We start from the raw sequence: 72,089 nt of genomic DNA, 5'->3' as shown, positions 1-72,089 counted from the left end.
AAGAGTGTGAGGAGGAAGCAGAGACAGAGACAAAGTGGTATGAACTGACTGCAACCCCCATTCTTCACCTCCCCTGTGCTGCTCATGGGAGAGGAGGTAGAAGAGGTTGTTCCTCCCCAGGTGCAGGACTTTGCAGCTCTCCTGTTGAACTGCATGAGGTTCCTGTCCCTTCCAACTTCCCTTCCAACTTCCCTTCCCTTCCCTTCCCTTCATCCTGGTTTCAGCTGGGATAGAGTCAATTTTCTTCCTAGTAGCTGGCATAGTGCTGTGTTTTGGATTTAGTATAAGAATAATGTTGATAACACAACTATGTTTTAGTTGTTGCTAAGTAGTGTTTATACTAGTCAAGGACTTTTCAGCTTCCCATGCTCTGCCAGGTGCACAACAAGCTGGGAGGGGGCACAGCCAGGACAGCTGACCCAGACTGGCCAAAGGGCTATTCCATGCCACATGAGTCATGCTCAGTATATAAGCTGGGGGAGTTGGCTGGGGGGCAGCAATCGCTGCTTGGGGATGGGCTGGGCATCGGTCGGCGATTGCATTGTGTATCACTTGCTTTGTAGATTATTATTATTATTATTATTACTACTACTACTACTACTACTACTACTACTACTACTACTACTACTATTTTACTTTGGTTTACTTCAATTATTAAACTGTTCTTATCTCAACCCACGAGTTTTCTGACTTTCACCCTTCCGATTCTCTCCCCCATCCCACCAGGGTGGGGGGAGTGAGCGAGCAGCTGTGTGGTGCTTAGTTGCTGGCTGGGGTTAAACCACGACAGTCCTTTTTGGCTCCCAACATGGGGCACAAAGGGTTTGAGATAATAACAGATTAACCAGAGCTTATTAAGGAATTTGCATCTGTCAACAGTTGCCGGTCATAATATTGATTCATCTGTTCTCGGTATTAGTCTACCTGATCTGCACCATGCTCCTGTTTTCACAGTACGTGTTAAAGATTGGTGTTGGGTTTTGCAGTTTGCTGTGCTCTGCAGTGATTAGTGATGTTTTGCTTTGGAGACTTATTATTCAAACACTGACCTTGAGCGTTATCTGGTATTTGGGTTCTGTAGTGAAGCCATCACTGTACTTCGGGTACCACCTCATGGAGACATTTAGCAATTATACCTCTTCCTCTGAGAGGTTTTTTATGGAGGAAATACAGAATGGCACCTTCACTGCCTTCTTCTATGATGTTTCCTCCTTCATTACAACAACTTTTCAGTATCTTGAACATCCTTGGGTAGTTAAGATACATCTATTGGTAGTTCTTGGGAATATTGTTTTGGTTTTGTCTAAGGTTAATAAGCAGCTTAAGAATATCATCCAGAGATCTGCCCCCAAGGCTGAATAGTTATGAGTGGCAGGGTGTGTGGGAGGGCATGGGCAAATGCCTAGGACGGTGGGCCCCTCCAGTATTTTGGAACTTCACCCCTGAACAAGTGCAGAATCCTGAAAAATTAGTAGAATATTTGGAAAAAGTATGCTGTCACCCTGGCAATTCTAGGGAGACACAAATCACTGCAATGTGCTGGGGCCTGGCCCATGCCTACCGAGCCCTATTCAACACTATTCAGAACCCTCAGGGGGAAGAGAAGGTCTCTGGATCTGACGACAAAACGACAGGCGCTGCGGCTACTCCAGCCCCGGCAACAGGCGCTGCGGCTACGGCAGAGAACCAACCCGTGCCAGTATCAGTCGCCCCTATACAGAAGAAAAAATACACAAGAAAACCAACTCATTTAGTAAGGGCTGATGATGAACCAGGGCCATCATGAGAACAGGAGGAGGAAGAGGCAGGACCCACAAATGAGATGGTAACCACCCGATCCCTGTCCCTGAGTGAGCTGTGAGATATGCGAAAAGATTTCAGTCGTCGTCCAGGCGAGCGCATCGTCACCTGGCTGCTCCAATGTTTGGATAATGGGGCCAGTAGCCTGGAATTAGAGGGTAGGGAAGCCAAGCAGCTGGGATCCCTTTCTAGGGAAGGGGGCATTGTCGTGGCCTGAACGATTGCAAAAGGGGCAAAAGCCCTCAGCCTCTGGAGGCGACTCCTGTCAGGCGTGAAGGAAAGGTATCCCTTCAAGGAAGATGTTATATGTCACCCAGGCAAGTGGACCACCATGGAGAGAGGTATCCAGTACCTGAGGGAATTAGCCATGCTGGAGGTGATTTATGGTGACCTGGACAACAAGCAGTTATCCAAAGATCCAGATGAAGTCCAGTGCACACGACCCACGTAGCAGAAGTTTGTACAGAGTACACCATCATCGTACGCAAACTCATTGGCAGTAATGACCTGGAAAGATGAAGAGGGACCAACGGTGGATGAAATGGCTGGCCAAATCCGACAATACGAAGGAAGTCTCTCTTCCTCCCTACGGGCCTGCATCTCGGCTGTGGAGAAACGGCCTGACGTGCTAGCTGAGAAATTATCCCGGGAGTTCCAGCGATTCAAAGAGGATATGTCCTACTCCTCACCTGTACGGACCAGTATCTTAGCCATTAGGAGTAAGCGTCCGTCTGCTCAAGAGAGAAGATATGGTGGATACACACCACGGGCCACCCTGTGGTTTTACCTGCGTGACCACGGAGAGGACATGAGGAAGTGGGATGGAAAATCGACCTCGACCCTAGAGGCACGGGTACGTGAGTTGCAAGGAAAAACAATCACAAAAGGGGGTTCTTCCAGGAAAATTGCTGCTCCAGTTTCCAGTGAGCAGTTCCCCAGACAGAGCAGAAGGGCTGATTTGGCTTCCGATGATTGTAATAAAGGAACTCCTGACTCATATTTACAAGAAGTGAGTAATGGATACTATGACCAGGACTAGAGGGGCCCTGCCTCCAGCCAGGTGGAGGAAAGGGACAACCAGGTTTACTGGACTGTGGATTCGATGGCCTGGCACATCAGACCCACGGGAGTATAAGGCTCTAGTGGACACCGGTGCACAGTGTACCCTAATGCCATCCATCAAGCTATAAAGGGGCAGAACCCATCTGTATTTCTGGAGTGAGAGGGGGATCCCAACAGCTGACTATTGGAGGCTGAAGTGAGCTTAACCAGGAATGAGTGGCAGAAGCACCCCATTGTGACTGGCCCAGAGGCCCCGTGCATCCTTGGCATAGACTCCCTCAGGAGAGGGTGTTTCAAGGACCCAAAAGGGTACTGGTGGGCTTTTGGTACCTGGCTACCCCAACGGTGCACCGGCATCAATATCGCACCAACCGAGACTCCCTGATTCCCATCCATAAGCTGATTCGTCAGCTGGAGAGCCAAGGAGTGATTCAGCAAGACTCGCTCACCCTTTAACAGTCCCATACGGCCAGTGCAAAAGTCTAATGGAGAGTGGAGACTAATGGTAGACTGTCGTGGCCTGAACGAAGTCACACCACCACTGAGAGCTGCCGTGCCGGACATGCTAGAACTTGGAGCCAAAGGCAGCCAAGTGGTATGCCACAAATGATATCGCTAATACATTTTTCTCAATCCCTTTGGCAGCAGAGTGCAGGCCACAGTTTGCTTTCACTTGGAGGGGGGTCCAGTACACCTGGAATCGACTGCCCCAGGGGTGAAAACACAGCCCCACCATTTGCCATGGACTGATCCAGACTGCACTGGAACAGGGTGGGGCTCCGGAACACCTGCAATACATTGATAACATCATCGTACGGGGCAACACAGCAGAAGAGGTTTTTGAGAAAGGGAAGAACATAGTCCAAATCCTTCTGGAGGCCGGCTTTGCCATAAAACAAAGTAAGGTCAAGGGACCTTCACAGGAGATCCAGTTCTTAGGAATAAAATGGCAAGATGGACGTCGTCAGATCCCAATGGATGTGATCAACAAAATAACAGCCACGTCTCCACCAACCAGCAAAAAGGAAGCACAAGCTTTCTTGGGCGTTGTGGGTTTTTGGAGAATGCATATTCCAAATTACAGTCTGATCGTAAGCCCTCTCTATCAAGCGACCCGGAAGAAGAACGATTTGAAATGGGGCCCTGAGCAACAACAAGCCTTTGAACAAATTAAGCAGGAGAGAGTTCATGCAGTAGCCCTTGGGCCAGCCTGGGCAGGACAAGATGTACAAAATGTGCTCTATACTGCAGCCGGGGAGAACGGCCCTACCTGGAGCCTCTGGCAGAAAGCACCAAGGGAGACTCGAGGTCAACCCCTAGGGTTTTGGAGTCAGGGATACAGAGGATCTGAGGCTGGCTATGCTCCAACTGAAAAAGAGATATCGGCAGCATATGAAGGGGTTCGAGCTGCTTTGGAAGTGTTTCGTACTGAAGCACAGCTCCTCCTGGCACCCCAACTGCCGGTGCTGGGCTGGATGTTCAAAGGGAGGGTCCCCTCTACACATCATGCAACTGATGCTATGTGGAGCAAGTGGGTCGCACTGATCACACAACGGGCTCGAATAGGAAACCCGTCGCCCGGGAATCTTGGAAGTGATCACGGACTGGCCAGAAGGCAAAGATTTCAGAACATCACCAGAGGAGGAGGTGACACGTGCTGAGGAGGCCCCACTGTATAATAAACTACCTGATAATATAAAGCAATATGCCCTGTTCACTGATGGGTCCTGTCGTCTTGTGGGGAAGCATCGGAGGTGGAAAGCTGCTGTATGGAGTCCTTTACAATAAGTTGCAGAAACTGCTGAAGGAGCAGGTGAATGGAGTCAGTTTGCAGAGGTGAAAGCCATCCAGCTGGCTTTGGATATTGCTGAATGAGAAAAGTGGCCAATGCTCTGTCTCTGTACTGACTCATGGATGCAATGGCAAATGCCCTGTGGGGGTGGTTACAGCAATGGAAGCAGAGCAACTGGCAGCGCAGAGGCAAACCCATCTGGGCTGCCGCATTGTGGCAAGGTATTGCTGCCCCAAGTGTGGGGCCACATCAAAAGAACCAGCAGGTGGATCAGGCTGCTAAGACTGAAGTGGCTCAGGTGGATCTGGACTGGCAACATAAGGGTGAATTATTTCTAGCTCAGTGGGCCCATGACACCTCAGGCCATCAGGGAAGAGATGCAACATATAGCTGGGCTCGTGATCGAGGGGTGGACTTGACCATGGACACTATTGCACAGGTTATCCATGAATGTGAAACATGCGCTGCAATCAAGCAAGCCAAGCGGTTCAAGCCTTTCTTGTATGGAGAATGATGGCTGAAATATAAATATGGGGAAGCCTGGCGGATTGATTATATCACACTCCCCCAAACCCGCCAAGGCAAGTGCCGTGTGCTTACAATGGTGGAAGCAACCACCAGATGGCTGGAAACATATCCCATGCCCCATGCCACCGCCCAGAACACTATCCTGGGCCTTGAAAAGCAAGTCCTATTGCGACATAGGACATCCCTTTCTGCAGGGCTGCTCTCCAGCCACTCCTCTCCCAATTTATGCTTCTGCCTTGCATTACTCCATCCTAGGTGCAGAATCCGGCATTTGTTCTTGTTAAATTTCATGCCATTAATCATAGCCTAATGCTCTAATCTATCTAGATCCCTCTGCAAGGTATCTTGTCCCTCAATAGAGTCAACAGCTCCTCTCAGTTTGGTATCATCAGCAAACTTGCTAATGGTGCACCATTCAACTATGAGTTCCTTCTTCTACTATGTTTAATATGCAATAGTAGTTACAGCTCGAGCTGGGTGCCTCCAAAGAGGGACCCCACCTGTCGATTGTTACCGGATTTTATAGTCTCTATAGGTCGCTTGTTTTCCTGATGGCACTTATGCTCATCTAATCCTGTTTGCAATGTCTGGGGTCTTCTCTTCTTCTGATTTGCTCCCTCAGCCTCCAGGCACCCTTTTTGTCTGTGTCTTAAGACATTTCCTTATCTTTTGTTACAGAATACTGTCACGGATGAGTGGTTAGGCCACTCAAAGAATCACCACCAAAGATATTTGCAAATAGTGATTTTAATAGAAATTTATAAAAGTGTGATTTAACAGAGTTCAATGGCAAGGTTCACTCTATCACTTATTAAATGAATGGAAAATATATATATAAAGAGAAAGGAAGAGGAAACTGACATTGAAGAAAATACGAGGAAAAAGGGGAGCCCTCCCGTTGAGTCACGAGGTTCAGAATGGACCCCCTTGCTTTCTAAACTCCTCCTCAGAGAGGTTGCCTAGGTGCGGCTGGATCCAATCCTAGTCTCAGACTTGGTCAACAGTTTATGGCTAAGGATTATATATGTTTAGCAGTAGTTTATGGTTTGTTTGCAGCAAGGAGAGAATCACAAGAATTTAGCAATAATTAATCATTGGTTAATTCAGCATTTACAAAGTGATTAAATGAGGTTTACTACAATATTTGTATTGATACACACAGTAGGCCTAAATACTCATTATATGCGCAGATGAAGGTACCTATTTGTCCTGGTTTCAGCTGGGATAGAGTCAATTTTCTTCTTAGTAGCTGGTAGAGTGCTGTGGTTTGGATTTAGGATGAGAATAATGTTGATAACACACTGATGTTTTGCTTCTTGCTGAGCAGAGTTTACACTAGTCAAGGACTTTTCAGCTTCTCGTGCTCTGCCAGGTGCACAAGAAGCTGGGAGGGGACACAGCCAGGACAGCTGACCCAGACTGGCCAAAGAGCTATTCCATACCATATGACATCATGCTCAGTATATAAGCTGGGGGAAGAAGGAGGAAGGGGGGGACGTTCGGAGTGAAGGCGTTTGTCTTCCCAAGTAACCGTTATGCGTGATGGAGCCCTGCTTTCCTGGAGATGGCTGAACACCTGCCTGCCGATGGGAAGTACTGAACGAATTCCTTGTTTTGCTTTGCTTGTGCGCGCGGCTTTTGCTGTACCTATTAAACTGTCTTTATCTGAACCCATGAGTTTTCTCACTTTTACTCTTCCGATTCTCTCCCCCATCCCACCGGGGAGGAGTGGGCAAGCGGCTGTGTGGTGCTTAGTTGCTGGCTGGGGTTAAACCACGACACTATTGAAATATGTGCAGACAAAGGTACCCATCAAAAATTCCCCTCGAGTTCAGTGAAATACTCACTTCAAATGATTGTCTCAACGGGCGAAGATTGAGCCTCAAGGAGTGAAGGGCACCGGAGATCAGCCCAGGTCCTGTTGCCAGGCCTCCGTATGCAAACTTAAGAGTTCGCAGCTCTGAGAAGCATCCCACTCAGAGGGAGATACTGGTGCAGCCCGCTGCGGCCCGGGAGAGCTCAAAGGGTCTCCCGTGGTACCGCTGTTTATAGAGTTCTGAGTTGATTGACTTTAGGCATCAGTAAATTTCCATCCTGGCCACAGCTCCAGTCGGTAATTGCTGAGTTCTCATTAATCTCAGCAAGACAGGTACGATCCTCCCGTACCAATCTGCCCGAGTTATGATCCACAATGATGTGTCCCCAAGCTGTCAAGGGGTGACTGATTATGCCAGGTGGGATCAAGGCATTCTTGTTCCCCAGCTCAGCCATGCAAGAGTGCCTGGTACGACCAAGGGGTGCCTAATCGCCAGACTCATTGCTCGAGGCCAAGCCTTGACAGGAGTCCTTGTGATCGTAAAGTGATCCAGAGGAAAAGGCGGGGGGATGCACCACCACAGTATCCCAAGTGAATAACATATAAAAAATTGAAATGTATCTTTTCACTCTAATATCAGCTCAAGAATGTGGATATCAATGCCTAAGGGCTCATCTCTCTAACAGTAAAACCCATTACAGCAATTATTAAAAATATGACACTTTATGTTATCTTTTAAATGCACAACCTCTTTATTGTATTCTGATCCAACAGGATGAAGAAGTGATATTCAAGTCCTGTTATTTTTCAGGCTGTTTCCAGTTCTGATATCAAAACAACATTTCTCCAAGTACAGAATTAACAGTTGCAAGATTCAGAGAGCTTTTCCTATGTGTGGCTACTTTCTGCAGTTTTCTTCATTATGTTACAGTTTAAGTGAGGGCCTATAGGAAATGACTAAGGTTTGTTCCCCATCCACACCTTCAGAAGCAGATATTTTTAAAGGCTGGGGGGAGAACCTTATGCCATGCCTCAACAGGAGTCTTTTTGAATATCCTTGTCTTCTGCAGCAGCCCTGGCTCCATGCCCCTATTATTGCACACTTGCTTCTTTGTGTGCTCTCATTCATGACTGGTGATGCCAATTGTTTCAGATTAGTGGACAGTGATATTTGCTGTCCCTGGGTAGTTCAGAAGAGACATAGATATATATCCTCACAGTTCAAAATCTTTTGCTCCCCATGTGAGCTTCATTGGCTCCTTTTCATCAATCCTCTGTACAGCTTGCAGGGGACAATATTCAATATACTTTTGTCATTGCTGCCACTGCCAAATTGAGAGGACAGGGTTGGAAAGAAAAATGGATTAATCCAAGTCCCCACAAAGACCCGAGGAATATCAAAGTAGTGGAGAAGAAGAGCAGGAACCAGTGCTACCATAATATCAATAAATGTGGTTTTTTTCCTCAGCTTTCAGATGGCCCTTGTTCTTGCTGTGCTAAGGATATCAGGGAGATGTCTGTCTTTCTGACATTGCTCACTCTGCTGTGAATTTGACCTTTTCTCCTTTTGGCTCTGTCTCCTCCCTGACCAGGCCATTCTATTTCTCTTCTCTTATCTGGTTGGAGATTTCTAATCTGTAAAAGCTCTTTGCCACATCTGACCTTTTACTTTAAAATCTCATCTCTCCTCTTCTACCTTCTTCTTCACCTCTGTGTCTCTCTTATTTTGCTTGGGATTTTATTAACTCCCTGAAAAACAGATTGACAGCATCTGAAAGGAGCTCTCTGCCTGTTGTCTCCCTCTTTGTTTTATTGCCCTTTCTCTTTCTGATTTCAACCTCTGCTGGACTTTGAGATTTCCAAAGTTCTCTCTAATTCAGGTTCCTTGACTTGTCCATTTGGCCCACTCACTAATGTCTTTTTTCTTCTTCCCTGTTTCCTCTTAAAGTCTTCCCTGTCTTATACTGACCCCTCTTTTGGTGGGCTCTCTACTCTTAGCATTCAAACATGCTACTGTCCCAAATCTCCTAATAGCTGAACAGAGTTCATTTCTCTCTCTGTCACACTATCATCCTCCCTTGTTTTGTCTCCATGCTCCTTGACCAATTGCCTAGTGTCAATATCTTGATTACCTCATTCCTCACTGCTTCTTCACTACTTTCTGGTCTGAATTTGAAATATTTCCTCTGTACTGAAATTGTCCTCCAAAGCTACTATCACTTTACAAAATTCAAGGATGTCTGCTGACTACACCCTCCTCAGTTCTTTTCTCTCTGACACCACTAGATATCTGCAGATATCTGTAGATTTTCAGAAGCAGATTCTGAACTAACAGAAATGTGGCCTTTGTTCTTGCTATCCTCTTACTTTGTAACCATTCCTTCAATTTTCTGTTTGCTAACTGCTTGTCCATATCAGGATATGTTTTTTTTCCTATGGAGAATGGACGTTATTTTGTTCTGTTTTACAGGGTCCATGCAAAATGTGAAACGTTGGAAGGTGGCTCTGACTTGGCTAACTGTCTATAGTATTGTTTCCCATTAATACTGTCTTTATTAAGGTATTTTTCAGGAGGTTTCCACCACTATACTTTTTAATACTTACTTTTATCATTCCTGCCTTCATTTTGACTTGACTGCAGAAAATTGTGCAACAATGGTTATTTCTGCTTTTTGTTGTATCTGAGGAAAGGACTCTGAGCCCAAAACCTTTTTATCTTTTCCAACAGTATCTGTTGGTCAAATAAGAAATTTTACCTTTTCCTACAGCCCTTGTATTTCTACATTAGAAAACGCACTTCGCAGATATCGTATAATGACCTTCCAGTTGTGTTCAAGTATGCATTAAGGTGTGGCACTAGGGTGAGAATTTCAAAGTAGTCTTAGTGGTTGACACATATTTTCTGCTGATTTGAATGAAATTTGTCTGAAGTAGTTTTGAAAAATCTGAACCTCGGTGCTGAGATTTTTTACTGAAGTTGTGGGGCAAGAAGAGTTCAGAAACCAAATATTAATGCGGATTCATAATTCTGTGTTTTCCGCTCTTGCTCCTCAAAGTAAATTGCTAGCTCAAAAAAGTGATTTCTAGAGTTCACAGCCTAAATATAACCAGCCCATAACATCAAAACAATGGACTTATGATAAATTGTTGTCTGTCTTACTTCAGTTTTCACATACGATCTTTATGAAAAGTGGATGCATATTTCTGAAGTATCAGGGTGCATGTGATGTGAGCAATGTTGGTTCTCTCCCTACATATATGCAAAAAGCCTAGCTCAATTAGATGTATACTTTTCAAGGCACACCCCATGCCTCATTTTTAAGAAAAATGTGGCCAGTCATATAAGGACCACTGATGTCCAAGATAAGAACTGACAGATGCCCCACCTGCAGCTTCTGGCAAAAGCCCCACCCCCTGCAGGCAGCCACGTGCTCCACTTGCCCCGGAAGTCCCTCCTCTCTTCCAGTGTAAGGACTAGGATGTCCCTCCCTACTACATAAATGGGCGCCGCCATCTTATTTCAGCCACCATTTGATAGCAGGGAGACACCATTTTGTAAAATGTCATACCCCACTTGTTTTCATACTGCTTTGTGATTGGCTGACTGCTGTTTTTGACACAGTCATAACCCACGTATTTTCAGGCACCTCTGTGATTGGCTGGCAGGATCAGCCACCCCTTCCTGTTTACCCCAGAAGGATGTCAAAGCAGGAAGCCCCCTCCCACTGAATACACAGGGGCCACCATTTTATTTCAGCCTCCATTTTATGGCAGGTAGCTGCCATTTTTGACAATGTCATGACCCACATGTTTTCATACTGCCCTGGGATTGGCTGCCAGGACCAGCTGCCACCATCCATTTTACCTGGAAGTATGTCAGAAAAGGAAGCCACCACCCAATACATAGACAGAGGCTGCCATTTTTGACAGTGTCATTCCCCATGTGTTTTCATACTGCTTTGTGATTGGTTGGTTTCCTTTTTTTTTAAACCATCATGTGCACATGATCTCAGAGCACCCTCTGATTGGCTGCCCTTTTCCTTTGGGCCAGGAAGTATTCATATATAAAAATATATACATTTATATACATATATAAATATAAAGGAGTGTACAAATATATAAAACTATATATTTTTATATATGTTTAAAATATATATTTATTTATATACCTGCATATATATCATATATATGTAAAGATATATAAATTGAATATATATGTATGTTCATAATGGTGTAGGTATAAAATGTAGACAACATTCTTTAATAAGAGCTAATGAAAGGAATAATTAAAGTTTAAATGTAAATAGAAAGGAATTAAACAAAATAAAAAGCAGGTTTATCCCCCCCCCCTTCACAAGTCTGTTGAAAAAGCCTTAACATCTCTAGGGGGAGGTAAGGTCAAGAGGGTGGAGTGGCATCAAAAAGGTGGGAGACATGAACAAGTTAGAATACTCCCGAGGGCTATGGACTCCTCCTAGGAAGCCCATCAAGTCGTGTGTCGTCATCGTCCCCCCCCCCCCACAATCCCCAGCCTTGTGCAAAGAGACCAATCCTGTAAGCCATACTGAGAGGCCCCTGCATCTGGGTCCAGTCCAACAAGATGACCATGCAGTATTACTGGGGCAGACTTTGGGCTTTGCACAGTGCTGCAACACTGCCTGCAAAAATGGAAAACTAGAACAAAATTCCAGCATCAGAAGAACATATGTGTGGGGACAATAAGAAAAAGTCCCAAAGGGTTTTCTGAAAAAGACCATGCAAACCAGAAGAACTGGCCAATGGGCCCGTGAATTGGAAACTGAATTTTGAGGTAAGTAATTAAGTAAGTGTCACATAGAGAGGGTGGGTGATGGTGGGGAGCTCCCTTTCTTTGCCCATGGTAGTGTTTAGGGGGTCTTACCTGTAAGACCATTATGGGGTGTGGGCTTGTGCTAAATGTGTTTCCTTATCCCTAGGGCAATGCTGCAAATAAGAGACAGAAGACAGAGCATGCAATCAAGACAGCCTTGTTAGGCCATGACTGCTGCAGAAGCAGCAAGACCTGGGCTTTGAGACACATTCTGCAGCCCCATGCTCTTAGAGATCACAGCTACTGCAGAAAGAACAAGTGGATCAGTAAGAGCAATGGGGGTGTTGCAGAGCAAAATGACCATGATTATTTTTGGGCACAGAGGAGTAGCAGGCAGGATGGAGTTAATAAATGGGCTAGTGATGCTGTTTGTTAGTTCTGGGGCCTTGGCTTACAGGCTAGTGAAACAGAAAAAACTTAGAACAAAGAGTGCTAATTGGGGAAGATAGATAAATGAATTTTGCATTGCTGCAAGCATCTTGTTGTCAAGGGATTACAAGGACCGCAAGAGCCCTTCAATGCAAACTGTTTTTCTGAACCTGATGGGGCAGTGAATGTCTCCTACTAGGGCAGAAGATGACCCCCTGGAAGGGACTTCCTGGTTACTGCAGCCCCCTGCAAGAGGCTGTGCCCCAGCAAGTCCACAATGAGGATGTCTCCCAGGAGGGGCCACTGGCCACACTCCCAAACCCCGTGGGTACATTTGAAAGCCCAGCTTTATCCCCACCCTCAAATTTAGCAGAGGAGGTGGAGGTGGCGGCAGACCATTCTGTGACTTTGATGGAGCATGTGTGGCAGTGGGAATGGCTGATCCAGAGGTTTGGGGCTAGGTGATATATAGACACATTTAGATCAGGTATCACTACATGAAACATATGAAACATTTGTTCTGAGAGCAGAGCAAATTTTTGACCATTTATGCCAGCTGTTTGGACCTGGTGATTACACTCAGTTCCACCTTGAAGCTGTCAGCATGCACAACTCTTTACAGCCTCCCACTATTAATTTAAGCAATATGGATGCAAAGAAGTTTTTAGATTGAGTCATCACTCATCTGCAAAGTAAGAGTGCTGTGTTTTGATTAGACTTTCCACTTGACTATCATTATTCTAAAGGCTGTTGGGGGTGGGGTTCACAGAACCCTACAGTCTGTCCCCCATTCCAAAATTATAGATAAAAAGAAGCACTATTTAATTGATCTAAATATCAACAACAATAATCTCTGTTTTGCTGGGAGTCTCACAGCACTTATAGCAGTGAGGGATCTGACATGCAGAATAGTTAAGCAGAGCATAAGAGCTACATGAAAAACTGGGGTGGTCTCTGCACAGGAAGGTCATGCTGAGTGACATCCCCTTCTTTGAGGATCTGCTACATATTAATATATATACCATCCTCCTCTCTGCAGGGGAAAAGGGTTGGGGGATTTTTAGGCCAAATGACAATCTTAGATATTCCAAGATCTGTTTCTTCTTTTTACATGATGAATGTTATTATGGTGTTAAGGATGTCAGGAAGGTATTTAAGGCGAGAAACTTTTGTGAGCTTTGTCATACATCGTACAACCATGGCCATAGCTGTAAATATTATTGCTGGCTCTGCTAGTCTCATGACTGTGCAGTTAACTTGAGGACAAGGATAAGGTGCCCCAGCTGCAGGCTGCTGTGCAGGTCTGAGGCATGCCTACAGAGGCAAAAGGCCCTGGGTATTAAAAAAATAAATTGATTGATTGACTATGATTTTCTGTGAAAAGTGTAAGGCCTATGTAGAAAAACAGAACAAATGTAAAGTCTGGAAGTACGGAATGTGCTATTGTCCTGGTTTCAGCTGGGATAGAGTTAATTTTCGTCTTGGTAGCCGGTATGGGGCTGTGTTTTGGGTTTAGGATGAGAACAATGTCGAGGATACACTGACGTTTTGTTCTTGCTAAGTAGTTGCTAAGTGGCGCTCACAGTGGTAAAGGACTTTTCAACTGCCCATGCTCTGCCGGGTGCACAAGAAGCTGGGAGGGGGCACAGCCAGGACAGCTGGCCCATACTGGCCAAGGGGCTATTCCATACCATGTGACGTCATGCTCAGTATATATATGCTGGGGGAAGAAGAAGGAAAGGGGGACATTGGGCGTGATGGCGTTTGTCTTCCCAAGTAACCGTTACGCGTGATGGAGCCCTGCTTTCCTGGGGATGGCTGAACACCCGCCTGACGATGGGAAGTAGTGAATGAATTCCTTGTTTTGTTTTGTTTGCGTGCACGGTTTTTTTGTTTTGCCTATTTAACTGTTCTAATTTATTTTGCTTCAATTATTAAACTGTTCTTATCTCAACCCACGAGTTTCCTCCCTTTTACCCTTCTGATTCTCTCCCCCATCCCACTGGGGGGGAGTGAGCGAGCGGCTGCGTGGTGCTTAGTTGCTGGCTGGGGTTAAACCTCGACAGTCTTTTTGGCGCCCAACGTGGGGCTCGAAGGGTTCGAGATAACAACAGATTTAATTGGAATGCGCTAGATCGAATTTATAGCTGTTATTGCTGTTTAGCTGTTAATCGGCAGGCTTCTGTGCTTGCCATGGGGCTTGCTTGCCTTACTGTATGTTAGAGTCATCTTACTGTGTTGTGCCTGGGAACATTTTGATAACAGCAATGGCCACGTACCCGGGCTGGCAGATGGCCAGGGCATCGCTGTTTTTCTGTGCTGCTTTACTGGACAGGCTGGAACTCCAGTGTCAACTCGAGTCGAAGGGACTGTGACCTGTGGACGAGTTCCTGCGGGAGCACGACACCCCAAAGTGTCTGTGGACGTGGATAATCCCGTGTCAGAGCAGCCCATGGAAATTAAGAGTGGAGCAGAGATCCACCTGCAGCCCATGGAGGACCCCATGCTGGAGCAGGTGGATGCCCGAAGGAGGCTGTGACCCTATGGGAAGCCTGTGCTGGAGCAGGCTCCTGGAAGGACCTGTGGACCCATGGAGAGAAGAGCCCACGCTGGAGCAGGTTTGCTGGCAGGACTTGTGACCCTGTGGGGGACCCACGCTGGAGCAGTTAGTGAAGAACTGCAGCCCGTGGGAAGGACTCACATTAGAGAAGTTCATGGACTGTGCCGTCGGAGGGACCCCACGCTGGAGCAGGGGCAAGGGGAGGACTCCATTGCAGTGTTAAACCCTATAACCTGGCCCAAAGGGGCCAGGGGTGGAGACTGTAATGGAAATACCTTTAAATTGTTGTGACCCGGGATTTGAGTTGCATGTTATGGGAATTACTATAGCAGGAACCCCTTGTTGCTAGCCAGGCTAGGAGTAAGGGGAGGAGTTCATTGCAATGTTAAACCTAGCCCAAAGGGGCCAGGGGTGGAGATTGTGATGGAAATACCTTTAAATTGTTGTAACCCATGATCTGAGTTGCATGTTATAGGAACTACCATAGCAGGAACCACCTGAACCAATGGAGGAGAAGCCTTACAAGAAGCAGTGCAAGTGCAGCAGTGACCTGACCTGAGCTGGCTTTGGTGCCCAAGAACTCCACGCAACACACCACCTCTCCTGTCCTGAGTGACCACTATCACAGATGGAGCCCAAAGTCATGGACTAAACGAGCTCAATGGACATTTTTGGGACAACAGGGGTGGTGGTTAAAAAGGATGTATTGGATAATGTGGGACCTGAGCATGATGTAAATGGTATGGAATAAGGGGTGGATACTGTCCTGGTTTCAGCTGGGATAGAGTTAATTTTCGTCTTGGTAGCCGGTATGGGGCTGTGTTTTGGGTTTAGGATGAGAACAATGTCGAGGATACACTGACGTTTTGTTCTTGCTAAGTAGTTGCTAAGTGGCGCTCACAGTGGTAAAGGACTTTTCAACTGCCCATGCTCTGCCGGGTGCACAAGAAGCTGGGAGGGGGCACAGCCAGGACAGCTGGCCCATACTGGCCAAGGGGCTATTCCATACCATGTGACGTCATGCTCAGTATATATATGCTGGGGGAAGAAGAAGGAAAGGGGGACATTGGGCGTGATGGCGTTTGTCTTCCCAAGTAACCGTTACGCGTGATGGAGCCCTGCTTTCCTGGGGATGGCTGAACACCCGCCTGACGATGGGAAGTAGTGAATGAATTCCTTGTTTTGTTTTGTTTGCGTGCACGGTTTTTTTTGTTTTGCCTATTTAACTGTTCTAATTTATTTTGCTTCAATTATTAAACTGTTCTTATCTCAACCCACGAGTTTCCTCCCTTTTACCCTTCTGATTCTCTCCCCCATCCCACTGGGGGGGAGTGAGCGAGCGGCTGCGTGGTGCTTAGTTGCTGGCTGGGGTTAAACCACGACAGCTATAAATAGATCTGTAATGTAAACCAGCAGCAGTGTTTCATGCCCGTGAGCAAAAGTCCAGAAGAAGGGCAGGGTTATATTATTTATGACACGGAATGTATGCAGGAAACTGGGACACATATCCTGAACTACATTTTTGCCATTGAGTTAGCTCCAAATTCCCCTTGGGATGAAGAAGAAGGGGCAGAAAGGAAAACTGAACGAGAATGTGAGTTTAAAGGGGCCACAGGTCTCATGGACTTTATTCAGTTGTTTATGGACACAAAGTTTCAGGGCTGCACTTTCCTAGTGCATAATGCTAAAGGCTATGATGGCTATTTTTTTATTAGTCAGCTTCTGAAGGAAAAAAATGGATGTGCAATTAATCACCCGAGGTGGTAAACTCATGTAGAAGTACCCAGCCTGAGTATACATTTCATAAGCACTCTACATTTTTTATCCATGAAACTAAGCAGCCTTCCCCAAGCTTTAGGTATCAAGGACTTCAAAGGTTATTTCCCCCATTTTTTAAACACTGCTGAAAATCAAAGTTATGTGGGCCCTTTTCCACCACTGGAATATAATGCAGGGGGGACAGCATGATGCTTGAAGAGAAAAAGCAGTTCTTGGCATGGCACACAGCTAATCAGGAGAAGATTTTTGACTTGCAAAAAGAACTGAGTTATTACTGCCAACAAGATGCAAAAATTCTGAGGGAGGCCTGCCGATCATACAGGAATGAAATTATGGTGATGACCTGTCACACATTCTATAAGAAAGAGGGTGATGAAAAGGTGAAGGTTTAGCACTGTATAGATCCCTTTCAGCATACTATGCTGGCCCCTACTTGCATGTCCACATACCAGTTTATATTCCTTAAATCTAACACTCTTCCCTCCAGATGGCTATCACTGGCAGAAAAAGAGATATTCACCCCCCTATATTCAATGGCTTATGCATGTGACTGTGGTCCGAACAGTAATGGAGTCTGACAACATGTTATGAAGCAAAGCTTTATTGAGGCAGTGGGAAAGATGAGCAACAATGCACCCATACAGTGACTCACCTGATCACTGATAACCAACACAGGATCATAAGTGATGCCATTGCTCCAGCGGACTGCCAAGGACACTTAGTGTCCGTGTCATCTGGCAGCAACAGCCAACTGTGCAAATGTCTTTTGAATGTGGGTAAGATTCACACTGCCCCTTGGCTCTACCAGTGGTAGTGTGATTTGAGAGAATCATACCTTATACGGAATGTGGGCAGCACCCTGCCTACGCTGCTGATGTTGGTCAATGGGCAGGGTGTCAGTGGGCAGGGTATCACTTCCATCCCTTGATTCTCTCAAATCATCACTTGACATGGAGTTATAGGCTAGGGTGTTAGTTTGGCAGGTCATTAGCTATATAATAAGCTAGGCGAGATTGGTGTTTTGACACCTGCAGGTTATAAGTTACATAGTCAGAGGTTGAAAGCTGGTGCATCACAAGAAGGGTACCATAGAATGACCTCTATCAAGTATCAGTTGCACAGGTATCCGGGAGGTGATTACTACAGCATCTTCCCAATCACTATGAGAGAGGCTGTGAAAGAGATTACAGTTCAGGATTAGCATCCGCTTATATCTAGTGGCCCCCAACCTGTGTCAGGGAGTGGCTTGACCATGACTGGGAAAATGCTTTACAACACAATCTACAACCCCATCTGCTGATACGAAACAAAACATAAACAATTACAATAAACAAGATAATTCCAAAAAGTACAGCCAAAATCTTTTGACAGCTACCCTGATATCTGGGAACCAAGAGGTAAGTCATGACCACAATTTGGCAATTCCCCAATTGGTATTTTTGATTGCCACCTGATGCAAGGGCTTTAGTTGTTCCCAGGTTTTCTTAAGGTCGGTCTCAACACGTAGATCTTAGTTGACATAGACACACTATGCACTAATGTGCAAATGCCACCTTGCATGGGCAGCAAGTAGTCTAAGGCTAGACAGTTCTGCATGGTAGTCTGTCATACTTGAGTAACTTCTTGATGCAGTGCTTGGATGGCATCGGTTGTTGTGTTTCCTATATTTTCCAGGATAGCAGAGAGATTGACGCTCGCTTTCTCCAGCTCGAAGACCTCCTAGCCAAGGAGGGAGGGTCCAGGAAAACTGGTGAAATCCCGATCCTCATTCTACCAAAGGGTTAATACCATGCCAGTGTTGCAGGGCATCAGGGTAATTGCGGACACAAGTTGCGTAGAAGTTTTCTTCAACATGCATCCCAGGCACTATTCGTCTGAGTGTACAGGTCTCCTCCCACCTCCAAGTGAGGTTTTTCATGGCACGGTTGCCACACAGCCATTATAGGCCAGGTGCATCTATTGTGCTAAGGTCACGGAAGTGAGTAGTGCCTCTCAGGCAATTGTCAATATTGGCACTGTAGGTTTGCATGGTGTAGGATGGACCCTGCTGCATGGTTTGTAGTTGGTCATGGAACAGGTCATAGCCCATAAAGTTCTGGAGAATGTAGAATTCTGATCTGTTCCTCACCAAGGAAGCAATGAGTAGGTGGTAGTTGAGAGATTAGCCCAAATAGAGTAATATTTGACTAAAGTTTTAGGTGCATGACCCCACAATTCCACTGATACTGGCATTCCTACCACGGGAACCCCTTGGTGCCCAGATGCAGGATGTTGTGTACAAATCCAACAATCAGTTCCCTTTCTGACATTCGCCAGCACCCGAGATGTGCGAATTAACAAGTTAGAATCCCAACCAGCAAGGCCCTGGTGGACTGTCTCTAAGAACAGCATCCACAGCATATTCAAATTCAGGGCTTGGACAGAATAACCAACAGCAGTACAAGTAAAACAACTACAATAAACAGTAATATAGCATAGAATCATAGAATCATTAAGGTTGGAAAAGACCTCTGAGATCATCGAGTCCAACTGTTAACCTAACTGCCAGGTCCACCTCTAAACCATGTCCCTAAGCACCACATCCACATGTTTTCTGAACACTTTCAGGGACTGTGATTGCACCACTTCCCTGGGCAGTCTGTTCCAATGCCTAACCACTCTCTCCATGAAGAAATTTTTCCTAATATCTAATCTAAATCTCCCCTGGCACAACTTGAGGCCATTTCCTCTCATCCTATTGCTTGCTGCCTGGGAGAAGAGACCAATCCCCACCTCACTACAACCTCCTTTCAGGTAGTTGTAGAGAGCGATAAGGTCTCCCCTCAGCCTCTTTTCCAAACTAAACAACCCCAGCTCCCTCAGCCGCTCCTCATAGGACTTGTTCTCTAGACCCTTCACCAGCTTCGTTGCCCTTCTTTGGACGCGGTCCAGCACCTTGATGTCCTCCTTGTAGTGAGGGGCCCAAAAGTGAACACAGCATTCGAGGTGCGGCCTCACCAGTGCCAAGTACAGGAGGATGATCACTTCCCTAGTCCTGCTGGCCACACTATTCCTGATACAAGCCAGGATGCTATTGGCCCTCTTGGCCACCTGAGCACACTGCTGGTTCATGTTCAGCCGGCTGTCAACCAACACCCCCAGGTCCTTTTCCTCTGGGCAGCTCTCCAGCCACTCCTCCCCCAGCCTGTAGCGTTGCCTGGGGTTGTTGTGACCCAAGTGCAGGACCCAGCACTTAGCCTTGTTGAACCTCATACAATTGGCCTGGGCCCATCGATCCAGCCTGTCCAGATCCCTCTGTAGGGCCATCCTACCCTCCAGCAGATCATCACTCCTGCCCGACTTGGTGTCGTCTGCAGGCTTGCTGAGGGTGCACTCGATCCCCTCATCCAGATCATTGATAAAGATATTGAACAGGACCGGCCCCAACACTGAGCCCTGGGGAACACCACTGGTGACCGGCTGCCAACTGGATTGGACTCCATTCACCACCACTCTCTGGGCTCAGCCATTCAGCCAGTTTTTTTACCCACCGCAGAGTGCACTTATCCAAGCCGTGAGCGGTCAGTTTCTCCAGGAGAATGCTGTGGGAGACAGTGTCAAAGGCCTTACTAAAGTCCAGGTAGACAACATCCACAGCCTTCCCCTCATCCACCAAGAGGGTCACCTTGTCATAGAAGGAGATCAGGTTGGTCAAGCAGGACCTTCCCTTCATGAACCCATGCTGGCTGGGCCTGATCCCCTGATTGTCCCGCACGTGCTGCGTGATGGCACTCAAGATGATCTGCTCCATGACCTTCCCTGGCACCGAGGTCAGGCTGACAGGCCTGTAGTTCCCTGGATCCTGCTTCTGACCCTTCTTGTAGATGGGCGTCACATTTGCTAACTTCCAGTCATCTGGGACCTTCCCGGTTGACCAAGACTGCTGGTAAATGATGGAAAGTGGCTTGGCGAGCTTCTCTGCCAGCTCCCTCAGGATCCATGGGTGGATCCCATCAGGCCCCATGGACTTGTGAGCATTCAGGTGCAGGAGCAATTGTATAGTGTATCACTTGCTTTGTATATTATTATTGTATTATTATTATTTTATTGTTATTATTATTACTACTACTGTTGCTACAATTTTATTTTATTTTATTTTATTTTATTTTATTTTATTTTATTTTATTTTATTTTACTTCAATTATGAAACTGTTCTTAACCCACGAGTTTTCTCACTTTCACCCTTCCGATTCTCTCCCCCATCCCACCGGGGTGGGGGGAGTGAGCGAGCGTCTTTGTGGTGCTTAGTTGCTGGCTGGGGTTAAACCACGACAGTCCTTTTTGGCTCCCAACATGGGGCACGAAGGGTTTGAGATAATAACAGATTAACCAGAGCGTATTAAGGAATTTGTATCTGTCAACAGTTGCTGGTCATAATATTGATTCATCTGTTCTCGGTATTAGTCTACCTGATCTGCACCATGCTCCTGTTTTCACAGTACGTGTTAAAGATTGGTGTTGGGTTTTGCAGTTTGCTGTGCTCTGCAGTGATTAGTGATGTTTTGCTTTGGAGACTTATTATTCAAACACTGACCTTGAGCATTATCTGGTATTTGGGTTCTGTAGTGAAGCCATCACTGTACTTCGGGTACCACCTCATGGAGACAATTAGCAATTATACCTCTTCCTCTGAGAGGTTTTTTATGGAGGAAATAAATACAGAATGGCACCTTCACTGCCTTCTACTATGATGTTTCCTCCTTCATTACAACAACTTTTCAGTATCTCGAACATCCTTGGGTAGTTAAGATACATCTATTGGTAGTTCTTGGGAATATTGTTTTGGTTTTGTCTAAGGTTAATAAGCAGCTTAAGAATATCATCCAGAGATCTGCCCCAAGGCTGGATAGTTATGAGTGGCAGGGTGTGTGGGAGGGCATGGGCAAATGCCTAGGACAATGGGCCCCTCCAGTACTTATCTAAGCCATGAGCGGTCAGTTCCTCCAGGAGAATGCTGTGGGAAACGGTGTCAAAGGCCTTACTAAAGTCCAGGTAGACAACATCCACAGCCTTTCCCTCATCCACCAAGCGGGTCACCTTGTCATAGAAGGAGATCAGGTTGGTCAAGCAGGACCTTCCCTTCATGAACCCATGCTGGCTGGGCCTGATCCCCTGATTGTCCCGCACGTGCTGCGTGATGGCACTCAAGATGATCTGCTCCATGACCTTCCCTGGCACCGAGGTCAGGCTGACAGGCCTGTAGTTCCCCGGATCCTGCTTCTGACCCTTCTTGTAGATGGGCGTCACATTTGCTAACTTCCAGTCATCTGGGACCTTCCCGGTTGACCCGGACTGCTGGTAAATGATGGAAAGTGGCTTGGCAAGCTCCTCTGCCAGCTCCCTCAGGATCCATGGGTGGATCCCATCAGGCCCCATGGACTTGTGAGCATTCAGGTGGAGGAGCAGGTCGCTAACTGTTACCTCTTGGATTATTGGGGCTTTATTCTGCTTCCCATCTCGGTCTCCCAGCTCAGGGGGCTGAATACCCTGAGGATAACTGGTCTGACTATTAAAGACTGAGGCAAAGAAGGCATTAAGTACCTCAGCCTTTTCCTCATCCTTTGTGGCAATGTTTCCCTCCGCATCCAACAAAGGATGGAGATTCTCCTTGGCCCTCCTTTTGTTGCTGACATATTTGTAACAACATTTTTTGTTATCTTTAACTGCAGTGGCCAGTTTAAGTTCTAGCTGGGCCTTCGCCTTTCTAATTTTCTCCCTGCATAACCTAACAATATCCTTGTAGTCTTCCTGAGTTGCCTGCCCTTTCTTCCAAAGACAGTAAACTGTCTTTTTTTTTCCTGAATCCCAGCAAAAGCTCCCTGTTCAGCCAGGGTGGTCTTCTTCCCCACCTGCTCGTCTTTTGGCGCATGGGGACAGCCTGCTCCTGCTCCTTTAAGATTTCCTACCTGAAGAATGTCCAGCCTTCCTGGATTCCTTTGCCCTTAAGGACTGCCTCCCAAGGGACTCTGTTAACCAGACTCCTAAACAGCCCAAAGTCTGCTTTTCAAAATTCAGGGTAGTGGTTTTCCTGACCCCCCTCCTTACTTCTCCAAGAATCGAAAAATCTGTCATTTCATGGTCGCTGTGCCCAAGAGAGCCTCCGACCACCACATCACCCACCAGGCCTTCTCTGTTTGTAAACAGCAGGTCCAGCAGGGCACCTCCCCTGGTTGGCTCCCTCACCAGCTGCATCAGGAAGTTATCTCCCACACACTCCAAGAACCTCCGAGACTGCTTCCTCTCTGCTGTGTTGTATTTCCAGCAGATATCTGGTAAGTTGAAGTCTCCCACGAGAACAAGGGCTAGAGATCCAACCGCTTGTAGAATGCTTCGTCTGTTTCCTCATCTTGGTTGGGTGGTCTATAACAGACTCCCACCAGGATGTCTGCCTTGTTGGCAGGAGGATTTTTCCAGATTGCTGAGGTTTAACTCTGGTAGGCAGCTAGGTACTGCACAGCTGCTCGCTCACTCCCCCTCCAGTGGGATGAGGGAGAGAATTGGAAGGGTAAAAGTGAGAAAACTCATGGGTTGAGATAAAGACAGTTTAATAGCTAAAGCAAAACCTGTACATGCAAGCAAAGCAAAATAAGGAATTCATTCACTACTTCCCATCAGCAGGCAGGTGTTTAGCCATTTCCAGGTGTTGTGGGTTAACCCTGGTGGGCAGCTAAGCACCACACAGCCACTTGCTCACTTCCCCCCCACCCCCCCGTGGGACAGGGGAAGAGGAAAGGATGAATAATAGTAAGAAAACTTGGGGGTCAAGATAAAACAAAACAAAAAAAACCCCAAAAATTCAATAAGTGAAGGAAAAGTGGAAGAAGTGAGAAGAAAATAAAACAAGTGATGCAAAGGCAATCACTCACCACCTCCCACAGGTAGACTGATGCCCAGCCAGTTCCCAGGCAAAAAATGGCTAACCCTCCTAAAGCGCCCTATTTTTCCTTTTATTGCTGAGCATGACATTATATGTTATGGAATATCTCTTTGGTTAGTTCGGGTCATCTGCCTGGTTGTGTCCACTCCCAGCCTATTTAAATCACAATACTTTTGATTCAGTAGAATTAAGTTAGCATGTCCAAAGGTTTTGATCTTTAAATAATAATAATATATAATAATAATAATAATCACCTACACAACAGCAATTGATGAAGTGTATATTTAATTAACTTGAAGTGTTTTTGATGCAAAGTAAATTTGGAGTAAACTTTTATTCAACAGTGTAACTTTCCAATAAGCTGAACAACTCAAGGAAGTCTATGAATGTGATGGGTTGACCTTGGCTAGCTGCCAGGTACCCACCGAGCTGCACTATCAATCACTCCCCCTCCTCAATGGGACAGGGAAGAGAAAATATAACGAAAGGCTCATGGGTCGAGATAAGGAAGGACAGGGAGATCACTCAGCAATTACCATCACAGGCAAAACAGACACAACTCGGGGAAATTAATTTAATTTATTGCCAATTAAACAGAGCAGGATAATGAGAAATAAGAACAATCTTGAAAACACCTTCCCTCCACCCCTCCCTTCTTCCTGGGCTCAACTTCACTCCCAATTTCTCTACCTCCTCCCCTCGAGCAGAGCAGGGGGATGGGGGATGGGGGTTGTGGTCAGTTCATAACGTGTTGTCTCTGCTGCTCCTTCCTCCTCATACTCTTCCCCTGCTCCAGCATGGGGTCCCACCCATGGGATACAGTCTTTCACGACCGTCTCCAACGTGAGTCCTTCCCATGGGCTGCAGTTCTTCAACTGCTCCAGTGTGGGCCCCTTCCACAGGGTGCAGTCCTTCAGGAACAGACTGCTCCAGTGTGAGTCGCCCGCAGGTCCTGCTAGAAAACCTGCTCCAGCATGGGCTCCTCTCCGCAGGGTCACAGGTCCTGACAGGAGTCTGCTCCAGCATGGGGTCTCCACGGGGTCACAGCCTCCTTCAGGGCATATCCACGTGCTCCGGCGTGGGGTCCTCCACAGGCTGCAGGTGGATATCTGCTCCACCGTTAACCTGCAGGGGGACAACCTGCTTCACCATGGTTTTCACCAGGGGCTGCAGGGGAATCTCTGCTCCGGCACCTGGAGCACCTCCTCCCCCTCCTTCTTCACTGACCTTGGTGTCTGCATAGTTGTTCCTCTCACATATTCTCACTCCTCTCTTCCAGTTGCTGTTGTGCAGCAGTTTTTACCCTTTCTTAAACATGTTATCACAGAGGCACTACCAACATCGCTGATTGGCTCAGCTTTGGCTAGCAGCGGGTCTGTCTTGGAGCAGGCTGGAACTGGCTCTATTGGACATTGTGGAAGCTTCTGGTGTCTTCTCACAGAAGCCACCCCTGTAGCCCCCCCGCTACCAAATCCTTGCCACGTAAACCCAATACACACCTATGACACATAGAATAGGAAATTTATAAAACATCTGAAACTTTTCCCCTAAAAAGCTTGTATTTTACCATATCACAAAAAAGTTTTTGCATCAGGGTTTTCTTTGGATCACACATGTAATGAGAATTTTTCTCAATTCAAAGCCTGAAGAGATTTATTCCCACTTTTAGTTATGTTTTAGGACAACATCTTCAAATTCAATTTATAAAATAAGTTATTCTAAAATTGAGTTTTGCTGCTGACAGGTCTTCAGTTATATAAGCTAGTTAAGACCTAAAATTTGCAATAACGTACAAAGGATCTTTGATTATTTGACTTATATAATTTCCATCCACCAGCGCAAAGTCACTTCTTGAAAGAATTTTTACATATATATATTAATGCAAATGCAGTTGAAATAAAAATATTTATTTCAGATGCATGCTTTTTTGTCAGTGTGGAATGTGGTCATTCCTCTCAGTTGTGAAACACTGAGTTGCTTAAAATTTCAACAGAAATGTAGCAGGCAGTCATTGCTGACACACAAGCAAACATTCTTTCCTGCTTCTATCCGCAGTATACCTTGGCTTAAGGTTCAAAGGAACTGAAATAGTGAAACTGACTCATTGTGGTGGGTTGACTTTGGCTGGCTGCCAGACACCCACCAAAGCAGCTCTCTCACTACCCCTCTTCAACAAGACAGGGAGGGAAAATATGATGAAAAAGCTCATAGCTCGAGATAAGGACAGGGAGATCACTGACTAATTACCATCACGGGCAAAACAGACTCAACTTGGAAAAATATTTTCATTTATTGCCTATTAAAATAGATTTGGGTAGGGAGAAACAAAGACAAAATTAAAACCACATCTTCCCCTCCCCTGCTTTTTCCAGGCTCAACTTCACTCCTTCATTCCCAACTCCTCTACTTCCTCCCCCTGGCCCCTGCCCCCCCCCGCCGGAATGGAGGGTGATGGTCAGTTCATAACACTTCATCTCTGCCGCTCCTTCCTCCTCACACTTTTCCCCTGCTCCAGCATGGGTCCTCTCCACAGGCTGCAGTCCTTCAGGATAAGACTGCTCCATTGTGGGTCCCCCACAGGCCACAGTTCCTGCCAGAAAACCTGCTCCAGCATAGCCTCTCCCCAGGCTGCAGGAGAATCTCTGCTCTGGTGTCCAGAGCACCTTCTTCCCCTCCTTTTTCACTGACCTTGGTGTCTGCATAGTTGTTCCTCTCACTTTTTTTTTTTTCCCTCGCTCTTCTCTCACACACACTGCTGTGCAGCGGTTTTATCCTTTCTTAAATATGTTTTCACAGAGGTGCCACTAACTTTGCTGACTGGCTCAGCTTTCGCCTGCGATGGGTCCGTTACTGAGCCAGTTGGTACTGGCTCTGTCTGGCACAGGGGCAGCCCCTGGTCTCTTCTCACAGAGGCCACCCCTGCAGCCCCCCCAGTACCAAAACCTTGTCACGTAAAGCCAATACAGAAATACATTAAAAAACACAAGAAAAGAACCACAACGATGGGACAACAATGCTGAGTGCATTTACTGAGACGGAGAGAGGAGAAAGGAGAAACTTTCCAAGAAGAGTTACTGAAAGCTTAATTTTCAATGTGATATCACTTTGGTATCAAAATTCTCAATTTTGTCCTTCTAAAATAAACTCAGCACTCCATGTAACGCAGGATACATCGCAATGAAGGAGACACCTTCTCTACATAACAGTTCCACTGTAATCTAATTCCTATTAACATTCCTGTCTCTGACAGCAGCTCTTCTGGTTTTAACTGCATGAACCTACCATACTGGTTCAAGCATTCAACACAGTGCCCTCTATAGGGCTGATAAAATCTTACTTTGTCTTGAATGAACAAGATAATCGCAAAATTTGTAGGTATGATCTGGAGCAATAGTTACTATTACCAGATGCTTCAGGAAGTCTGAAACTCATTGAAGGAGCAAATGAGAGTTTGGGTAACAAGTACTCCGACTACAGGACTTGCTATGCTTATAGTCAGTTAAATGCTCAAATGGTTTTTTACCATTAGCATGAAGATATTCTCATTTCATAATGTATATCATAGCATTGATTTTTATAACAGCAACATACAAAGGCCTGAGGATAGAGACAACCATGTCCTATATTTTACAGATGCAAAAAAGCACGGTACATCCATCTTGTCTTACCTACTGATATAGTCTCTCTCACCGTAGCAAGCCAGAGTCATCCCTCCTGTTGTGCATTAGCACCGTACTGTTTCTAGATAAACAAATGAGATAGATAAAGGGAGATTAAGTGAATTCCCTGTAATCACACCAAACAAAATACAGGCAAATGCTACTCCCAAGGAGACTAGCCTTTCTCTCTCATTCTGTTGCATACTCAAGAGTCTGAAAGCAAAACAGAATCCACCCATTTAATTTCTAGTGGGAGAAGTATTGACAGTACTTCCAATACAATTGTCACTTATTGCCAACTCAGGATTCGGCATCCACCCTGTATTATTCCCATTTATGGAAGCTTCTGCATTATTGTTTCCATTGACGACAAAGATTCAATAATTGGAGAGACATACCACTTAAAAATCCTGTCTGTTTTCAAATGGGATAACATGACAAAAAAACATAGTCTAACTGTGTATTGGGAATCTTGAAGAAGATACTTTATTTGAGGAGTTAGTGATCTTGGGCAAGCCATGTCAGCCATATTAGGCCTAGTAACCCAGATGTCAGCATGAGTGACTGCTGTATAGCTCTATGTATGTAACAATGCCAGAGAACATGCTGGAATGACCTGGACATGTACTGTTCCCAGATATAGTTCCTAGATACATGCAGCTGGATATGCTATGATGGACAAAAAGAAAAGGTAACACTCATCTCTTCTCTAGGCTAAACAGTCCCAGGTCTCTCAGCCACTCCTCATATGAGAGATGCACCTGTCCCTTAATCATCTTTGTGGGGCTTCTCTGTACTCTCTCCAGTAGCTCCATATCTCTCTTCTATTTGGGAACCCAGAACTAGACACAGGTGTGGCCTCACCAGTGCTGAGTAGAGGGGGAGGATCATCTCCCTCGACCTGCTGGCAGCATTCCTCCTGATGCAGCCCAGGATACCACTACTCGCCTTTGCGGCAAGGGCACACTGCTGGCTCATGTTCAACTTGGTGTCCACCAGAACCCCCAGGGCCTTTTCTGCCAAGCTGCTTTCCAGCTGGGTGGCCACCAGCATGTACAAGTGCATGGGGTTGTTCCTCCCCAGGGGCAGGACTTGGCACTTCCCCTTGTTGAACTTCATGAAGTAAGGCCTTTGACATGGTCCCCCACAATATCCTCCTCTCTAAATTGGAAGGATATGGATTTGATGGGTGGACTGTTTGGTGGATAAGGAATTGGCTGGATGGTCGCATCCAGAGGGTAGTGGTCAATGGCTCAGTGTCCAGATGGAGAACAGTGATGAGTGGTGTCCCTCAGGGGTCCGTACTGGGGCCAGTGCTGTTCAATATCTTCATCAATGACATAGACAGTGGGATCAAGTGCAACCTCAGCAAGTTTGCAGATGACACCAAGCTGAGTGGTGCAGTCGACACACCTGAGGGATGGGATGCCATTCAGAGGGACCTGGACAGGATAGAGAAATGGGCCTGTGTGAACCTCATGAGGTTCAACAAGGCCAAGTGCAGGGTCCTGCACTTGGGTCGGGGCAATCCCTGGTATCAATACAGGCTGGGGGATGAAGGGATTGAGAGCAGCCCTGAGGAGAAGGACTTGGGGGTACTGATGATAGACGAAAAGCTGGACATGAGCCGGCAATGTGCTCTTGCAGCCCAGAAGGCCAACCGTATCCTGGACTGCATCAGAAGAAGCGTGGCCAGCAGGTCGAGGGAGGTGATTCTGCCCCTTTACTCTGCTCTGGCAAGACCCCACCTGGAGTACTGCGTCCAGCTCTGGGGTCCTCAGTACAAGAAGGACATAGACCTGTTGGAGAGGGTCCAGAGGAGGGCCACAAAAATGATCAGAGGGATGGAGCACCTCTCTTATGAGGAAAGGCTGAAAGAGCTGGGGTTGTTCAGCCTGGAGAAGAGAAGGCTCCAGGGAGACCTTATTGCAGCCTTTCAGTACTTAAAGGGGGCTTCTAAGAAAGATGAGGACAGACTTTTTAGCAGGGCCAGTAGCAATAGAACAAGGGGTAATGGTTTTAAACTAAAAGAGGGTGGATTCAGACTAGAGATAAGGAAGAAATTTTTTACGATGAGGGTGGTGAAACACTGGACTGGGTTGCCCAGAGAGGTGGTAGATGCCCCGTCCTTGGAAACATTCAAGGTCAGGCTGGATGGGGCTCTGAGCAACCTGATCTAGTTGTAGATGTCCCTGCCCATTGCAGGGGGGATAGACTAGATGACCTTTAAAGGTCCCTTCCATCCCAAAGCATTCTATGATTCTATGATTCTATGAAGTTCTTGTCAGCCCATTTCTCCAGCCCGTCAAGGTCCCTCTGGATGGCAGCATGACCCTCTGGTGTATCAGCCACTCCTCCCAGTGAGAGAAATCTTTCTTGCTGACCTTCATCTCCCTTGCTAGGAGGTGAAAGGAAGATCTTTCTGCAAAGACTCTGTCAATCTCTTCATTTTCCCTGATGGTGTGCATCCTGCTTACCTCTTCCTGTATCTCCTTTACCTGGCAACTCAGCACCTCAACCAGAGCACATCTCTTACATGTGAGGTCACCGCTGTCCCTGGTCCCAGGCAGACACCCAAGGCACTCTCTGCAGCCTGAGGCCTGGGAGCATTGGAAAGAGTGGTGGATGCACCTAATGGTTGTGCTGTGATTCAAAGGGACTTCAACAGGCTGGAGAAATAGGCTGACAGGAACCTCATGCAGTTCAGCAAAGGGAAATTCCAAATCCTACCCCTGGCGAGGAACCCCATGCACCAGAACAAGTTTGATGCCAACCAGCTGGAAAGCAGCTTTGCAGAGAAGGACCTGGGGATCCTGGTGGACAGCAAGTTGAACATGAGCCAGCAATGTGCCCTTGCAGCAAAGAAGGTCAACAGCATCTTGGGCTGCATCAGGAAGAGCATAGCCAGCAGGTTGAGGAAGGTGATTCTTCCCTTCTACTCAGTACTGATGATACCACATCTGGAGTACTGTGTCCAGTTCTTAGCTCCCACTACAAGACAGACATGGACATCCTGGGGTGAGTCCAGCAAAAGGCCATGAAGATGATTAAGGGATTGGAGCAACTCTCATACAAGGAGAGGCTAAGAGAACTGGGACTGTTTAGCCTTGAGAAAGTTCGGGGAGGGGGGTGTGTGTGATCTTATCAATGTGCATTAATACACATACAAGTTTTTGATTAATATGTATGAAGTAACCAAGAGTCCCTTATGACACTGGTCAGCCAAATTCTGTTATTTGCACAATGACTCGAATGAGCGGAGTGGGTCTAAGCAAGAGCAAAATTTCATTCCACTGATTGCTACTGAACTGAGTTTTAATGACTTCTGCTATGCCAGCAATAAACCATTTCTTGGGACATCATTGCTGTTTCAACAATTTCAAACTCAGTAATCATGTTAGGCATTTCTAACAAATTGGAAGGGAAAGGTGCGGTTAGAGTTGCCATAGCTGCCATGTTAGGATCCTACCTTTATTTGTTCAGTCATGAAAAAATTCTTCTGTTGGCTTTTATGTAATTTTTTGTGTGCAGTTGCCACTGTATGATATCTCTTCCACAGCCTAACTTCCAACCAAATGTTCATCAAGTTCTATTCCCCATTTCAGTTTTGTCATACAAAGGTCAGGTCAATCTCTTACTCACCTGCCAGTATTCATGAACCCACTGGAACAATTTTAGACATCCTTCTGTTCCTTCATGTATGAAGGTTCTGTCTACATAGTTCCAATTGTCAGGGTCCTGAGGACACTAATAGGTCTTAATGGTCCTGACCTGCCTCAACTCGGGCCTCCACCCACATCTTCTGCCCTTGGGCCCAGGAGCCCATTTAAAATCAGTCTTGGGCCTACACTGGAGGCCCCTACTACACTGGAGGAGGCCCCTACTACACTGGAGGAGGCCCCTACTACATTGGAGACCTGACTTCCAGGTCTGACCTGACTTGTCACCATGGACCTGCACAGCAATCATTTGATCTGATCCTGACTTGTGGATTGGCTTCCTGCCTTGACCTTGGACCTGCTTCATCAACACAAACTTGCCTGGTAATCTCACCTCTTGGTTGAACTGTGCCACGATCTCTGGTAGATGATCGAGGGGCCCTGCCGTAACATCCTCTAGCTCCTTCAGTACTCTGGGATTAATCCCATCAGGCCCCGTGGACTTGTGAACGTTCAGCTGATACAGCTGGTCCCTTACAATTTCAGTGTCCGCAAATGGAAAGTCACCGTTCCCGCACTCGTGGTCCTCCGACTCAGGGGACCGGGCAGCCCAAGGTCTATCAGTATTATTAAAGACTGAGGCAAAAAAAAGCATTGAATGCCTCCGCTTTTTCTTCATCCCTATTAGTCCGGTGACCATCTTCAACAAGTATCGGTCCAATGTTTTCCTTAGACCTCCTCTTGCTATTAGGGTACGTAAAAAAGCCTTTCTTGTTGTCTGACACAACGCTGGCCAGTTTCAACTCTAATTGAGCTTTGGCCTTTCGTGTCTTCTCCCTGCGTATACGAACCATGGCTCTGGAATCTTCCTGCGAAGCCTGTCCTTGCTTCCAGAGATCATACAATTTCTTTTTCCTCTTGAGCTCCTCGAGGAGTTGCCTGTTCAGCCAAGCTGGTCTTCTGCCCCGCTTGCTTGACTTTTGACACACTGGAATTGCCTGCTCCTGTGCTTCTAAAAGGTGGTTCTTAAAAACTGACCAGCACTCGTGGACTCCTAAGCCCTCAAAGGCAGATTCCCAGGGGACTCTGCTAAGTAGCTCCCTGAGTAGCTTAAAGTTTGCTCTCTTGAAGTCCCGGGTAGCAACTCTGCTGTCCTTTTTTCTCATTACACTGAAAATTTTAAGCTCAACTATTTTGCGATCACTGTGGCCAAGACAGCCACCTACCATCACATCTCCCACGAGTCCTTCTCTATTCAACAAGCCTAGGAGGGCATCTTTCCTAGTTGGCTCACAGAGTACTTGTGACAAGAAGTTATCTATCTCCCACAAACTTCAAGAATTTCCAAGACCTGCTCGTCACAGCAGTATGATATTCCCAGTTGATGCCTGGGAAGTTGAAGTCTCCCATTGATTGTAATTTCAGTAATTGATTGTAATTTCAGTAGAAAATAACACAACAGCTCCTTAAATAGATATAGAAACCCATGTTTTCTTTTAAACACTAATAGGGCATTGATGATATTACCGGAGAGCTACTTGTTCAGCATGATGACAATCCAGAGTCAGTGGGCTTCTCATGTGCCATTGGACCAAAAAAAAAAAAAATCTTGTGTCCTCATGCCTTGAAAGGTACAAGTCTCCAAACACCTGTGGTATTTTGGGTATTTTTTAATTGTTTGCTGTCCCCTTCCCCTCCCCTCAGGATAATGCATTGCACATAATGACACTGAGAGGTGTAAGTCTTGAAGGAATTAATCCTGTATGGCATTTCTTTTGTTTCTGTAGGAAGTTCCTAGATTGAAAAGGTGACAGGACCAATCAGGTGGATTTGGCTTCATTGACTTAAAGAAGTACAGTCTCTTACAACTTAATAAAAACAAAGCAAAAACCCACCCCACCCTAGTGTTAACTAATGAGCCTTTTTTTTAGTCTCAGATCTTCTGTCACTCCATGATAGCTAGCCTCCATAAAGATCTATCCTTTCCCCAACTCCCCGGTAGTTTTCTTTTGAAGTGCAAAACAAACATTTTAATCAGGTGTACCATCTGTGAGCAATGAATTAATTGTCATCACAGTAATTGTTCGCATTTTTGCTAAAATCCTTCATAGCCACCATAGTTTTGTTCTGGAAAGATCTTACTAGTTCCTTCTGCTAAATCTAGCATATCAAAGGTCATTTTGACTTGTCTTAAGTATGTCTTAAGCAGTTGCATTGGCTATTCTATTGAAAAAGCAAAGAAATGTTTTAGCAGTTAAGAGTCCAGATAAAAATGACTTTTATATGTGTACATGTCTATTGTTTCTCAATAGTGAGGCTAGGCTTAGCTTTTAACTCCAGTTGTCTGTGTAGTGGGTCTGGCTGGGATGGAGTTAATTTTCTTCATAGCAGCCCATATCCTGCTGTGTTTTGGATTGGTGACCAAAACAGTGTTGATAACACACCAGTGTTTTGGCTGTTACTGAACAGTGCTTGCACAGCATCAAGGCCTTTTGTTTCTCCCTCTACCCACCTCCCAGGGAGTGGGCTAGGAGTGGGCAAGAGATCGGGAGGGGACACAGCCAGGACAGCTGACCTGAATTGACCAAAGAGATATTCCACACCATGTAATGCCATGCTCAGCAATAACATTGGGGGGGCTGGGTTCCAAAGTAGCTGTTGCTTGGGAACTAGCTAGGCATCAGTATGTTGCTGGTGAGTGATTGCTTGTGCATAACTTGTTGTGTTTTTGGTTTTTTTTTCCTTCACTTATTAATCTGTCTTTATCTCAACCCATGAATTTTTCTTGCTTTTGCCCTTCCAATTCTCTCCTCCATCTCTCTGGGGGGGCAGAGTGAGCAAGCAGCTGTGTGGTGCTTAGCTGCCTACCAGGGTTAACCCACCACAGTCTGCAATGCTTTTGTCATGCAACCTTTGCTTTGATTATTAGTATATTGTTGTACTCAACACCAGATTATATGATTTTACAATGCTGGTGATCATAGGTCCCTTTTCTACAAAAATATTGTCATTAACCAAAATAATTATACCTCTGGTAGCCAAGGAAACTAGGAAAATAGGGGAAATTGTAATGATCCTGTACTGAAGTTTAAAATAATTGCATTTCATTAAGTTTTATGTAAAATTTCAAATGAGAAAAAATTATATCGGCAGTTTTCTGCATCTTTAAGATGCTAAATGTGATGGTCTGCTTAGAGAAAGAGAATCTGTGAGCAGTCCTCTGTTTTCTTGCTGGTTCTTGTTTTATTGTTAATTTGCCATGGAAAATCTATTCTTTTTACTTCTTTTATGACTTACTATAATGCATACCTATCTTTTGGGATATGTGGTGCATAATTAGTAGTATAAACATTGATCCTACAAAAAGCACTGAAGCATTTTTCTACCTAAAATATCTATAATGCTGTTTGGCAAAGAATGAATTGAAGAGGCTCCTTTTTTTCATTATCCACTTGAAAAAATGGAATCTTCATGTTTTTAAGATTGGCTAAGTATGTGTTGAACTTATATGAACAGTTCCATTAATTACACTATTTCACTGAATATGCTTTTCATTACTTTAGTATGCATATACTAAAATAAAAATATTGCAAAACACATTGACAGTTATAATATACTGTTCATTATCTTATTTTGCTTGCATGTTTTCATAAGCATTTATGATAAGCATACATATAGTTATAGTTTTAGGATCATATGACTAAACATGTTATGAATGTACTATAAAATTGTATTCTAGGTGGTTAGTTTCACTTTTGGCAATGTTTAGGTGAATGTCTGGTATATGTACAAAACAAAACTGAGTAAGAAATGTGAATCTGAATAACTATTATGTCTTTGAGGCATAGCTTGTTTCAATTTCATATTTGACTTTTCTTACAGAGGAAGCTCACATGTGAAGGGGACATGGCATTACAAGGAAGACCAACATGCTCCATTAAACCTGTAAACGAAGAAAGTGTTGGACTTGCAAGCATCTATATCAAGGTGATATCAGTGACCGTGTTAAGAATTTTCTCTATTACAGCTTATCGTTAAAACAAAAAGGCAAAGGAAAAACTGAATAAGAAAACTTAGTAGGCTCGTAAGCCTACTAAGTAAATGTAAAAATTATAAGTTTTACGTTCTTAAACTTAAAAATATAAATTGCTATTTTGGAATTTGTATATGGGAAGCAGACAGTCTTTCTTTCTGGGCTTATTTATACTGTTATTTTTAGGTTGGTTTTTTTTTTAGAGGTATATAATTAAACATTAGAAATAATAATTTAGGTTGGAAGGGACCTCCAGAGGTTATCTAGTCAAACTCCTGCTCAAAAGAGGTCTAATTAGATCAGGTTGCTCAGGGCCTTGTCCAGCTGAGTTTTGAACACCTCCAAGTACAGAGATTCCACAACCTCTCTGAACAACCTGTTTCAGTATTTAACCATCCTCATGATTAATAAAAAAAAATTTTCTTAATATCTAATTAAAATTTCCTGTGTTCCAATGTGTGTCCATTGCCTCCCATCCTATCACTGTACACCTCCAAGAAGAGTCTGGATCCATCTTCTCTGTGTCATAGAATGGTTTGGGTTGGAAGGGACCTTCAAAGATCATATAGTCCAACCCCCCCTGCAATGAGCAGGGACATCTTTCACTAGATCGGGTTGTTCAAAGCCCCATCCAACCTGACCTTGAACACTTCCAGGCATGGGGCATCCACAACTTCTCTGGGCAACCTGTTCCAATGTCATACCACGGGTGGAACCCTCATCGTAAAGAATTGCCCTTCTTTGGACATGCTTGAGCACCTCAGTGTCCTTCTTGTAGTGAGGGGCCCAAAAGTGAGCACAGCATTCGAGGTGCAGCCTCACCAGTGCCGAGTACAGGGGGATGATCACTTCCCTAATCCTGCTGGCCACACTGTTCCTGACACAAGCCAGGATGCTATTGGCCTTCTTGGCCACCTGGGCACACTGCTGGCTCATATTCAGTCGGCTGTCGACCAACACCCCCAGGTCCTTTTCCTCTGGGCAGCTCTCCAGCCACTCCTCCCCAAGCCTGTAGCGTTGCCTGGGGCTGTTGTGACCCAAGTGCAGGACCCGGCCCTGAGCCTTGTTGAATCTCATACAATTGGCCTCGGCCCATCGATCACAGGGACTCCTGTCAAGCCTTTGAGCAATGAGTCTGGCGATTAGGCACCCCTTGGTGCACTCTTGCATGGCTGAGCTGGGGAACAAGAATGCCTTGATCCCACCTGGCATAATCAGTCACCCCTTGACAGCTTGGGGACACATCATTGTGGATCATAACTCGGGCGGATTGGTACGGGAGGATCGTACCTGTCTTGCTGAGATTAATGAGAACTCAGCAATTACCGACTGGAGCTGTGGCCAGGATGGAAATTTACTGATGCCTAAAGTCAATCAACTCAGAACTCTATAAACAGCGGTACCACGGGAGACCCTTTGAGCTCTCCCGGGCCGCAGTGGGCTGCGCCAGTATCTCCCTCTGAGTGGGATGCTTCTCAGAGCTGCGAACTCTTAAGTTTGCATACGGAGGCCTGGCAACAGGACCTGGGCTGATCTCCGGTGCCCTTCACTCCTTGAGGCTCAATCTTCGCCCGTTGCGACAATCATTTGAAGTGAGTATTTCACTGAACTCGAGGGGAATTTTTGATGGGTACCTTTATCTGCGCATACCAGACTCTCGAGAGATTCTAAGAGGTGCCTTTATTAGGCCTGTTGTATGATTGTGTGTGTGAGAATCGATTCAAATATTGTAGTAAACTTTATTTAATCACTTTGTAGATGCTAGAGTAACCAATGATTAGTCACTGCTAAATTCTTGTGATTCTCTCCTTAGTGTGAACAAACCCTAAATTGCTGCTAAATACATATAATCCTTAGCCATAAACCGTTGACCAAGTCTGAGACTAGGATTGGATCCAGCCGCACCTAGGCTCCTCTCTGAGAAGGAGTTTAGAAAGCAAGGGGGTCCATTCTGAACCTCGTGACTCAACGGGAGGGCCTCCTTTACCCCCCTTGTATTTCCTTCTATCTCAGTCTCCCCCCCCCCCCCCCCCATATACTCCATTCATTTAATAAGTGATAGAGTGAACCTTGCCATCGAACTTTGTTAAATCACACTTTTATAAATTTCTATTAAAATCACTTTTTGCAAATATCTTTGGTGGTGATTATTTAAGCGACCTAACCACTCATCCGCGACAGCAAGAAGCTGGGAGGGGGCACAGCCGGGACAGCTGACCGCAACTGACCAAAGGGCTATTCCATACCATATGATGTCATGCTCAGCAATAAAAATACCCTTCCAATTCTCTTCCCCATCCCACTGAGGGGGAAGTGAGTGAGCAGCTGTGTGGTGCTTAGTTGCCGGCTGGGGTTAAACCACGACATAAATAAATGCTGATTAAAGATATCTAGTTTTAAAACATAATGAATTGCTTGTCTGTCAGGGCTCTTTTGCTTTGGATTATTACTCAAAGTTACGGTTGCTGAACTTGTTTGGCAGCACTGAGCTACATGTAAAAGTCATAGAATTATAGAATTATAGAATCATAGAATGGTTTGGGTTGGAAGGGACCTTCAAAGATCATATAGCCCAACCCCCCCCTGCCATGAGCAGGGACACCTTTCACTAGATCCGGTTGCTCAAAGCCCCATCCAACCTGACCTGGAACACTTCCAGGGATGGGGCATCCACAACTTCTCTGGGCAACCTGTTCCAGTGTTTCACCACCCTCATCGTAAAGAATTTCTTCCTTATGTCCAATATCTAAATCTACCCTCTTTCAGTTTAAAACCGTTGCCCCTTGTCCTGTCACTGCAGGCCCTGGTGAAAAGTCTCTCTCCATCTTTCTTAGAAGCCCCCTTTAAGTATTGAAAGGCCACAATAAGGTGTCCCCGCAGCCTTCTCTTCTCCAGGCTGAACAGCCCCAACTCTCTCCGCCTTTCCTCATAGGAGAGGTGTTCCAGCCCTCTGAATGCTTTCGTGGCCCTCCTCTGGACCCACTCTAACAGGTCCACGTCTGTCTTGTGCTGGGGAGCCCAGAGCTGAGCGCAGTACTCCAGGTGGGCTCTCACGAGAGCGGGGTAGAGGGGCAGAATCACCTCCCTCGACCTGCTGGCCACGCTTCTTCTGATGCAGCCCAGGATACAATTGGCTTTCTGGGCTGCAAGCGCACATTGCCGGCTCATGTCCGATTTTGTGTCCACCAGTATCCCCAAGTCCTTCTCTGCAGGGCTGCTCTCAATCCATTCGTCCCCCAGCCTGTATTGATGCTGGGGATTGCCCCGACCCAGGTGCAGGACCTTGCACTTGGCCTTGTTGAACTTCATGACGTTCGTATGGGCCTACTCCTCAAGCCTGTCCAGGTCCCTCTGGATGCCGTCCCTTCCCTCTAGGGAATCAACCGCACCACTCAGCTTGGTGTCATCCGCAAACTTGCTGAGGGTGCACTCGATCCCACTGTCTATGTCATTGATGAAGATATGAAATAGTATTGGTCCCACTACAGACCCTCGAGGGACACCACTTGCTACTGGTTTCCACTTGGACATTGAGCCATTGATTGTAAACTCTTTGGATGCGGCCATCCAGCCAATTCCTTATCCACCTAACAGTCCATCTGATCAGGTAGTTGAGACAGCAATAAGGTTTCCTCTGAGTCTTCTCTTCTCCAGGCTGAAAAAACCCAGTTCTCTCAGCCTCCCCTTGTACATCCGGTGCTCCAGTCCCTTTATCAGTGGCCCTCTGATGGACTTGGTCCAGTGTGTCAATATCCTTCTTGTAATGGGAGCCAAGAACTGGACACGGTACTCTAGATGCGGTTTCACCAGAGAGGAAGCATCACCTCCCTTGACCTGCTGGATATTCATGCTCCCTATGTCTGACTCTCCCCCTTTAGACTGAATGCTTGAGCTGTAACTGATGAAGATGGTTATGATATTTATTGATTAAGCAATACACTTTTAAGAAACTTTAATTGGCTAATAAACATACCACTGTTGTATATTAAGTAATATTCATTCACAATTATATCGCTGCAAGTAATAGAGTTACAATTCTATTGTTTTTTATTAACTTTATTATTGATACACAGTTATATTACTTTAAAGAACTAACTCTATGGTTCATGCTGGTTACATTTCGTTTGCATTATGCGCTTTTTAGACAGAATTATCTTACTTTAGCCTTGACTCCCCTACCTAATTCCAGTTAAGCGCAAGCTTTTTCTCATCTTATGCACAGAGAGCTTGCATACTAGAGAAACAATATAACCCATTTTGTGCTCATACCCTGTATGTGTATCTGCCCTTGAATAGTTTTCATCACACTCCTGGTTCCCATCAGAGGCCTTAGGTAGTTTTGTCCACAGCACCAGTCACCACATCATAGAAAGCAATGAGGTTGATCAGGCATGATTTGCCTCTGGCAAATCCATGCTGGCTGTTCCAAATCACCTTCTTGTCCTTCATGCGCCTGGACATGGCTTCCAGGAGGATTCACCCCATCACCTTCCCAGGGACTGAGTTGAGGCTGACTGGCCTTTGGTTCCCCAGATCCTCCTTCTTACCCTTCTGGAAGATGGGTGTGACATCTGCCTTTTTCCAGTCATGAGGAACCTCCTCTGATTGCCATGACCTTTCGAAGATGATAGAGAATGGCCTTGTAATTACATTTGCCAGCTCCTTCAGCACCCTCAGATGCATCCCACCCGGTCCCATGGGCTTGTGTATGTCCAAGTGGGTTAAGTGATCCCTAACTCTTTCTTCCTCTACTGTGGCTACTGCTTCACCCCCCCAGACTCTGCTAGTAGTCTCAGGGACTTGGGAGGCCTGAAGGCAAACCTTACCAGGGAAAACTGAGGCAAAAAAGGCATTGAATACCTCAGCCTTTTCCCTGTTGGTTGTCATTAGGTCCCTTGCCCCACTGAACAATGAACCCACACTACCCTTAGCCTTCATTTTGCTATTGATGTACTTAGAGAAACCTTTCTTGTTGCCCTTCATCTTTTAGTGTTTGAGCACAGTCAGGAGCTCCTTTTTCATCCATGCTGGCCTTCTGCCACGCTTGCTCGACTTCCTGCACATTGCAATGGACTGTTCTTGTGCTCTGAGGAGGACAGCTCCTCCAAGGGCAACTCCTTGAAGATTACCCAGCTCTCCTGGGCGCCCTTGCCCTCCAGGGCAATTTCCCACCGGATCCTGCCAAGCTGGTCTCTGAACAGGCCAAAATCTGCTCTTCTGAAGTCCAGGGTTGTAATTCTGTTGTTTGTCTTGGTCATGCCTCTCAGGGTCTTAAACTCCATAGTCTCATGTTCACTGCAGCCAAGGCTGCCCTCGACCTTCACACTATCAACCAGTTCTTCCTTGTTTGTGAGTAGCAGGTCCAACAGTGCATTTTCCCTAGTCGGTTCGCTGATCACCTGCATCAAGCAATAGTCTTCTATATGCTCCAGAAGTCTCCTGGATTGCTATTTTAATTGGCGATAAATTAAATTAATCTTCCCCAAGTCGAGTCTGTTTTGCCCATGATGGTAATTGGTCCTGTCTTTATCTCGACCCACCAGCTTTTTTTCATCTTATTTTCTTCCCCTGTCCCGCTGAGGAGGGGGAGTGATAGAGCAGCCAGCCAAGGTTAGCCCACCTCACATACTTAAGCTATGTACAAAACATTTATCTTAATCAGTAGCAATGGATCATGCATACGCTGGCGTGGTCACCTTGGACCATTGGCCTGCAGGCATGGGGTGATAGGATATGAGACACAGGCTTGGCACTGGAGACCCCATGGCTATAAACAACTCACCCATTGTCAGTTAAAGAAATACAGATCTGGAGCTGGACAAAACTGTTTTAAGAGTAGCAAAGAGAACAAAGAAATCGTATCTAATGTACTTAAAAGGCACCATAGATAGTAAATTCAGATGTAACCTGGATCTGCAGACCAATGAAGAAAAAGAAAGGTGTAAGAGCATGTTAACAAACATAAAAATGACCCCAAGTGGATTCTATAGGGAGGACCTCAGCGCCATCAACATGAACATCATATTCCTCCCAGCAAGGGACTCGAGATGCTGACAATTCACCATAACATCCCCACCACGAACACTAGTATGAAGCCACCAACCTTAGAGCAGAGGAGCAGAACATAACATCAGGAAAAGGTGTAGAAATTTAGAAGTGTGTGTATATAGAATTTTAACTGCATTATTATTCTTTCTTTTTCTGTAACAATTAGATCTGGACCCTTTTTTAATTATGCTAACAATAAATTCTTGACTTTACTTATATATAAGGTGCACTTCCTCTTTGCCTATAAACAAGATTTTGAGAGCAACTAGCTCCAGAAGGAAAATGCAGCTTTCCAGGTCTCAGGTTGCAGGGAGTGCCTGAGGCCTCTTCCTGAGTCTGCGGCAGGTGGAGGCAGTGTCCTTGCCTGCAGGAGGTATGCTCTGGCTGAGGAGCTGTGTTGCCAAGTTAAGGAGATGCAGGAAAAAGTAAACAGACTGTGCAACATCAGGGGAGATGAAATAGAGATTAACAGGATGTGGGGCTAGTACTGCTTTATATGGTATTTCTGAGCACTGTGAACCAAACCTCCAGCTAGTTTGGGAACTCCAAGAAGCACCTCCCCTACCTCCAATTTCCCGTGTTGTTAATTTATGACAATATCTTGTGCACCCAAAACCCCACCACCTCCCTTCTCACAGAACCGGAAGAACAAGGAGTAGTTGTTCACACCCACTCCCCTTTAAACAGCCCTGTCTGGCCAGTGTGCAAACCCAACGGGTATTGGCGTCTGACCATTGACTACCAAGGCATAAATTCTGTCTCCTCTCCACTTCATTCAGCAGTCCTGATAGCTGCCGAAGTACTCAACGCCATTCGCTGCCTTCTTGTCTATGGATGGTGGTTTGGGATGTTAAAGATATGTTCTTCCAGTGCCCTAGCCATTCAGATGACCAAGCTTGCTTTGCTTTTACTTGGAATGACATATAGTACACCTTTATTTGTTTACCTCGAGGCTATCACCATAGTGCTACCATTGCTCATGATCTAAGAGACCATCAGCTAAGGCCTCAGCCTTAGCTGAAATTTCTCCCACTCCTGATGTTTCTTGCCATCGGTATATCGATGACATTCTTCTGGGCAGACCTACACGTGAATCTGTTGCACAAGATATGACCCTCTTAATTTCAGCCCTCAAAGGACGCTGGGATCTTTCTATTCCTCCCAGTACATGCCAGGGTCCTGCCGAAAACCTAATTTTCTTAGGACTCTCCTTGTGTGCTGGTACCAAAGGTATTCCTGAAAGTGTTTTGCAATCTGTTTTATCTTTACCTACTCCCTCTGCCAAACACGACCTCAAGAGCCTCCTAGGCACTTTAAACTTTTGGCGTGCCCATGTCCCTGGTTTTAGTCAGCTAGCCCATCCTTTGTATTCCTTGCTGTGCAAACATTCCACCTGGAACAGGACCGTGAGTCATCAACAGGCCCTAACCCTTCTCCTACAAAGGATTTAACAGTATCAATATTTGGGACCCTTCACCCCTACTTACTTGAACTCAGGGTCCAGTACAGTGAAAACAGTGCCTGGTGAGGATTGTTCCAGGAAAGAGGTCCCAAGGACCCTGCCCTGGTTTACAATCCATTTTGTTAGCGAGGGGTGACAAGGTGCGCAAGCCTCTTATTGGGAATGGGAGCATGCTTTACTCACCACCTTCCTTGCCCTTTCTGATATTCACGAACTCCTTGGGGATGGCCCCCTTACACTTAAGGTTTTACATCTTATTCTTCACAATGTCCTTCGCAATGTTCCTTTCCTGAAGGATGTGCACAATCCATTACCGTTTAGCGTTGGGTTCTTGGTATCTCCGCTGTCATTGACAGAGTCTGTCCTTGAGGTCCCAACGGTTTTATTCTCACCCCTCTCTCCTTTCCCTATCCTGTAGCTACCAATGATCCCTCCAACTCGCCTATTACAGAAGCCTCTCCTTTCACCACCCTCACAAGCTCTTGTAGGGACTACAGTGCGAGCATGTATTCCCCCTACCAACACCATCACCACAGCTCTAACTACAGGGGTACTAGGACCAAATTTGTACAAAGGAATTCTGAAAGGAGGAACTCAAATAACTACCTTTGCTTGCAGCCTAGACAGGGTGCATTTTGTTCTTTTCTTACAGATTGCCTCCTTTGACATCCTGCTACTCTGAAGAAGAAATCCCAATTTCCTATGACTATTGGTTCACTAATCTTACAGGACAAATGGGAAAACCTGTCTCACAAAGCCCCACTACTTTAATATTGACTGTTCCATGATCTATACTGTGGATCATCGACAATGGGCCTGTCAGGGAACGAAGGGATGGTGATTGGTAGTCACTGAAGCTTGCATCCCTGAGCCAGATCTGGGGTTTGTATGTGAAGGGAATTCCTTTAGAACCTTTGATATGTGCCTTAATTCCCCTAGCGGAGTCTGTCATTTCTCAATAGACCTCGATGAACACGCTGAGACGACACTTGTCTATGTCTGGAACAGCTGTGCATCTTTACCATCTTCATGTCCTTTTGTATAACCATACTTTATCTACTAGTGTTAATCTATGTACCTGCTATTTTACAACCCTATCTGGATGCGATTTTAACTATACTGCCCCAATTATCATTTATCAAGTACTGTCAACTAACTATACCCTCTACTACCACATCACCCCTATCCCTATTGGTATGAATTTGTCTCTAATTGAATGGGTTTTGCAACATGAAGACTTACATCGACTATCGAAACATGCAAAGGAGCAGGCACAACAAATTTTAATAGCTGTCCACCATGATATCACAGAGATCAAACAAATCCTGGAATGTGTTCAAAAAATGGTCAGACATAGCTGGTGGGAGTCCCTTTTAGGATGATCTCCACTGCTACAGGGATATTGAATGTCCCACTTCATCCCTCTAGTTGTTATCCTTGTTTTGAGCAGTTTCTTACTTGTTCTAGTCATCATACTGTATATTTGTACTCGGGTTTTGGCCTGCACTGTTGTGATGGTTTCTCAACACACCACCTTATTCATAGAATCATAGAATCATAGAATGTCCTGAGTTGGAAGGGACCCACAAGGATCATCGAGTCCAACTCCTGTCCCTGCACAGAACAACTCCAACATTCACGCCATATGTCTGAGGGCGTTGTCCAAATGCTTCCTGAATATTGTCAGGCTTGGCGCCGTGACTACCTCCCGGGGGAGCCTGTTCCAGTGCTCCACCACCCTCTGGGTGAAGAACCTTTTCCTAATATCCAACCTAAACCTCCCCTGGCATATCTTCCTGCCGGTCCCTCGGGTCCTATCATTGGTCGCCAGGGAGAAGAGATCAGTGCCTGGCCCTCCTCTTCCCCTTGTGAGGAAGCTGTAGACCGTGATGAGGTCTCCCCTCAGTCTCCTCTTCTCCAGGCTGAACAGACCAAGTGACTTCAGCCGCTCCTCATACGGCTTCCCCTCTAAACCCTTCACCATCTTCGTGGCTCTCCTCTGGACACTCTCCAGTAGCTTCGTATCCTTTTTGTACTGTGGCGCCCAAAACCGCACACAGCGCTCAAGATGAGGCCGCACCAGTGCAGAGTAGAGCGGGACAATCACCTCCCTCAACCGGCTAGCAATACAGTGCTTGATGCACCCCAGGACACGGTTGGCCCCCCTGGCTGCCAGGGCACACTGTTGGCTCGTGTTCAACTTGCCGTCGACCAGAACCCCCAGATCCCTCTCCGCGGGGCTGCTCTCCAGCCTCTCGTTCCCCAGTCTGTATGTACACCCAGGGCCGCCATGTCCCAGGTGCAAAATCCGGCACTTGCCCTTGTTGAACTTCATACGGTTGGTGATTGCCCAGCTCTCTAATTTGCCTACATCTCTCTGCAGGGCCTCTCTGCCCTCGAGAGTGTCAACAGCTCCTCCCAATTTTGTGTCGTCGGCAAACTTAGATAGCAAACCTTCAAGTCCTGCATCCAAGTCATTTATGAAGATATGGAAGAGCACTGGCCCCGAGATGGATCCCTGCGGAACCCCGCTAGTGACTGGTCGCCAGCCCGATGTAACCCCATTTACTATAACCCTTTGAGCCCGACCCATCAGTGAATTGCTCACCCATTGCATTATGTGTTTATCCAGCTGTATGCTGGCATTTTGTCCAGGAGGATACTGGGAGAGACAGTATCGAAGGCTTTACTGAAATCCAAAAAGATTACATCGACTGGCTTCCCTTGGTCAACTAGGTGGGTAACCGTGTCATAGAAAGAAATCAAGTTTGTCAAGCAGGACTTTCCCCTTGTGAATCTGTGCTGGCTGGGACCGTGCTGGCTGGGACCAAGCCTGCCATATGAGGATAGGCTGAGAGAGCTGGGCTTGTTCAGCCTTGAGAAAAGGAGGCTTAGAGGTGCTCTCATCACCATGTACCAGTACTTAAAGGGGAGCTACAAAGAAGATGGAGACTCCCTTTTTACAAGGAGTCACATGGTGAGGACAAGGGGTAACGGGTACAAGTTACTCCCAGGGAGATTCCGATTGGACATGAGAGGAAAATTTTTCGCAATGAGAACAGTCAATCATTGGAATAATCTCCCCAGGGAAGTGGTTGACTCCGCTACGCTGAACACGTTTAAGACTCAGCTGGACAGGGTGCTGGGCCATCTCGTCTAGACTGTGCTCTTGCCTAGAAAGGTTGGACCAGATGATCCTTGAGGTCCCTTCCAACCTGGTATTCTATGATTCTATGATTCAGTGACTGTGTTGTCTTTCAGGTGTGTTTGAATAACTCCCAGAATAATCTTCTCCATAATTTTGCCAGGCACAGAGGTGAGACTGACAGGCCTGTAGTTACCGGGGTCATCCCTGTTGCCCTTCTTGAAGACTGGGACAACAAACATTTGCAGCTTCCAGTCAACTGGGGCCTCTCTCCAGATTCCTCTCCAGATTATTGACTGCCTTGACTCAATTTAACCCTTCATCACTCCATGACCAAACTCCCCTCTGTGCCTGACACCCCTGGGGAGGTGGGAGGCGTTGACATCAGTGTTGGCCTTACGCCACCATGACAAGATGACCACCCTTTCCCCCACTGAGTCACATAAGCAAGGGGTGGAAATGTGGGACTAGTATTGCCTTATATGATATTTCCAGGCCCGTGCACACCAGGGGCAGAACTGGCACAGAGGGGGAGCAGAGGTGGAATGTGTCGATTGGTTAACAAGTCCAGATAGTGCTTCTGTGACTCAACTAAGGAGGACAGTCTGATCAGGAAATTTGGAATTCCCCAAGCCTGTTGGCTGGTCCGACGCACTCATCTGAAGAAGCTACACCCCGCTTCCTGCCAGCCTGCCTCATAACCATGCTTATATAAGTCATTGCACATCTTGATATTAAGTTTAGCCCAGTATTAGTGAATTACTGGACTGACTTACTGTCATTTTGACATGGTTAACTGTACTGATGATTTGTATTTGTTATTGTGCCGTTATTCTGAAATAACGGTAAATCTAAAGCTGTTGGTCTGCTTTCTGTTACCGTATCCCAAACCTATAACTTGACTGGGACGCCTTAAGGCCCTACACAGGATCTTCACAGAGATCTTGCAGAGATGAAAGTCTGAACCCCTAACTGCCCAGAAGGCAGAGGAATCAGAGATTGTGTTTGAGTGGCAAATGGAGACTCCCATGGTGTAGAAGGCTGGAGGCCTATGACTTCTGGCAACAGGAGGAAGGCTCCTTCTCCACCTGCAGATCTGCAATGGCAGAATAGGTTCAGTGCCCTGGTAGGAGATGATGGAAAGCAAGCCATGTCTGGAGAAATATCAGAGCCAGCCAAGTTCTAACCATGCATTGGCACCAAGAGGAAGCAGCAGGTGACAGTAGTTAGAGACTCCCTCCTGTGAGTGACAGAGGTCCCCATCTGCTAACCTGACCTGCTGTCTGGGGAGGTTCATCATTGCTTGCCAGAGACTTGGATCTGGGACACTGTGGAGAGACTGCCAAGGCTTGTTTGGCTCTCAGCAGTCTATTATCCCCTGTTGCTTATCCACGTGGGCACCAATAATACTTCCCGGGGAGACCTGGAACATAGCAAGAGTGACGACATGGCTCTGGGGGCCAGGGTCAAGGGCATGGGGGCCCAGGTGGTTTTCTCTTCCATCCTGCCAGTGAAGGAGAAGGTCCTGAAGAGTGGATGGATCCTGTGGATTAACACCTGTTTGTGCAGCTGGTATAGTCAACAGAGATTTGGCTTTTACAACCATGGGAGCCTCTTTGAGGATCAAGGACTGCTGGGGAAAGATGGGATCCACCTGAGAAAGTGGGGCAAGAGCATCTTTGCCAACAGTCTGGACAACCTGGTGAGAAGAACTTTAAATTGTGAATGATGGGGCAAGGGGGTGATGACCCACTGCCAAGTGAGGAAGTAGCGGACCAGGTTGGCAAGCAAAGGGTGCAGTGTGATGGGTACAAGAAAGACCTTGGGAACGCTAAAACAGGGCAGAAGGAGGCTCACCTCAAGTGTAGGTACAGAAATGCATGCAGCTTGGGTGTACTGGGTCTGGTTGGGATGGAGTTAATTTTCTTCACAGCAGCCCGTATGGTGCTGTGTTTTGGATTGGTGACCAAAACAGCGTTGATAACACACCCATGTTTTAGCTATTGCTGAACAGTGCTTGCATAGCATCAAGGTCTTCTCTGTTTCTCCCTCTGCCCACCCCAGGGAGTTGGCTAGGGGTGGGCAAGAGGTTGGGAGGGGGCACAGCTGGGACAGCTGACCTGAACGGACCAAAGAGATATTCTATACCATATGATGTCATGCTCAAGCAATAAAACTGGGGGGGGTGGGGGGTGTTCCAAGGTAGCTGTTGCTCAGAGACTGGATGGGCATTGGGTGGTGACTGATTGCTTTTGTATCACTTGTTTCTTTTTCTTTTTTTTTTTTTTTCCCCTTCACTTATTAATCTGTCTTTATCTCGACCCACAAGTGTGGGGTTTTTTTCTCTCACTTTTGCCCTTCTGATCCTCTCCCCCATTCTGCTGGGGAGGAGTGAGCAAGCGACTAGGTGGGGGCTTACCTGCCCTAGAACTAGAGTACTGCATGGGGTCACGAAGCTGTGACATCATTGTTGGAATAACTGAGACATGGTGAAACAGCTTGCACAATTGGAGTGCTGCAATGGATGGGTACAAGCTCTTCAGGAAAGGCTGGCAGGGCAAATGTGGAGGAGGACTTGCCGTCTACGAAGGATTAGCTCAGATGTATGGAGCTCTTCTATGGGATGGATGAAAATCTAGTTGACAGCTTGAGATGCCAAAAAGGATGACATCGTGCTGGGAAATTGTTACAGACCGCCTGATCAGAGTGAGAAAGTGTCTTTAAACAACTCAAGGAAGTGTATGAATGTGGTGGGTTAACCTTGGCTGGATGTCAGGTACCCACCAAGCCGCTCTATCACTCCCCCTCCTCAGCTGGACAGGGGAGAGAAAATATAACGAAAGGTTCGTGATGAGGACAGGGAGAGAGCACTCACCAATTACCATCACGGGCAAAACAGACTCGACGCGGGGAAATTAATTTAATTTATCGCCAATCAAATCAGAGTAGTTGTCCTGGTTTCAGCTGGGATAGAGTCAATTTTCTTCCTAGTAGCTGGTATAGTGCTGTGTTTTGGATTTAGGATGACAATAATGTTGATAACACAACGATGTTTTGGTTGTTGCTAAGCAGTGCTTACACTAGTCAAGGACTTTTCAGCTTCCCATGCTCTGCCAGGTGCACAAGAAGCTGGGAGGGGGCACAGCCAGGACAGCTGACCCAGACTGGCCAAAGGGCTATTCCATACCATGTGACGTCATGCTCAGTATATAAACTGGGGGGGAGCTGGCCAGGGGGCAGCGATCGCTGCTCGGGGACGTGCTGGGCATCGTCGGCGGGTGGTGAGCAATTGCACAGTGTATCGCTTGCTTTGTATATCATTATTGCATTATTATTATTACTACTACTACTATTACTACTACTATTACTACTATTCTATTTTATTCAAGTTTTAAACTGTTCTTATCTCAACCTACGAGTTTTCTCCCTTTCACCCTTCCGATTCTCTCCCCCATCCCACTTGGGGCTCAGGAGGGAGTGAGCGAGCGTCTGTGTGGTGCTTAGTTGCTGGCTGGGGTTAAACCACGACAGTAGTGTAATGAGAAATCAAAACTAAATCTTAAAACACCTTCCCCTCACCCCTCCCTTCTTCCTGGGCTCAACTTCACTCCCAATTTCTCTACCTCCTCCCCTCGAGCGGCGCAAGGGGACGGGAAATGGGGGGGTTGCGGTCAGTTCATCACACGTTGTCTCTGCCTCTCCTTCCTCCTCATACTCTTCCCCTGCTCCAGCGTGGGGTCCCTCCCACAGGAGACAGTCCTCCATGGGCTTCTCCAGCGTGGGTCCTTTTCCACGGGGTGCAGTCCTTCAGGAAGAGACTGCTCCAGCGTGGGTCCCCCACGGGGTCCCAAGTCCTGCCAGAAAACCTGCTGCAGCGTAGGTTCCTCTCTCCACGGGGTCACAGGCCCTGCCAGGAGCCTGCTCGAGCACAGACTCTCCACGGGGTCACAGCCTCCTTTGGGCGCATCCACCTGCTCTGACGTGGGGTCCTCTACAGGCTGCAGGTGGATATCGGCTCCACCGTTAACCTCCACGGGCTGCAGGGGGACAGCCTGCGTCACCACAGTCTTCACCAGGGGCTGCAGGGGAATCTCTGCTCTGGCACCTGGAGCACCTCCTCCCCCTCCTTCTTCACTGACCTTGGTGTCTGCAGAGTTGTTCCTCTCACATATTCTCACTCCCCTCTTCTGGCTGCTGTTGTGCAGCAGTTTTTTCCCCTTCTTAAATATGTTATCACAGAGGTGCTACCACCGTCGCTGATTGGCTCGGCCTTGGCCAGCGGCGGGTCCGTCTTGGAGCCGGCTGGCATTGGCTCTATCGGACATGGGGGAAGCTTCTAGCAGCTTCTCACAGAAGCCACCCCTGTAGCCCCCCCGCTGCCAAATCCTTGCCAACGCAAACCCAATACAATGAATCAAAGATCCTGGTTCTTATAGGGGACTTAAACCTCTCTGACATCTGCTGGAAGAGCAACACAAAGGGACGCAAGAAATAATCTCTCTTCCCACGTCTCTCAAGCCCCTGAAACTCAGGACAGGGACTGGGGGAATGAAGTCCCTCCCATCGTAGGAGGAAGATCAGGTTTGAGGACCACCTGAGGTACCTGAACATACGTAAGTCTATGGGACCCAATGAGATGCTTCCCAGGGTCCCGAGGGAATTGGCTGATGTAGTTGCCAAGCCACTCTTCATCATATTTGAAAAGTCGTGGCAGTGAGGCGAAGTCCCCAGTGACTGGAAAAGGGGAAACATTGCACCCATTTTTAAAAAGGGCAAAAAGGAGGACTCTGGGAACTACCAGCCAGTCAGCCTTACCTCTGTGCCTGGTAAGATCATGGAACAGATCCTCCTAGAAGATATGTCGAAGCATATGGAAGACGGGGAGGTGATTAGAGACAGCAAACATGGCTTCAGCAAGGGCGAAGCGTGCCTGACTAATCTAGTGGCCTTCTACGATGGAGTGACCGCATCAGTAGACAAGGGAAGAGCTACGGATGTCATCTACCTGGATTCCTGTAATGTCTTTGACACGTTCGTCCCCGTCCCCCCCCTAGCATTCTTACCTCTAAATTGGAGAGATATGGGTTTGAGGAATCGACTGTTAGGTGGATAAGGAATTGGCTGGATGGCCGCATCCAAAGAGTTTACAGTCAACGGCTCAATGTCCAAGTGGAAACCAGTAGCAAGTGGTGTCCCTCGAGGGTCTGTAGTGGGACCAATACTATTTCATATCTTCATCAATGACATAGACAGTGGGATCGAGTGCACCCTCAGCAAGTTTGCGGATGACACCAAGCTGAGTGGTGCGGTTGATTCCCTAGAGGGAAGGGACGGCATCCAGAGGGACCTGGACAGGCTTGAGGAGTAGGCCCATACGAACGTCATGAAGTTCAACAAGGCCAAGTGCAAGGTCCTGCACCTGGGTCGGGGCAATCCCCAGCATCAATACAGGCTGGGGGACGAATGGATTGAGAGCAGCCCTGCAGAGAAGGACTTGGGGATACTGGTGGACACAAAATCGGACATGAGCCGGCAATGTGCGCTTGCAGCCCAGAAAGCCAATTGTATCCTGGGCTGCATCAGAAGAAGCGTGGCCAGCAGGTCGAGGGAGGTGATTCTGCCCCTCTACCCCGCTCTCGTGAGAGCCCACCTGGAGTACTGCGCTCAGCTCTGGGCTCCCCAGCACAAGACAGACGTGGACCTGTTAGAGTGGGTCCAGAGGAGGGCCACGAAAGCATTCAGAGGGCTGGAACACCTCTCCTATGAGGAAAGGCGGAGAGAGTTGGGGCTGTTCAGCCTGGAGAAGAGAAGGCTGCGGGGAGACCTTATTGTGGCCTTTCAATACTTAAAGGGGGCTTCTAAGAAAGATGGAGAGAGACTTTTCACCAGGGCCTGCAGTGACAGGACAAGGGGCAACGGTTTTAAACTGAAAGAGGGTAGATTTAGATATTGGACATAAGGAAGAAATTCTTTACGATGAGGGTGGTGAAACACTGGAACAGGTTGCCCAGAGAAGTTGTGGATGCCCCATCCCTGGAAGTGTTCCAGGTCAGGTTGGATGGGGCTTTGAGCAACCTGATCTAGTGAAAGGTGTCCCTGCCCGTGGCAAGGGGGTTGGACTAGATGACCTTTAAAGGTCCCTTCCAACCCAAACCATTCTATGATTCTGTGAAGCTCCATCACAAGTATGCTGGTTAGGCAACCAGGTTAGTACCTGGTTAGGTACTTTTAGTCCTTAAAGACCTGACAGCTTTCCTTAGCTCCTTTGTCCTTTGGAGCCGCTGCCCATGGGATCCCACTTTCCGATTTCCTGAATAAGCCAAAATGTGCTGTGAATTCCAGAAGATTTCTGGAGAGCATCAGGTATGCCTTCTTGATACAGGTACTAGATGAACCAACCAGGGATGATGCACAGCTGGATCTGTGTGGTGGGCTGACCTTGGCTGGCCGCCAGGTGCCCACCAAGCCGATCTATCACTCCCCCTTCTCAACAGGACACGGGGAGAAAATAAGATGGAAAAGCTCATGGGTTGAGATAAGGACAGGGAGATCACTTACCAATTAGCGTCACAGGCAAACCAGGCTTGACTCGTGGAAAATAAATTTAACTTATTTCCAATTAAAATAGATTTGGGTAGCGAGAAACAAAGACAAAAAGTTAAACAACATCTTCCCCCCACCCACCCCCTTGTTTCCGTCTCAGCTTCGCTCCTTCATTCCCGACTGTGCCTCTTTTGTCCCCGTCCGTCCCCCCCCGAGCAGTGCAGGGGGGGGTTACGGTCAATTCGTAACAGTTCCTCTCTGCTGCTCCTTCCTCCTCACGCGTTTCCCCTGCTCCAGCGTGGGTCATCTCCATGAGCTGCAGTCCTTCAGGACAAACCTGCATGGGTCCTCTCCACTGGCTGCAGTCCCTCAAGAAAAAAAAAAACAACACTGTTTGAGCGTGAGTTCCCATGGGCTACAGTTCCTGTAAGGAGAACCTGCTCCTGTGTGGGCTCTCCACGGGCTGCAGCTTCCTTCAGGAAATATCCAACTGCTCCAATGTGGGGACCGCCGTGGGCTTCAATGTGGATATCTGCTCCAGTGTGATCTCTTCCATGCGCTGCAGGGGAATATCTGCTCTGGCACCTGGAGCACCTCCTCCCCCTCCTTCTTCTCTGACTTTGGTGTTCGCAGAATTGTTTCTCGTGCTTTTTTTTTCCCCTCAGTCCTCACTGCCTGCGCAGTGTTTTGTCCTTTCTTAAATATGTTTTCACAGAGGCCACCCCTGCAGTCCCCCACCCGGCTACCAAAACCTTGCCACATACACCCAATATAAATCCAAACTTTTATTCAAAGTGGATCTTTAAATCTGGTCTGGTTTGTAAATAACATGGGTAACATTAGAATAGTAATAGATCACCATAGAAAGGCTTGTGGATACTTATCCCACCCAAATAAACTGATCAGAAAAAATTTTTTTTCAACATCCTAAAGTGACTGTATTTATTTGTGTTTCCACATATTCCACCTTCATTCTATTCTACCAAAAGCGAATCCCTAAGGTAAGTCGGTTGCAGAAAAAGTGTGTATTTATTAATTTTTGATTGATTATAGTTTTTCCTGACTTCAGTAGCCCTCCGGAGGAAAAAATGCATCTAGTCCCACAGCAAGAGATAGGCCTAAACTATTATTACTAGTAATAAAATACTTTACAGTTAATTGTAGTTACTAGAACTACTTCAAAGCAACTCAATTGTACTCAGTTCACTTGTTTGAACTGATGCATCCTTGGGTACTTCTATGATCTTTGAGGTTTTGTCACGACCTAAAGCCTGTGGGTGTGTAGCGATCGCGACTGTGGGTTCATAGGATTCCATAATACACAAGAACACAGAGGCTTTTATCCTCTAAATGTCTCTACTTTATTACAGATTACCACAAATACCGCACAAATCACCACTAGCAAGTATACCTATGACTAATAAAATGAATATATATATATATATCAAGCCATTACAAATTACTATCAGCAATCAACAATACCAACAATCAATATTATAGCAGCAACCAATAACAGCAACAACCAAGTAGGTATATACTATTACAGGTTACTACAAACTTATCCTTAGTGAAGCAAACTTACCAATATCCTGGTTTCAGGTGGGACAGAGTCAATTTTCTTCCTAGTAGCTGGTATAGTGCTGTGTTTTGGATTTAGGATGACAATAATGTTGATAACACAACGATGTTTTGGTTGTTGCTAAGCAGTGTTTACACTAGTCAAGGACTTTTCAGCTTCTCATGCTCTGCCCGGTGCACAAGAAGCTGGGAGGGAGCACAGCCAGGACAGCTGACCCAGACTGGCCAAAGGGCTATTCCATACCATATGACATCATGCTCAGCATATAAAGCTGGGGGAAGAAGAAGGAAGCGGGGGGATGTTCGGAGTTATGGGGTTTGTCTTCCCAAGTATCCGTTACGCGTGATGGAGCCCTGCTTTCCTGGAGATGGCTGAACACCTGCCTGCCCATGGCAAGCAGTAAACGAATTCCTTGTTTTGCTTTGCTTGCATGCACGGCTTTTGCTGTACCTATTAAACTGTCTTTATCTCAACCCACGAGTTTTCTCACTTTTACCCTTTCGGTTCTCTCCCCCATCCCACCAGAGGGAGTGAGCGAGCGGCTGTGTGGTGCTTAGTTGCCGGCTGTGGTTAAACCATGACAATCAGCAATATAAAAGCAGATATACTTATGATAGATTACTTACATGGATAATACTGGTATCAAGTGAATTAGACAGTTCTCAGAAGGGGCCAAACCATCCCAGAAGTGGGAGAACAAACCGAACTGCCCCCAGAAGTGGGCCCAGAGGGGGACCAATAAAATAAAAAAGAAAGTTCATGCAGAGATCTCGACCTGTTTAGGAAAAGGGAAAGTACGTGCAGCACAGGAAGTTCTCAGAGAGAGGAGCTCCATTTTGGATAAAAATTAAGTCATTTTTATATCACAGAGACCTAAGAGGGCGTGGGACATACTTTTTGGAACAGCCAATAGATGCTGTTAATTTCTGGTTTTCACCTGGAACAGCCAATAGATGATGATGTTTTCTGTTCTTTCAGACCAATTTTTATTTTTTCAGACTGTTTTCTTGTTCTTGCAGTTAGATCAGCCAATGGCAGTTACCGATTCCTACTTCCTCAGGATGTTTTTCCCTTTTTCCAGACTATTTTTCACCTTTTCAGACAATAAATTGCTGTTACAGTTCCATGTTTATGCTCTTATCAATGGTATCTCAGGATGTCTCTGGTTTCAAGGTACCCAGATGTACTTCAAGGATGCTTTGGGTTCCCAGGCCTAGTTCCCAGGCTCACAGTTCCCAGGCTGGCAGGCAATTTCTTCTGTTCAGTAATTTCCCCCTTCTGACCAGGTCACCTTTATGGCTGCTCATATCAGGTGTAATAACTACAGTATTTGGCCCACTCAGAATTATTTGGTGCATTGAGAGTCTTGCAGAAGATATTGTATTTGAGGAGTTAGTGATCTTGAGCAAGCCGCGTCAGCCATATTAGGCCTAGTAACCCGTATGTTAGCATGAGTGACTGCTATATAGCCCTATGTATGTAACAATGCCAGAGAACATGGGACTCTTCCAAGCAGATCTTTGAAGAGGCCAAAGTCTGCTCTCCTGAAGTCCAGGGCTGTGATCTTGCTTTTTGCCCTCCTCCCTGCCCTCAGGATCCTGAACTCCACCATCTCATAATCACTGCAGCCAAGGCTGCCTTTGACCTTCACCCATAAGCTCTCGGTTGAATGCAAAAAGGCTTTATGCACAAGGAGAGACAAGCTACAAAGGTAGATTAAAGAAATATTGCCTGGGCATGTAGTCAGGAAAGCCGACTGTGGTGGGTTGACCTTGGCTGGCTGCCAGGTGCCCACCGAGCTGCTCTCTCACTACCCCTCCTCAGCAGGACAGGGGAAGAAAATAAGATGAAAAAAAGCTCGTGGGTCAAGATAAAGACAGGAAGATTGCTCACCAATTACCATCATGGGCAAAACAGACTTGACTTGGGGAAGATTAATTTAATTTATTGCCAATTAAAAATAGAGTAGGATAGTGCGAAGCAAAGACAAAACTGAAAACACCCCCCTCCCTTCTTCCCAAGGTCAACTTCATTCCTTTGTTCCTGACTCTTCTGTCTCCTCCTCCCCATCTTCAAGAACTACTCCAGTGTGGTTACGTTCCATAGGGTGCAGTCTTTCAGAAACAGATTGCTCCAGCGTGGGTCCCCCACAGGCTGCAGTTCCTGCCAGAAAACCTGCTCCTGCATGGGCTCCTCTCCATGGGCTGCAGTTCCTGCCAGGAGCCTACTCCGGCGTGGGGTCTCCACAGGATGCAGCTTCCTTCAGGGCACATGCATCTGCTCCGGCGTGGGGTCCTCCACGGGCTGCAGTGTGGATATATGCTCTGAGGTGGTCCTCCATAGGCTGCAGGGGGACAACCTGCTTCACCATGGTCTTCTCCATGGGCTGCAGGGGAATCTCTGCCTGGAGCACCTCCTCCTCCTCCTCCTCCTCCTTCTCTGACCTTGATGTCTTCAGGGTTGTTTCTCTCACATTTTTCTCACTCCTCTCTCACAGCTGCTGTGCAGCATTTTTTACCCTTTCTGAAATATGTTTTCACAGAGGCACCACCAGCTGCACTGATTGGCTCATCTTTGGCCAACGGTGGGTCTGTTTTGGAGCTGGCTGGAACTGGCTCTGTCTGATATGAGGGCAGCCCCTGGTCTCTTCTCACAGAGGCCACTCCTGCAGCCCTCCCCCGCTACCAAAACCTTGCCACGTAAACTCAATACACCAACGCTCACCTGAACTTTAGACTTGCAAAGGACATCAAGGGCAAAAAGAAGAGCTTCTACTGTAGGAAATATCGTAGCAACATTGTATCAAGAATGTGGCAAATAGCAATGTGAGACCTTATAGGAGGGGAAGGTGATTTTATTTAAAATAAAAACTGAAGCAAAACAGGTGTCAGTCACAGTCTCATACTCACAAGCAGCACAGTAAGTGTCCCAAGAAGTCTGTCCAGCAGTCAGGCACCCGTCAGGGTCCTGAGTGCACTTAATGGCCCTGACCAGCCTCAACTGAGGTCTCCACCCACACCCCCTACCCATGGGCCCAGGAGCTCCATTTAAGCTCAGCCATGAGCCGTGGGTCTTCTGTCCCTGCCTGAGCTACGTTGTAGAAGTGCCTGCCTCCAGCTCAGCCACAGCCATGGCTGTGCCAGGATATGGCCCCCATTGAACTGGACCCTGAGCCGCGGACTGACTTCCTGGCTTCACCTCAGACCTGCCCCATCATCATGAACTTGCCTGATGATCTAGACTCTTGGTTGACCCTGGCTACCCTTCTCGGGTCTGCCTTGGTTGGGTATTGTGGGACTGGGCCCTGGCTGGCAAGGCCTCTACCCTGCTGGCCTTGTTATCATGCCTAGCTCCTTGCTCCCCATCCCTTAGGGAGCAGCTAGCCCTCCTTGCTCCCTGACAGCACCAGGGCTATGCATGTTCAAGCCATCCATCCAGCAGTCAGGCAGCAAGATGCCAGATGTTAGATGATGACATGGAGGACAAGGGACGCCAGCTGTCAAGTCCTTCTAGTGTATCCTGGGTTATTCTTAGGTTAGTGACCATGTGCAGGTTTTGGATATGCTTTTTTGTACCCTTTTGGAACTGACAGTGATCAGTGTCTCCACCCTATCCCACCCCCGTGATGGATCTGGATACTGGGGTTTATTTAAGAAACAACGAAATTAGAGCTTTTTACCCTACTTGGTTCTCTTACACACTCACTCACTCTCCCCCCCACCCCAGCAGTACATTCACTATGTCTCTACTTCCCTTCCCATCAGGAAGATCACTGCTGGTCCAGGAAGGTTGAGCAGAAAGTCATGTTGGTTTTGTGCTGTGCAGCTGCTCCCAGTTACCAGTCTCAGGCAGGCCAAGGTTCCTGCATGTCCCCCTGCATTTGTCTCCACGCATCTCCCTGATCTCCCCCACTTCCAGGATCTTTCCTCCAGCCAGGATCTTCACCTTCTTCTGTCCAGGCCCCCTTCTTCTTTTTGGTAACCCAAGCCCCCAGTTTTCCCAATTTAAATAGTCTATGTGCAGAAGCACAACACATGATCAGGCTCCTACCTAATTGGTGGTTCTGTCTCTGAATTGGAGGATTCAGGACGTGACACTTTTGTTTAGTCCAGGTGTTAGTTATCAAAATTTACAACCAGCCTGTACTGGTTGCAGCTAGCAAGTGGCAGGCTTGTGCCTGAGAGTTCTAAAGTTCAGTTTTGGACATTCACCCCCACACAGTTATCTGCGGCCTGTCAGCATTCACAATTTAAGCTCAGAATTTTTTCTGCCTACCACAATGAGTCATCAGGATTTGTTCACTGTTCTTCGTTTCCAGATCCGGATGTCTTCTGTAATGGCTGGTAGATGTGCTGGGGTCTTGATGACCTGCTAATCTGGGTGCCATTAACACATGCAATTCTGAGAGCCCCTGTCCTGCTGCGTGTTCCTTCTGGTGTCTCCACACACAGAGGTTCCCATTCATTCTCTATTCACGCTAATCTTAGCCTTTCTATCAAAACTCTCTATGCTACTGCTACAATAGTAGTAAAAGGCTGACCAAGGAAAAACTGGGACCGTTGCTGAATAGGGTGGATGATTTAGTGACAGTGGACACAGATAAGGTTGAGGCACTCGGTGCCTTCTTTGCATCCGTCTTCACTAGCAAGGTCTCCCAGGCCTCTGTGCTTAGTGAAAGGGTTCAAGGAGGAGAACTACCAGCAGTGGATGAGGATCGAGTCAGAGATTATTTGTGAGAACTCTACCCATACAAGTCTATGAGACCTGACAGGATGCATCCAAGGGTGCTGAGAGAGCTGGCTGATGTCCTTGTAAGGCCATTCCATACCATCTCTGAAAAGTCATGGTTGTGTCATTGGAAAGGGGGAGGTTCCTGATGACTAGATGAAGGCAAATGTTGCATCCATCTTCAAAAATGGCCAAAAGGACAATCTGGGGAACTACAGACTGGTCAGCCTCACTTCAGTCCCTGAGAAAATCATGGAGCAAGTCCTCTTGGAAAACAGTTCCGGGCACATGAAGGAGAAGGCTACTGGAAACAGTCATCATGGATTTACCAAAGATAAATCATGCCTGACCGACCTGATTGCCTACTTTGATTAAAATAGTTATGGTTGTGGACATTTACCTTGACTTCATCAAGGTTTTTGACACTGTCTCCCACCCTATTCTTGTATCCAAGTTAGTATGTTATGGTCTGGATGGGGGGGGGGAAGGGGGGACAACTAGATTGGTGAAAAACTAGTTGGATGATTGAGCTCAAAGGATAGTGGTTGATAGGTCATATTCTAGCTGGAGGACAGTGACAAGCGGAGTACTGCAGGGGTCTGTCCTGGAACCTGTCCTGTTGAACATCTTTGTCAATGACCTGGAGGTGGCAACAGAGTGCACTCTTGTCAAGTTTGCAGGTGATGCTCTTAAGGACAGGGCTGCCATTCAGAGAGACCTAGACAGGCTGGAGGAATGGGCCCATGGGAACCTCATATAATTCAACAAGAACAAGCACCTAGTCTTGCACCTGGGAAGGAAGAACCCCTTGCAAAGATACAGGCTGGGGACTGCCTGGCTGGGGAGCAGCTCTGCTGAAAAGGATATGGGAGCTCTTGATAGACAGCAAGCTGAACATGAGCCAGCAGTGTGCCCTGGCAGCAAAGGCTGCCAACAGCATCCTGGGCTGTATTAACAGTAGCATAGCCATTAGATCGAGGAAAGTGATGATCCCCCTTTACTTAGTACTCATTAGACCACATCTGGAATAATGTGTCCAGTTTTGGGCCCCGTACAATACAGGAAAAACATTGATCAACTGGAGCACGTCTAGTGGAGGGCCACTGAGATCATCAGGGGCTTGGAGCACGTGGTCTATGAGGAGAGGCTGAGTCAACTGGTCTTTTCCAGCCTGAAGAAGAGAAGGCTTTGGGGGGGACCTAACAGTAGCCTTCCAGTACCTACAAGGAGGCTATCAAGAAGGTGGAGCCAGGCTATTCACAGTGGTGCATGGTGGGAGGATGGGAGTCAACAGGCATAAGTGGAAACAAGAGACGCCCTGACTGGATAGAAGGAGAAACTTTTTCCACTATCAGGATGGTCAAGCATGGGATCAAGGTGCCCAGAGAGGTTGTGCAGTCCCCATCCTTGGAGGTTTTCAAGACCAGACTGGATAAAGTCCTGAACAACCTGGTCTAACCCCATAGCTGACCCTGCTTTGAGCAGGAGATTGGACTAGAGACCTCTGTAGGTCTCTAAAATAAAAATCTGTCATAAAATAAAATCTGTCATTTTATTCAGGCTCAGCTGTTCTGAAGCCTTCCTTAACACAGTTTGTTCCTTCTCACCTCTTACTAGGGTACTGTATGTATTCTGTAAATTCAAATCTGTGGGCAGAGAAAGAGCCTTTCTCACATTGCCAGGAGTCAGAAGCTTCCTTTTTTCCCAGTCTTGGGAGTATCCATCCAGCGCTCATTTGAACATTGCCTATAGTTGTCCCTCTTTCTATATAGCTATAAATACCATAAGTAGGTCATTAGGAAGACTGCATTGTTTATAAGAAGTTGTAATTTTTTTTCCAAATTGCAAGTAGTCAATTGTTCTTTAAAAAGAGATTTGCTGTGATTCTGAAACAAAGTTGGCATGAAAGCTTTGATTAATCTGTACTGAAGTTTCCTCCAGATAAGCTCTCACAACTTACAGTGTCCTTCCTATCCCTCTACCAAAGATGATTACCATCACTAACTTCAGAATATTGCACTGGAAGTCTGAGAAGCTAATACACACTTACATTTTATTTCTCACTTCTGGTGGGAGGGCAGGACAGATCACAGAATCATAGAACAGCCCAGGTTGGAAGGGACCTCGAAAGATCATGTGGTCCAACTGTGATGGGTTGACCCTGGCTAGATGCCAGGTGCCCACCAAAGCCGCTCTATCACTCCCTCTCCTCAGCTGGACAGGGGAGAGAAAATATAACGAAAGGCTCATGGGTCGAGATGAGGACAGGGAGAGATCACTCAGCAATTACCGTCATGGGCAAAACAGACTCGACTTGGGGAAATTAGTTTAATTTATTACCAATCAAATCAGAGTAAGGCAATGAGAAAATAAAAACTAAATCTTTAAACACCTTCCCCCCACCCCTCCCTTCTTCCCGGGCTTAACTTTACTCCCGATTTCTCTGCCTCCTCCCCCCCAAGCGGCACAGGGGGACGGGGAATGGGAGTTGCGGTCAGCTCATCAAACGTTGTCTCTGCCACTCCTTCCTCCTCAGGGGGAGGACTCCTCACACTCTTCCCCTGCTCCAGCGTGGGGGCCCTCCCACGGGAGACAGTCCTCCACGAACTTCTCCATCATGAATCCTTCCCACAGGCTGCAGTTCTTCACGAACTGCTCCAGCATGGGTTCTTTCCATGGGGTGCAGTCCTTCAGGAACGGACTGCTCCAGCGTGGGTCCCCCACGCGGTCACAAATCCTGCCAGCAAACCTGCTCCAGCGTGGGCTCCTCTCTCTCCACGAGTCCACGGGTCCTGCCGGGAGCCTGCTCCAGTGCGGGCTTCCCACGGGGTCACGGGGTCACAGCGTCCTTCGGGCATCCACCTGCTCTGGCATGGGGTCCTCCACAGGCTGCAGGTGGATATCTGCTCCACCGTTAACCTCCATGGGCTGCAGGGGGACAGCCTGCCTCACCAGGGGCTGCAGGGGATTCTCTGCTCTGGCGCCTGGAGCACCCCCTCCCCCTCCTTCTTCTTCACTGACCTTGGTGTCTGCAGAGTTGTTCCTCTCACATATTCTCACTCCTCTCTCTGGCTGCTGTTGTGCAGGTTTTTTTTTCCCCCTTCTTAAATATGTTATCACAGAGGCACTACCACCATCGCTGATTGGCTCGGCCTTGGCCAGCAGCGGGTCTGTCTTGGAGCTGGCTGGCATTGGCTCTGTCGGACATGGGGGAAGCTTCTAGTAGCTTCTCACAGAAGCCACCCCTGTAGCCCCCCTCACTACCAAAACCTTGCCACGCAAACCCAATACACCAACCTATTGTGGGAAAGGGAGCCTAGATATTATCTAGCACCCTGTCCAATCGCATCTTGAAAACCTCCAGTGATGGGGATTCTACCATGTCCCTGGGGAGGTTGTTCCAGTGATTGATTGTTCTCACTGTAAAAAACTTCTTTCTTATATCGAGATGAAACCTCTCCCAGTGTAACTTGTACCCATTGCCCCTTGTCTTGTCCATGTGGCTCCTTGTGAAGAGAGAGCCCGCGTCCTCTTTGTAGCCTGTAGATGGTTTAGAGAAAGAAAAAAATTCTTAAATTGCTGAGTTTCTAGTGTACATCTGTAGGCAATATAAATACTGTGGTTTAAGAAATCACTTCTGTCTCCTACCTGTTAGTGACCCTCTCAATATATTTGGTAGAAGGAAAGGGATGCTTATGTTGTGCCTCAACTATTTCATAGCTTAAATTCCACTTTCACAGATAGTTCAGGCTAAGATCATAGAATAGAATCATAGAATTGTTAAGGTTGGAAAAGACCCTTAAGATCATTGAGTCCAACCGTTAACCTAGCACTGCCAAGTCCACCACTAAACCATGTCCTCGAGCACCACGTCTACCCATCTTTTAAATACCTCCAGGGATGGAGACTCAACCACTTCCCTGGGCAGCCTGTTCCAACGCCTGACTACCCTTTCGGTGAAGAAGTTTTTCCTAATATCCAAGCTAAACTTCCCCTGGCGCAGCTTGAGGCTGTTTCCTCTCGTCCTATTGCTTGGTACTTGGGAGAAGAGACCGACCCCCACCTCGCTACAATCTCCTTTCAGGTAGTTGTAGAGAGCAATAAGGTCTCCCCTCAGCCTCCTCTTCTCCAGGCTAAACAACCCCTGTTCCCTCAGCCGGTCCTCATAGGACTTGTTCTCTAGACCCTTCACCAGCTTCGTTGCCCTTTTTTGGACGCGGTCCAGCACCTCGATGTCCTTCGTGTAGTGAGGGGCCCAAAACTGAACACGGTACTCGAGGTGCGGCCTCACCAGTGCCGAGTACAGGGGCACTATCACCTCCCTGGTCCTGCTGGCCCTAGGACATGCATTCAGTAATTGTACTGGGTTTACATAGCAAGGTTTTGGTAGCAGGGGTGCTGCAGGAGTGGCCTCTGTGAGAAGAGACCAGGGGCTGCCCTCATGTCGGACAGAGCCAGTTCCAGTCAGCTCCAAAACGGACCCACTGCAGGCCAAAGCTGAGCAAATCAGCGAAGCTGGTGGCACCTCTGTGAAAACATATTTAAGAAAGGGCAAAAAAATACTGTGTAGCAGTTGTAAGAGAGAGGAGTGAGGAAAAAATGTGAGAGAAACAACCCTGAAGACATCAAGGTCAGAGAAGAAAGAAGAGGGGGAGTTGCTCCATGCGCCAGAGCAGAGATTCCCCTGCAGCCTGTGGAGAAGACCATGGTGAAGCAGGCTATCCCCCAGCAACCCATGGAGAAGACCACATGCCAGAGCAGGTATTCCCTGCAGCTTGTGGAGAGGACCGTGCTGGAGCAGATATCCACGCTGCAGCCTATGGAGGACACTGCACTGGAGCAGGTGGATTGCCCTGAAGGAAGTTGCAGCTGGTGGAGAGCCCGTGCTGGAGCAGGGTCCTGGCAGGAGCTGCGGCTTGTGGGGGACCCACGTTTGAGCAGTCTTTTCCTGAAGGACTGTACCCCGTGGAACAGAACCATACTGTAGCAGTTCTTGAAGAAATGCAGTCCATGAGAAGGACCCCACACTGGAGCAGGGGAAAAGTGTGAGGAGGAAGGAGCGCCAGAGAGGAACTGTTACAAACTGACCGCAACCCCCATTCCCCATCCCCCCAGTGCCGCTTAGGACAGGGAGGAGGAGACAGAAGAGTTGGGAACAATGGAGTGAAGTTGAGCTTGGGAAGGGGGAGGGGAATGTGTTTTCAGTTTTGTCTTTAGAATCATAGAATCGTTTAGGTTGGAAAAGACCTTTAAGATCATCGAATCCAACCGTTAACCTAGCACTGCCAAGTCCACCACTAAACCATGTCTCTAAGCACCACATCTACCCATCTTTTAAATACCTCCAGGGATGGGGACTCAACCATTTCCCTGGGCAGCCTGTTCCAATGCTTGACAACGCTTTCAGTGAAGACATTTTCCTAATATCCAATCTAAACCTCCCCTGGTGCAACTTGAGGCCATTTCCTCTCGTCCTATCGCTTGTTACTTGGGAGAAGAGACCGACCCCCACCTCGCTACAACCTCCTTTCAGGTAGTTCCCTCAGCTGCTCCTCATAAGACTTGTTCTCTAGACCCTTCACCAGCTTCATTGCCCTTCTTTGGACATGCTCCAGCACCTCAATGTCCTTCTTGTAGTGAGGGGCCCAAAACTGAACACAGTACTCGAGGTGCGGCCTCACCAGTGCCATGGTTGTTTCTCACCATCCTACTATATTTTTAATTTGCAATAAATGAAATTAATCTTCCCCAATTCGAGTCTGTTTTGCCCATGACAGTAATTGGTGAGCGATCTTCCTGTCTTTATCTCGACCCATGAGCTTTTTTTCATCTTATTTTCTTCCCCTGTCCTGCTGAGGAGGGGTAGTGAGAAAGTGGCTTGGTGGGCACCTGGCAGCCAGCCAAGGTCAACCCACCACAGTAATATTAATCCATGCTGGAAGGTAGGTAGTAATAGTTACTCTATTGTTATGATTTGACATCATAAAGCAGATGCTTTCTTCTCAGAAGTATGTCTTAGAAGTATTCTGCTATTTTTGGCTATTGTTAATTTTGCAGAATAAAGATAGCCAGAGGGGAGTGAGGAAAATCCTTTCATCTACAAAAGAATTTTATGATATGCAGTCTGGAGATTGCATTACTGGTGGCAATACTTGATCCATGATTCTGTAAATATCTTTCAATTAAGTTTAGAAAGCCTGAAGTAGAAGTTTCCTTTAAAAATCATCTAGCTGCACAGTATCATGTTTAGTCACCGTTGTGAATATAATATTGCTTTTAAGATGCCTTCCATCTCAGTGTTCTATTTGGGAGTCAAAGCCTGTTTCTATATGCTTCATAAATTCTATCAGTTTTCCTTCCATGAACAGCATGTTTTGTTTTCCACACAGACCTATGGTCAAGGGATTGAATTAATCTGTCAAAAACAAAAAGAGTTTGTGAAGAGCTCTGTAGAATCCAAATGGAATCTAGCAGAAGCCCAGCAGAAACTTGGTAGTTTAGCACTGCATAATTCGGAATCCACGGATCAGGAATATGCCAAAGCACAGACTGAAGCTTCAGAACTGAGACAGAGAGAGGAAGAATGGAGAAGAAAAGAAGCAGCGCTAATACAGAGGGAAAGACAGAATCTATGGAATACAGATTCTTTTAGTAAGGAGGTATTTAATAAGGTATGACATGTATAAATGTGTATGAAAACAATTATAAGCCTTTTTTATTCCATTTATTTCTCATCTTGCGTGTTTTCTATATCTAGTATAGTGTTTATTGTAATGTGTTGAATGTTTTTCTTTCTTATTTTGCCCTATTAAAGGGGACATGTTGCATTGATATCACGAATGTGTATGACACTTCTCCTTTAATTCGGAATCAGAACTTATATTTGTCCCTTATAGCAACTGTTGCTAAAAACAAGGATGAGCAATAGTTCTTCACATGAAGTTTTCTTCTTTGTTATGCCAAATTCTCACATTTGAAACATGCACAGTTTGCCTCTAATAACATGAATTTCTTAATACAGATTATTTTAGCACAAACTGTCTTCATAGTAAATGCCAGTTTTGTTTTCAGCACTTAACTTGAATCTGAACCGTTAATGCATCGTTTTTCATAATTCCACTGAGTTAGCTTCATCAGGGCTAGATGGCGTAGATGTTTCTCTTTGTTTATAGATCAGTAAGTTCCTACTAGTGCGTAGAACTTTGAGATAGATTATTGCTCAGAAGAAGAATATGATAAGGCATTTTTCACCCTATTATTAATTAGACGAGCTGTGTTTTGGTAAATAACCTTCTTGGGTACATTAAGTGTATACATACGTGTTTGCTGGGCTATGCTTAAAACTAGAACATTGCCCTTTAAATAGTAATGAATTAAAATAATCCCATAGTTCAAAAAGGTATATGTGGAGATTCTATGATAGTTTTTTCTCCTCTTTAGAGTTTTATTAGTCAATATAAAAGAAAAGAAGTAGAAGATGAAGATATATCGAAATCATTTATACAGAAGCATGAACAAAAGATTAGATACTTTGGTAAGTATGTTGCTTCCAACATTTTGCAGTTTAACCTCCTGTAGAATTTGTGTAGGTCTGTTTCTTTTTTTCATTATTATTATTATTGTTGTTGTTGTTGTTTTTGTACAAAATGGATGTTAACAAATGAAACATCTGGCAAGGAGAGTATCTAGATTCTTGTTTCTCAGGACAGGAGATGTGGCATCGTAACAAATAACCATTTCAAAGTAAAGGAAACAGTAAATCGCAGAAGCCTGTTGGTTCCTATGATCAGTGAGAACTTCTTGAGTCAACATAGAACTAAAAAAGGTTTTCAAGTCATGAAAATTAAAATTCTAGCAACTTTTTCTGCTGTTCCATGGGAAATGATAGGGACATTAATGGAGATGCAATTCCTGCATGTAAAAGTGCCTGGGATTATCTGTACCTGCCTCCTATAAATAGCTGGGGTTTTGCTGTCTGTTAATCCATGAGGGGGATGAATGATAAAAGGTAAATATCTGCAAAACAGCTGTTAAGACTATGTAGAGATGGAACCGATCTTTTATTTTTAAAGATGATATATTTATATGAGTGATAGAAGGGTAAAACATTGTATCTAGTACTGGCAAGCAGTAAAATCTCACTAATATGTATATTAGGGTAATTAACTCATATGAAGGATGGGGGGGGGGAAGGTGTTCTCTCTGCTTGAATTTTGAGTTCTGACTTTCAACCTGCAGCTCTTTCCATGAAGGTAGCTTCATGCTACTTACTACAGTTCAGTCTTCTAGTTAACTTTCAACCACTGAGTTGGCTCTCCTGTTTTGACCTTAATGCTTGAACTTGGTTATAAAAATAGCTTTGTATTTCCTAAAACCTAGCAAACCATGTCAGAAGCATATTCATTTTAGACTATGATTATGCTTTCATTTCTAATTGTCTTACTTGCAAGCACTTAAAGATCTTTTCTGTCAAAATCACTGAATGTAAATCTCCATCCATCATCTTAGTTATACTATACTATCAAATTCTTAACAAATAGATACTACTTTGTTACAGTGTGTGAAAACCATTTACAGTTAACCTGTTTTTAACACTGCCAGAGATACAATAAAAAAAGATCTTAACAGTAGCAGCTAACTATATTTCAGTATCTTTACAGTCTGAGCATATCTTATTGGTAATGCTCTTTCAGCATTGGGAGGTGTTTTAAAAACAACAAAAAAATTGAGTTCAGTTTTATTTGCATGCTGTTCTTCTGAGGTAACAATGAAGTGTGAAGGAAATTGTAGTAGTATGTAAATTTGAATAACGTCTTCACTGCATTAAAGCACTTCTCCATATTGAATGTGTTAATTCATGGTTTTGGTTTTTTTTTAATCAGGTATGCTGGGCAGATGGGATGACAGTCAAAGATTTTTGTCTGACCACCCATATCTCGTATGTGAAGAAACAGCTAAATATCTCATCTTATGGTGTTTTCATCTAGAAGCTGAACAGGTACTAGGAAGACCTTTAAACTGCTTAAAAGTATGCAGTTTCCCACTTACACTACAGAAAAGCTGTCCAAATTGATGAGCCATTTAATTACTTTTCTCCCTGTCTTTCCATGTCCATGTTATCCTATTGAAGGAAGCCTCCAAAACACATTACTACATTAGATCTAGTCTCAGCTAATTAACAGTCCCTTTGCTTCTGTCAGCATCAGTTCTTTTCTCTTTAGGAATCAAATGCAAAGATGTTGCTGAATTTTAGATAGAGTTATACTTTTAAAGATATTTTCTGTAATTATGTAATTTCTCTTTTCAGAAAAGAGCTCTGATGGAACAAATAGCACACCAAGCAGTTGTGATGCAGTTTATTATAGAAATGGCCAGAAGTTGTAATGTGGATCCAAGAGGCTGTTTTCGTCTATTTTTCCAAAAAGCCAAAGTAAGTCAGAACTTGTATAACACTGAGAGAAACTCTTGATACCCTTGCAAGGGATCAGTGTTCTGAAGGAGCTTTCTTCCTGACAGTTGGAGGTTAAATATGTTACTGACTGAATCAAGCTTATGGGGAAGTGTTGTTTTGTTGGCAGTTCATTCTAGGATGAATGCTTTGTGTAATTCTGATCTTGAGAATGGAAGTTCCATGGATTCTTGTTAGGCCAAAGGGAAAGCAGAACGTAGCATGGGAACTACAGGAGTGTGGAATAGTGAACTACCTCCTAAATTACAGCGGCAAACATGAATGTGTCTAAGGACTGACTGTCCTATTTCGCTTATCATAATGCCTCTCTATGCAGTTCATGGCAGGGCCCAATTTGGAGTCTGTTTCTCTTCAGTCATTCATAGTTAGCTCTGGAATGCTGAGAGAGGGAGAGGGGGAGAGAGATGTGAGAAGACTGAAGCTGCGGTTTGATGCAGGTTCTATATTAAGTTATACAAGACTGAAGAATCAAGTCATGCTGATCTTAATGCTGCCTTAAGGACTTAAGTTGACACCCACTTTGATTCATGCTTTGCTTTTGAATTGAGTGCTGCCATGAGTACCTTTTCTCTTAAGGATATTAGTTTCTGAGATGGAATAAAGGAAGGGATAAAATTATGTTTGTTTTGTTCTTACATGTTCTCAGATGAATGAATAACTCAGTTCCTATACTCATCAAATGCTAAAGTCTCTCTTTAAAACAAACAAACAAAACCCAGCATACCTGAATCTTCATTTTAAGCTGACTGGTACTAATATTGTTATTGACTTGTCCGAACCATTATCCTTCAATGAGTATAATATGCGTTACTGCAGGACTTCTTTTTAGCAGTATGTATGCTTACAACTAGAAGTAAATCTGGCTGAGATGAAAAATATTTCACTCTTCTCTTTACAGGCAGAGGAAGAAGGCTATTTGGAAGCTTTTAAAACTGAGCTTGAAGCATTCAAATCAAGAGTGAGAATCTGTTCACAGTCTCAAGGCTTTCAAGCTATATCAGTACAGAATCCCAGTGTCTATACTGGTATTGTAGAAGGACTGGAGTCTTTGTCACAGGTAGGCTTTTTATTTCCAGACATGAATATAACGACTCTATTAGGAATAGATTTTTGCTACACTCTTGAGAAGATGTACTTTTTGAGATCTAGGAATAGGCCTCATTATACTTGGAGCACTGTCGGTTCTAACGTGCACTATTATCAATACTCAAGAGAGATTGTTTCTCAGAGCTCTCACAATTTATAGTGTCAAAAGGCATATATTAGTTCAGTGCCCTTGAATAATTGTACTAAATGGAAAATTGCATCATTAACCTGTTCAGGTACTAGATTAAATATACTTTGTATCACAGGAGGTGAAATGAGTTTTCAACTGAAAATGACTAATCCCATTAATGGAAATCTACAGGTAGTCAAGTCTAAGGAAAATTTACACTCTGTTATGATATTCTGCCCTTGTTTTTATCTTTATCTTGGAACACTGGGGTGTTTGGTTTCAGTGTTAGTGATGATCACATCTTGGGCTGAAGAGAAAATTTTAAGGGCTTTTAGAAGCTGGATGTTGGGGAAGGAGACACAATTTAAAGTACTTACTTAGAAATAAATTTGGTCAAGGTACCTGTTTGGTAAGATCTGGTAACTGAACCCTAAGTAAATGCACAATAAGGTGACAGTATGCTAGCTAAATTTAAAGAAGCTTCTTGACATTCACATTATGATAATACTGTCGGGGGGGGGGGGGTTTAAGAAATTATATTTTATTACAAACTTATCTCATCTTAAGACAGACAAAATAAAGAGCTTGACTTAGTTCTCTGTAAGTGTATGTATGTATTGAGATTAAGCTTTCAATTCTTCATTTGTTGTAGAATGCAAATGATCCACAAGGTTGCATAAACAGAAGTGTCTGCAATTTAAACTCAATGCTACAAAAAGATGAAGAACCCAAAATGATGGACACAGTATAGCACTGTTAAGACTGAGGCAAAGTACTTTTTTTTTTATAACAAAGAAAAGAATGTGGCCATTTTATTGACACATTTTTATGGGTACTGCACTTTATTTTTGGTGCTTTGAGGGGGGGGATTTGGAGGGAGGGTAATCCAGAAATACTTGTAATAATGTTTGAAAATGTGCTGCTAGGTTTTTGGTTGTCTATGAAGAATGGGGTTCTCATTGCCAAAAGTGAAACTGGATGTGTTTTATGCTACTAAATTTGCCTTTCATGATTTTGGGAGTTAAAGTATGAAAAAGAAATTGCACAAATACAATGTTTACAATAAGTGATAGATTTCTGGTGGAATCTGCTATTGGTATTAGATATGGGTATGTCTTATTCTATGAATATTGGAGATCACAATTACACTCTTGCTATATTGCTGGTATAGCTCTTAAACCTGGTTTTATCATTAATAGCAATAAATTGGTATGACATCAGTACTGCAGATCTGGATGGCGTCAATTAAAACAGTGGCTCTCTACCTCTTCGAAGAGGATTTAAATGTTACATTTTGCTTTCATAAAAAAATCTTGTGTGTTGTTCCTCCTCCCCCCCCCCCCCCCCCCCCATAACTAACAATTGCTTACATATGAACTTTGGGTTGTATGGTCACTGAGAAACTTTCTTTTTCGTTTTTAAGACTTCTTTAGTTTAAATTAACTAAATTTTTAAAACTAATTTTTTAAAGCTAGATCTGTAATGAGGTGAAAAGTATTAGATGAAGAGAACAAAAGAGGACCTTCAGGTACAGTGGGTGGGATGAGAGACTGCTTTCAACAAAAAGCTTGATCACAGTCAAGAGCCAAGCATTTGTAAGTCAGGTTTTGGCAGGTATTTCATACACTGCTAAACTAAAGCTCTTTTTATTAAGTGAATGATTTCTGAAATTATCAACTTAAGTACTGAGAAATAGGAAGATCTTTAAAAGCCTCCTGTTTTAGAATCTTAGGTCCAATTCCCAGAACAAGCCCGGTGTCGGAGCCTCTGCAATCCAAAATTTCTACCAAACTTTTCAAACTTGCTGCTTCTATAGCAGCTCTGTCCATAAACATGTACTCTGTAGCTGAGCTATTTCAAGGGAGAGTCTGTACCTCAACTATCAGTATAAATGTTTGCTTCACATGTTTTTACAGGAGTCTATTATTTGTATACTCCTTGAGCCAGATCTTCTATTGTTTACTTGGCCCTCTGCTGCATTCCTCTGATCGCACACAGGGTTTGGAATGCATTTTAGAATAATAGTTTGACTAACCCAAGTAAATGAGTTTGTATAACTAGTTCTCATAGAGCCTACCCGCAGTTGCTGACACAGGCAAACTAGCTGTTATGCAACACTAGCTATTTTTTCTTGTAGGCTCTAATTATGATATAGTGAAGTCTAAGTCTGTTGTAGTATACAGTGGGATAAGTATTAGTAAAAAATGAGCAATAGATCAGCTGATGGAAGCTCCTTTATTGGCCCTAGTACTACTGTCTGGAACACTTGTGCTTTATCCTCAGGTTATCTGCTGTTCTGTCTAGCTATTGGGCAGACAACGAGGATTCAAGGAAACAACACACCACATCCAGGATGTGAACAAAAGATGATGTTTATTGACACAAAACCAGAAGCTATATGGAACTGATGATAGTAATTGAATTAGATGGTGTCTTACATCCCTTCTGATACCAGGAGCCCCAAGGTGATGGCATCAGATGGCATACACTCTTCTGGTGTACAGCATGCTGCGTAGTCCTGTCTGTACTGAGGCTCAAGCTGATAGGGGCTTCCCCACTTTTATTCCATCATGTGCTGTTTTTATGTCCCTTCCTTATACAGAGCAAACTAGCACTAAACATGTTGCCAGACCTTTGTCCAAGGCCACTAGCTCCTTGTGATAACAAATATCTTACGTGTTTTCCCTACATCTGCAAAGGCAGCAGCTGTCTCAGCTGCAAACTGCAGATAACGAAATATATTTCTCGACTACTGAACCCAGTTAAGTATTTCACAGGCATTCCAGAGAGGAAGAGAACACAACAGGACTTGACTTTCCTTAATATAGGATCATAGTAAAATTCCAATTGGAAGGGACCTAAAATGACTAGATTCCCTTCTGTAGGGGAGAGAAGGACCTACCTGTTGATCAGACATGCTGTCTCAGATTAGTTGCTTGATGGGGGATCAAATACAGGATGCTGCAGAGAAACTGCCGAGGCTTGTCCAGCCCTTGGACTATTACCTCTTGCTGCTCATCCATGTGGGCAGCAGTGATACTGCAAGGGATGACCTTGAATGTATCAAGAGTGTCTAC

At 45.8% G+C, this 72,089-nt stretch overlaps 1 protein-coding gene across 1 annotated transcript; it reads left to right on the top strand.

The window, feature by feature from the left end:
• Nucleotides 1-46,924: 46,924 nt before the first annotated feature.
• LOC309601983 (hsp90 co-chaperone Cdc37-like 1) lies at nucleotides 46,925-69,763 on the top strand (the record flags this gene model as incomplete). The annotated part of the gene is made up of 9 exons (XM_082335244.1): nucleotides 46,925-47,179; nucleotides 50,249-50,492; nucleotides 51,756-51,859; nucleotides 64,717-64,998; nucleotides 65,768-65,861; nucleotides 67,210-67,325; nucleotides 67,635-67,757; nucleotides 68,695-68,853; nucleotides 69,665-69,763. The coding sequence occupies 9 exons, from the start codon at nucleotides 46,925-46,927 to the stop codon at nucleotides 69,761-69,763; spliced, it is 1,476 nt and encodes a 491-aa protein (XP_082191370.1).
• Nucleotides 69,764-72,089: the final 2,326 nt, after the last annotated feature.

Source organism: Platalea leucorodia (assembly GCF_965183815.1).
Source record: "Platalea leucorodia genome assembly, chromosome: W".
NCBI classification, from domain to species: Eukaryota; Metazoa; Chordata; class Aves; order Pelecaniformes; family Threskiornithidae; genus Platalea; species Platalea leucorodia.
Note: the sequence above shows the minus strand (reverse complement) of the source record. Positions and strands in the feature narration are given on the sequence as shown.